At 46.7% G+C, this 72,089-nt stretch overlaps 1 protein-coding gene across 4 annotated transcripts; it reads right to left on the minus strand.

Annotated features, from left to right (window-relative positions):
• Positions 1-9,857: 9,857 nt before the first annotated feature.
• On the minus strand, positions 9,858-48,404 carry LOC125513185 (uncharacterized). 4 transcript variants are annotated; one of them, XR_007285735.2, is made up of 4 exons: positions 46,870-48,404; positions 44,918-45,020; positions 43,080-44,152; positions 9,858-10,114 (listed from the first exon to the last, which is right to left on the minus strand). XR_007285735.2 is itself a non-coding variant. In XM_087527773.1 (2 exons), exons 1-2 carry the CDS (start codon positions 45,712-45,714, stop codon positions 44,029-44,031), a joined length of 387 nt encoding a protein of 128 aa, XP_087383899.1. In that variant the 5' UTR covers positions 45,715-48,404; the 3' UTR covers positions 43,773-44,028. The 4 variants fall into 4 exon arrangements, 1 of the variants encoding a protein (XP_087383899.1); XR_015608067.1 differs by lacking the exon at positions 9,858-10,114 and having other exon boundaries at positions 41,575-44,152; XM_087527773.1 differs by lacking the exons at positions 9,858-10,114; positions 44,918-45,020 and having other exon boundaries at positions 43,773-44,152; positions 45,452-48,404.
• Between the last annotated feature and the right edge of the window lie 23,685 nt (positions 48,405-72,089).

Here is a 72,089-nt window from a genome sequence, read left to right on the forward strand (position 1 = left end):
GATGACGACACTTATTTGGTTAATCACCTCTTGAATGCTTGGTTTTGCACTAACGCTAACCACATTTATTTTTCCAATTGTTTGTTGTCTTTGCTCCTTTTGAAGGAATTCCAAGACGGTGCGACATTGGAGAGTGCCCATTTCGAGATTCAAGATGACGAGAACTTGGTGATCGACCACTCCTACATGGCGACGCCATCTCTTTCCCATGGTGATTTGGATTTTGATCCGAGGTCGGATCTTTCCCAAGGGGGAGGGGATGACGCGGAGCATCCTACGGACATCACCATGTCAAGAGTCCATTTGGCAAGTGACACGTGCGACATCTACTTCTCATACCTAAAGGTGAATCTTCTCCTTTACACGTGTTCACTTGAACCCTTCGAGGATGGTATACTACTTGACACCCCTCTCGTGTGGATGCATAGGTATTGTCGGAACTTCACGGATGACGAGGAGGAGTGCAAGCACCAAGGAGCACCTAAACCATCCGTGAGGGAAGCATGGAAGAGAAGACGGAAGAAGACGGAGCTGCAGAGTCCCCAGCGGCCGGACGACCGACGTGCCACCGGACGTCCGACAATCTACAGCGACCAGACGACGGGGCTACGACGGACGTCCGTCACCTAGAACTCCAGCCTTCCCAAGAGTCCAGCCGATGAGATCTACAGCGACCGGACGACCGACAAAGATCGGACGTCTGACGAGTCCCAGCGCCCGGACGACCGGCGCCGACCGGACGACCGGTGCCACTACACCCGAGAAGAATCAACGGACATCCGACGCACGCCGGACGTCCGGACCGTCCTGAGCCACCGGACGTCTGACCCCCACCGGTCGTCTGGTACCTGCCTGTCCGCAGCCGCGGGCCTTTGTCCTTGTACCTCTCTCCCACTTACCCCTTCGTGGCTAAGACTATAAATAGACCACCTCCACCTCCTTTCTAGGGTTAGCAAAGTAGTAGCTCATTAGAGATAGAGCTTTGCTCATCCATATGGATCTACTCCATGAGGGAGACCGCGGCCCCTCTTCGGAGAAGATCCACAATGGATTCAAGACCTCCTATTGGGTGGCCCCCTTCTAGACCTCCTCATGGAAATGAACTTTACCTTGTATATTTCCTTTTGTTGTTCATGTACCTTGTGGATCTTGTGTGTTTGATTGTCTAGTGGATGTGTGATTGGACTTGTTCTTGAGTGTTTCCCCTTGTGTTTTCTCTCCGTTCTTCCTCGCGTTCTTAGTGGGATATGCTCCTTTCGTGAAAGATCGGCCTCTAGGGTTCCTACCCTACATCAAAATGCTTTCTGTGTAGAACTAAAACTAAGTTTTTAAGTCATCTATTTTGCAAAAATTCTGCACTTTGTGATGCTCATCTACTCTACCTCATCTACAACCTATTCACAGGGTCTGCTGACAGTTTGCCTGCAAGATGTCTGATCAAAGTGATAGCCAGAACAAGTCTAAGGAGAAGGTTCATATGAGTGAGGGCACTACTCCCTCTAGCACTTCTGATGAGGGCAGTAGGAGCACACCAAGCAACTTGCCCAAGGCAGCCACCAGAACAAGGAATAAGAAGACATCAGATTCTGAGGATGAGGATTATGTGGCTGTTGAGGAAGAAGTCAGCTCCAAGAAAAAGGTGATGAAGAAAGAGTATGGCACAGTTGCATCAACTAAGCTTGGATTTCACAAAAAGGCCCCTGCCAAGAGGGTGCCATCCTTAAAAGTTAGAGTGTAACGCCCACAATGCGGCTATATCTCCCACGTGTCTGGGCACGACTTAGAGGCATAGCCACATGGTAGGTTTGTCGCAAGAGGGGTAATCTTCACACAATCCCATGTACTGAATAAGAAAGGGATAAAGACTTGGCTTACAATCGCCACTTCACACAAATACAAGTTAAACATACATCATCCAGAATACAATCGAGGTCCGACTACGGAACCAAAATAAAGAAAGACAACCCCAAATGCTAGATCCACGATCGTCCCAACTGGGCTCCACTACTGATCAACAGGAAACAAAACAAAACAACGATCAAGATCTTCATCGAGCTCCCACATGAGCTGGGTCGCGTCACCTGCACTGGTATCATCGGCACCTGCAACTGTTTGGAAGTATCTGTGAGTCACGAGGACTCAGCAATCTCACACCCGCGAGATCAAGACTATTTAAGCTTATGGGGTAGGATAGGGTAATGAGGTGGAGCTGCAGCAAGCACTAAGCAAATATGGTGGCTAACATACGCAAATAAGAGCGAGAAGAGAAGCAATGCAACGGTCGAGAAGCTAGAGGTGATCAAGAAGTGATCCTGAAAACTACTTACATTCAAGCATAACACAAGACCGTGTTCTCTTCCCGGACTCCGCCGAAAAGAGACCATCACGGCTACACACGCGGTTGATGCATTTTAATTAGGTTAAGTATCAAGTTCTCTACAACCGGACGTTAACAAATTCCCATCTGCCACATAACCGCGGGCACGGCTCTCGAAAGTTTAAACCCTGCAGGGGTGTCTCAACTTATCCCATCACAAGCTCTCACGGTCAACGAAGGATATTCCTTCTCCCAGGAAGACCCGATCAGTCTTGGAATCCCGGTTACAAGACATTTCGACAATGCTAAAACAAGGCCAGCAAGACCGCCCGATGTGCCGACAATCCCGATAGGAGCTGCACATATCTCGTTCTCAGGGAAACACCGGATGAGAACTCCGTACAAATAAAACCAGCCCTCAAGTTTCCCCGAGGTGGCGCTGCAAAGGACTCTAGTTCGGACCAACACTTAGAGAAGCACTGGCCCGGGGGGGTTAAAAGGAAGATGACCCTCGGGTTGGCCGGCCCAAGGGAAGGGTAATAGGTTGTTAGGCAAATGTAAAACCAAGGTTGGGCCTTGATGGAGGAGTTTTATTCAAAGCGAACTATCAAGGGGTTCCCATAACACCCAACCGTGTAAGGAACATAAAATCAAGGAACATAACACCGGTATGACGGAAACTAGGGCGGCAAGAGTGGAACAAAACACTAGGCATAAGGCTGAGACTTCCACCCTTTACCAAGTATATAGATGCATTAATTAAATAAGAGATATCGTGATATCCCAACACATCCATGTTCCCACATGGAACAATCTTCAACTTCACCTGCAACTAGCAATGCTATAAGAGGGGCTGAGCAAAGCGGTAACATAGCCAAACAACGGTTTGCTAGGAATGTGGGTTAGAGGCTTGACATGGCAATATGGAAGGCATGATACAACAAGTGGTAGGTAGCGCGACAAAGCGATAGAACGAACAACTAGCAAGCAAATATAGAAGTGATTTTGAGGGTATGGTCATCTTGCCTGAGATCCCGCAAGGAAGGAGTCCATGAAGAAGACAAACGGACGGAGTCGAACGAATCCTCACAACTCTGGAATGGAACCGAAGCTAACGAGAGAAGCAACCCGGAAATAAGCAAGGAACATAGTAAACAACCATCACATGAATATGACATGATGCGCAACCAAGTATGATGCATATCCTGTTTAGAGAGGCATGGCATGGCAAAGTGCACAAACAATACTACAAGTTAAGTGGAGCTCAATATGCAACGAGTTGCATATTGACGAAACACCACATTTGTTTATTTAGTTCTCTCCCGATTATGTACCCAACAAGGTTAAATGTTATTACCCATGGCAAAGAGGTGAAGCATAATAAAACTACCTATCTAGGCAAGTTTAAATGAGGCCGGAACAACAAGCAACAAGTCCGGAAAAATCCTCATGTGCAATTTATGGGTTTGGTACAGTTCTGCCCTAAACACAATTTTAGAGTTATTAAGCATGCAAGGTAAATACATCATGTTAATCTATGCATTTTTACATATAAAGATTATTTAAATCCGAGCTACGTTGATTAGTTATGAATTAAATCATTTTAACATGGCAATAAGGAAAATTATATGCAAACATAATTATAAACATTTTAAACATGCATGAAAGTTGGATATTATTAATCTACACAAAATTCTAAGCATTTTACATATAAAGTTTGTTTAATTCCGATGCACGGTTCATGAGTAATTATATGCATGAAGGCTAGGGGGTTTTCTGCAATTCTGAAATTCTACGGATAGTTCGCTAAAATCGCTGGAATAGGAAAAAACCCATAACGGGCCAAATCCGCTGGACTGGGCCACAACAGGAGCATACAGAGGGCGGGGTGGCTCACCCTAGGCCAAGGCCCGGTCGACAGAGGAGGGAGGCTGGAAGGGGCGCTGGGCTTGGCGCGGCCCACGCGTTGGCGCTGGACGAACGCAGGCCGGCTGGGTCAACGGGCGCAGGTGAGCGCCTCCAAGCCCGAAGTAGGGGACGAGGTGGCGATGTACCCGACCGCCGGTGACATTGGGGCGCAGCGGTGCAAGGCTCCCCGGTTACCGAAACGATGAGGAGGCGTGGAAATGGGCGGATCCGGGGCGGTAGGGGCCGGATATGGCTCCAGGGGCTCATTCCCGGCAACGGCGAGGACCGGTGGAGCTCCGGCGACGAGCTCGAGGCTGCCTCGGCTGTTGCGACGGTGGCGGATCCCTGGAGGGGGTTTCGGCGAGGTACGGGAGCAGTGGAGCCATGGGGCGGCACGAGTCAACGCTCCGGTGAGCGGGCGGCGAGGCTCCAGGCGGTAGGCGGCGGAGACGGCGGGGCTGTCGCAGTGGTGTGGGCGCCGGGTGCGGGAGCGCGGTGGCGGGGAGTGGGAGCCGCGGGCGACGGCGCATGGGCTCGGGGACGGGCCCCGATGAGCTTGGCGGGCCTCACCCGGGCCTGGGCGGGCGCACAGTGGTGGGAGCGGGGCAGGGGGCGTGTGGCAGTGCCTGGTTGGCCGAAACGGCGATCAGGTGGCGGCGCGGCCACTGGGACGCCGACAAGTGGCGGAGGAGGAGGGGCTCGGCGCGGAAAACGATGGGGAGTGGCGGCCCTGATGGTTGGGGCGGTGCGGAAAACAAGGAGGGGGTTAGGAGGCTACCAAAAATGGAAGGGGAGGGGGTTTAAATAGGAAAGGAGGCTAGGATTAGGGTTTGGAGGGGTTTTTGGAGCGTTTTGGAGCCTCCGATCATGATCGTGCGGCTCTGGACAGAGGGGAGGGGGACTAGGTGGGGTTTGTGGGCTGTGTAGGATGGCTTGGGCTGAGAGGAGAGAGGAGAAAGAGTGCAGCCCGATGACGGTTTTTGGAGACCGAAAACGTTCGACGTTGGACTGACTATAATGCCGCTATAGTTATCCGTTGGGGCGTCAAATGGACTCCGAATGCGATGAAACTTGGCAGGCAGCCTACCTACAACATAACAACACCGCATACCAACTTTCAACCCATTCTGTGAACATTTTCTGGCCACTTATAAAATACTATTTCGGACATGCCGCGAGCGCGTGCAAGCGTGACTGGGCTCAGAACGGACAATGGAAGGAACGGGGAGGCCGGGACGGATGCAAGTTTTGAAAACATGATGATGCAATGCACATGATGACATGACAAGATGCAACACGCAAGCGAATGACAAGGCAACAACAGCAAAAAGCTGGAAGACACTTGGCGTATCGCACTCGGGGCGTTACAACACTCCACCACTACAAGAGGATCTCGTCCCGAGATCTAAGGATGGCACCGAAGAGAAATGGAAGAGGAAGAGAAGAAGGTAAAACTAATTGCTTCTTTGACAAATGAGTGAAACTAAAGAACCTTGCGAGGTTGAACAAATTGAAAGAAGAATACAACAAAGATGAACACAGTTGAAAACACTCCGTTAGAAAAGAGGAACAAGGAACATTACTAGAACCTTGTAGGTTGAAAGACATAAGAAAAAGGTTGCAATGGACAAGAACTACATGCAAGCACTCTGGTTGAAACGAGATGTACAAGTAATGATAGAGATCAATTACGACAACACTCCGGTTAAAACAAGATAGATAGGGAAAAATAATGATATAACCTGGACAACACTCCGATTGTAAATGGAAAGAATCGAACATGATCTTGTCAAGATGAGAGGATACCTGATGAAATCAACAACACATTACCTCCGAAACTTTTTAAAGAATGGCACAAGGGGTAAGAAAGATTCCAGACAGCACTCCGGTTGAGAAGGGAGCCAAAACTTGATAAGATGAAAGAACTTGAATGAAGGACACGACACTCCGGTTGAATGGATAGGCAAAAGGAAAGAACATGATCTTTGACAAAAATGGGATGATGGGTGAAGAGAGCAACATCACAATGCCTTTGGAACGAAAGAATATAAGTTGGATCATTGGAAAGGAAAGAATTGAGAAGAAAATGACATCTTCTACCACAATAGAATTTGAAAAGCATCCTTAAAAAGAAGGATTGAACGGAGTTGTTGGGAAATCAACAATGAAAAGAACAAGCTTGTTGAGGGCTTATGGAAAACATCTCAAAAACTTGAGGTGAAATCCTGCCACAAACGGAAACAATTGCTTGCTTTAGATCGACGAGGAGATGAAAAACTTCTTCTGCCGAGAGGATAGGAGAAAACTTGGATCATTGATAATCACCACAATAGCAACATTCCTTAGGGAAGGCTTTAGGTGAAATCCATATCACGGTAACTCCAAGGAAGAAAATGATGGGTTTAAATATCTCATTCCTGACAACTTATCACCCATGAAACATGAAGGAAACTGTCAAGAATGACATAACACCATCTCAAAAGATAAGGTAGAAAGAATTGCACTTCAGAATGCAAGATGAAGAATGCTTGAACTCCTCAAAACAAGACATGTGTTGAACACCATGTTTATTTTAGACTATAGCTTGGCGTAACATAACTCTGATAGAAATCTTGAAGAACAAATCGAGAAAGAAAGGAATCCTTGACGAACCATCATGTAGCCTCCATGAAGAACTCCGGTAATAAAAGAATAATCAAAAGGAAGTGAAGGATGAAAATAATAAGATTGAAGCCTTGCAATGATTAGATGGAGCTTCACGTGAGATAAAACGCAAAGCTTGGAATTCCGGATAAGAAAAGATGAAGCATCTCGAACCGAGAATTTGATGAGCCTCCGGAATAAGGAATTGACTTCACTCGATGAAACAAGAATAAGAATTACATTATGCTTATCCTTCACCAATTTAGATTGATGACAAGCAACGGATTTTGCATAGTACTTATTCTCGTAGGAAGAATTAAGAGAGATATAGCGCAAACTTGAGAAAGGTCTTCAACGATCCGCCGGTAGGATTGGAAAGAACGAATGAATTGATATGAGAACATAAGAAGAGGAATCTTGAACAAACCACCGTAAGAATTAAAAATAGCAAAGGCACAATTCACCCGGAAGAATTGGAATACGAATGAAGATACTAGAGGGAAATTAGATACATGAGAATGAAGAGATCCTGAACTAATTAGAGGATAATTGAACGATGCACCCGCCGATAGAATTGGGGAAAGAGAGCTGAATGTTGAGAACGAATAAATCTTCTTAAATGACGGCCTCCGAAGAATCAAACTGAAAAGACTCATGAATTGCTCCGGATGGTGAAAAAAATTCTCACAATCGAAAACAATTATGAGAGGATGGCAGTAAGCTTGAACTACGCATCTCTGAGAGAACGGATAAGATTTGTAGGAAAAACTCTTCTTCGGTCTTCAAATGTTGAGAATGACGATGAGAAACACCACCATGAATTGTTGAGATACTCTGGGATGAAAATTAGGAAGGTTGAACCAACGATGAAAAGAATTAGAAAGATCTTGGAGAAAGACATTTGACTGATGATGATTCATTCTTATGTCAAACTTTAAAAAGGAATTTGGGAATAACTCCGGAAAATTAGTAGAGTCAAGTAAGATCCTGGGAAAAGACCTGTGGGTTAGGCCCGCTCAAAATATATACCGTTGAAAGGATTGCTTGAAAAGAGAGATTGCACCGGTTGAATTAAATAGATTTAACGAGATAACAACCTCGAAATAACTTGAACAGATCAAGAATGGAAACGTGAATCTTTTGAGATATCTTCAGCACTCCGGAACAATTGAATAGTGAGAAGTGGATGATTAAGAGGTGCACCGGCATGAGAAGAAATTTGAAACGAGGAAAGGATATGATCGACAAAGCTTGACTTGAATCCACCGGAGAAGAAAGGAGAACGAAGAATGATAACTTGTAGAGCATCTTCATGAGAACCACTGGGTAAGAACAATGAAAGGAAAGAAAGAAGAGACTTCACATGAATAAAATGGATACTAGATTAAGAAATCTTAGTCCTTGAAGAAAAGGGTGGGAGGGCGGGGAAAACAAAGACAACTTGGGACGGATGAAACAAACACTGTTGAGAAAACTTAAAGTTGATCTTGCGGATGTTGAAAATGATCGGCTACACTTGAAGAGGAGCACACCGGTTGAGAAGAAATTGAGATGACAAACTCGATGATCAAGAAGGATTAGTATTCTCATAGAAATATGAGAACAGCACTTAGTGAAGGTATGGAATCAACAATTGACTTCGAAGCAACTCGAATACCACAACTCAAAACAAAACAAGGATTGACTTGCAGAATAAGCCGGAACAAACATATGATAGAGATTTTGTCCAAAGTTTTCATGGTGGGGCCAACACGGGCTCGATCGTACATCACCATCATGTACAAGGCAGTGCACATGACCTACAAAGTGTCCCCGAGTCAGGATAGCCAAGGACTCTTTAAGACACAATGAGACCACTGTAAAACCAACCGTGGATAGGCAGACCACTAGACATCGAACCCCAATCTCATATCATGCATCTGTCGAAAAGATATTATAGGAGCTACTGAATTCCCACTTATAAACTCCCAAAACTTTCTGGTTATGCAATCAGGTGTTGGGGATACAGGGGAAGCATAATATCTCACCCAAACTAATAATCCCTACATCCAGATGTATCCATACTTCAACACATAACTAAGAAACCTTAGGAAACCGTGTACCTCAAACTTCGAAAAGCATCCGTTATACGAGTTATGGCAATACTCCCGAACTCCAGCCCCAGTACTGGGTGGCGTCGAGGTTATCTCACCAACAAATTCAAAAAAGAGATTTTAGATGTCGGCGAAACTCAGGTATTCCAGAACTGCGACGATAAAATTGTGACGACAACACCTCGGAGCTCAACTCCCCGGGACACTGCCACAACCCCTAAATGTCAGGAGGCACCACGAACAATGTTCTCATCACAAGACTATCGGAATGATTCCAAGATACCTGCGTGATCCTAATTTTTTTCGTGAAATTTGAGGAGAGGAGAGTCAAAACTTCTACGTCAGGAGGCCTTACCAGAGCGATGAAGGTACTAAGGAGTAAAAAGAATCCTACTCTCTGATATATATAATCATAAGACTCAAAACATTTTGTTCTAGACTCAACAACGTCAGCGATTCGATCAAGCAGGGGGCTCCTAAGACAGGGATGCCTCTGATTACCAACTTGTAACACCCACAATGCGGCAATATCTCCCACGTGTCAGGGCATGACTTAGAGGCATAGCCGCATGGTAGGTTTGTCGCAAGAGGGGTAATCTTCACACAATCCAATGTACTGAATAAGAAAGGGATAAAGAGTTGGCTTACAATCGCCACTTCACACAAATACAAGTTAAACATACATCATCCAGAATACAATCAAGGTCCGACTACGGAACCAAAATAAAGAAAGACAACCCCAAATGCTAGATCCCGATCGTCCCAACTAGGCTCCTGTAACACCCACGATGCGGCTATATCTCCCACGTGTCGGAGCACGACTTAGAGGCATAACCGCACTGTGGGCATGTCGCAAGAGGGCTAATCTTTACACATCCCATGTACTGAATAAGAAAGGGGTAAAGAGTTGGCTTACAATCGCCACTTCACACAATACATAAATATAGCATTACATCATCCAGAATACAATCAAGGTCCAACTACGGAACCAAAATACAAGAAGACAACCCCTAATGCAAAAGATCCCCGATCGCCCCGACTGGGCTCCACTACTGATCAACTAGAATCGAAACAACACAACAAACACCATCTTCATCGAGCTCCCACTTGAGCTGGGTTGTGTCACCTGCACTGACATCATCGGCACCTGCAACTGTTTGGAAGTATCTGTGAGTCACGAGGACTCAGCAATCTCACACCTGCGCGATCAAAACTATTTAAGCTTATAGGTAGGAAAAGGTAGTGAGGTGGAGCTGCAGCAAGCACTAGCATATATGGTGGCTAACTTATGCAAATGAGAGCGAGAAGAGAAGCAAAGCACGGTCGTGAAATAGAAGTGATCAAGAAGTGATCCTGAAACTACTTACGTTCAAGCATAACACAAGACCGTGTTCACTTCCCGGACTCCGCCGAGAAGAGACCATCACGGTTACACACGCGGTTGATGCATTTTAATTAAGTGACAAGTTCTCTACAATCGGACATTAACAAATTCCCATCTGCCCATAACCGGGCACGGCTTTCGAAAGTTCAAACCCTGCAGGGGTGTCCCAACTTAGCCCATCACAAGCTCTCACGGTCAACGAAGGATATTCCTTCTCCCAGGAAGACCCAATCAGCCTCGGAATCTCGGTTACAAGACATTTCGACAATGGTAAAACAAGACCAACAAAGCCGCCCGGATGTGCCGACAAATCCCGATAGGAGCTGCACATATCTCGTTCTCTGGGCACACCGGATGAACACTACGTACAACTAAAACCAACCCTCAAGTTTCCCCGAGGTGGCACTGCAAGTGGCTCTGTTTTGGACCAACACTAAGAGGAGCACTGCCCGGGGGTTTAAAATAAAGATGACCCTTGAGTCTGCAGAACCCAAGGGAAAAAGTCTTAGGTGGCAAATGGTAAAACCAAGGTTGGGCCTTGCTGGAGGAGTTTTATTCAAGGGGAACTGTCAAGGGGTTCCCATTATAACCCAACCGCGTAAGGAACGCAAAATCAAGGAACATAACACCGGTATGACGGAAACTAGGGTGGCAAGAGTGGAACAAAACACCAGGCATAAGGCCGAGCCTTCCACCCTTTACCAAATATATAGATGCATTAATTAAATAATAGATATTATGATATCCCAAACAAAATCCATGTTCCAACATGGAACGAACTCCATCTTCACCTGCAACTAACAACGCTATAAGAGGGGCTGAGCATAACATAGCCAAACAACGGTTTGCTAGGACAAGGTGGGTTAGAGGTTTGACATGGCAATATGGGAGGCATGATATAGCAAGTGGTAGGTATCACGGCATAGCAATAGAGCGAGCAACTAGCAAGCAAAGATAGAAGTGATTTCGAGGGTATGGTCATCTTGCCTGAGATCCCACAAGGAAGAAGAACGAGTCCATGAAGAAGATAAACGGACTTAGTCGAACGGATCCTCACAACTCTGGGATGAAACCGAAGCTAACGAGGGAAGCAACCCGAAAAGAAGCAAACAACATAGTAAATGACCAAGCATAACATGGCATGATGCACAATCAAGTATGATGCATGTCCGGTTTAATGAGGCATGGCATGGAAAAGTGCACAAGCAAAACTACAAGTTAAGTGGAGCTCAATATGCAACGAGTTGCATATTGACGAAACACCACATGGCTTATTTAGTTCTCTCCTGTTTATGTACCCAACAATATTAAATGTTGTTAAGCATGGCAAGAGGTGGAGCATAAGTAAACTAAACATTTAGGCAAGTTTAAATGAGGCTGGAAATAACAAACAACAATTCCGGTAAATCCCCATATGCATTTATCAATTTGGTGCAACAACAATTTTAAACATTTAAATGTTATTATCATGATGCGAATGACATGTGCAAGTTTTATGCGATATTTATGAAAATGTTGATAAGAGCATTTTATGAAGCATTTGTCACCGTGGTAGAAAGAAAGGGGTGCCACGACGACAAAATGGAAATGATGCCATGGCAACATATCGGTTCCGGTAGCTCATGGAGATACCGGTGCAAAAGGAAAAATGACGGGAGCGTGCAAAAGATGGTGGGGTGATCCCGGTTACTGGGTTCCCACGGGTCGACGACGGTGACAAGGCAAAAGAGGGGCAACATGCACCAACAATTCGAGCACGGAGCAAGCCCGAGCATCTCATACATCACACATGCATTCGTTCACGGGCGGTCGTCTTGGGGTTATACCTTCGAAGCGTGCGTTATCGGAGGGGTTCGAGTTCGATGCGGTGTAGGGGAAGTAGATGTTCTCGGACGTTTGTAGTGGAAGTAGTCGTTCCGCGATGGTAGTAGAAGTAGTGGTACTATCGGTCCTGACGGTAGTGGTACACGTTTTCCTGTAGATGTTCGGGTTAACGAGGGGGTACTTGGCGCAACATAGGTCTACGGGGTCATCGGGTACATGTTCACGAAGTAGTCATACACATCGACGGTAGTTGTTCACTTGACGGCCTTCAACGGTGGTAGTTGTTCTCGTATCGTCATGGAAGTAGTTGCACATCTCATAGTGGTACTTGACGGGTCCGAGGACTCCGGGGTCGTGGTACTTGGCAACAACCGGGGCGGTCTTGACGCATCCGACCCGAGGGACTTGGCGTGTCCAAAACGTAGCCACACAAATGTCTCGGTCGGAAGCACTCGTTCGGGTGTCCTTGGTCTTGCGGGTCATGGTACTTGGCGATTTCGGAGACATCGAAAGACGAACTTGGCGGTCCTCCTTGACCTGGTACTTGGCGTGCATCATTCCGTTGACCAACATTGCATGTAGGTGACAGAAAGGTCTCTTGCGGTCTTCCGATCAACGTGAACAGGAGGCCTAGGCAGGGCACGTCGGATGCAAGAGGAACCAGGGTTCCTGCCTGCCATGACGTCTTGCAAGAGGATGAACGAAGCAGCGGTCCAGCGGCATCGGGAATGGACGTGGGAGGTGCGGATCCGGAGCTGGAAGGCGAGCTCTGGCCGGATCCAGGGCGAGAATGGCGGAGATGGCCGGCGGGGCAGGAGGCATGAGCACAGGGACTTGGCGTGGCGGGGCTCCTCAACACAGGAAGCAGCGGGCGATGGCGCTGGTCGTCGATGGTGAAGGGGCATCGGGACCTGGACGGCTTGCCGACGAGGAGGCGCCATGGCGACCAGGTTCACCGGCAGCAACCTCGCGGGTAGAGGAGACAGGCAAGACACGGTGCTTGGAGGAGGCAAGCGGGAAAAACGCCTCAGGCGCTCGGGGTCGAGCAGAGGCGACGGGAGGAGGGAGCGGGGTTTCTCCCTGGTGCGTTGCGAGGAGAGCGAGAGGAGGGAGAGATGGGGATCGGGGAGTTTCGAGTGAGGAGCGCTCGCTGTCTCTGGCGGCGTGAGGGAGACGAGGTAAGGGATCGAGGGAGAGATGCACTCGCGGGAGGGAGAGGGGATCGAACTCCTGGCGGCGCTGGAGGGATCGAGCAGGGAAGCGAGAGGGGGGGTTTGGTCGGGCTAGGGTTGGAGGGGTTAGGTGGGCCGACGCTGGATGGGCCTTGGTGGGCTGAGGAGAGCATGGCTGCGAGGCTGGGTTAGGCCCCAGAGGCCGGTTAGGCTCTCTTTCCCTCTCACTCTAAAGAAAAAATAAAACAAAACAAAGATAAGAAAGAAAAGAAAAGGAGGTTAGGAAAAGAAGTGGGACACGCGGATAATTTTCCCGGACTCACAAAAATGAGCTTGATCCAAGAAAATAGAAGTGAGCGTGTGCGTGAAGATTGGATTCGAACTCGTTTGAATTTAAATCCAAATGAGTTTGAATAAGAAGTGGGTATTCAGTAGGTCCAAAAATATTGAGAATTTAGGAGGAGCCTCGATAAATGGGAAAAGAATTGTTGGCAAAGTTTGGAGGTGCAACTTGAAGCATAAGAGGCATGGAATTAAATTGCAAGTGTGTTATGGTGATTCCAAAGTTAATGGAATATTTTCATATAGCTCCCTAATAATAGTAGGAGACTTAGAATATGTTTTAAAGAGAAATCACCATGTGCATTTCCCTCAATTTAAATAGATCAACGATCTATGCAATTTATTTAGTTGAGTTTTAAAAATTAAATGACATGATGGCATGATGACATGATGCAATGCACATGATGCAAAGATGAATGCAAAGAACCAAACAATTCACATGACGAAACCCGGAAACCCTGGAAGGCATCTGAACTCCGGTCTTGGGGCGTCACAACACTCCACCACTACAAGAGGATCTCGTCCCGAGATCTAGGATGGCACTGGAGGGAAACGGAAAAGGGAGAGAAGAGGTAAAACTAAATTGCTTCTTTGACAAATGAGTGAAACCAAAGAACCTTGCGAGGTTGAACAAATAGAAAGGAATAAAGAATACAACGAAGATGAAAAAAGTTGAAAACACTCCGTTAGAAAAGAGGAACAAGGAACATACGAGAACCTTGTAGGTTGAAAGACACAAGAAAAAGTGTTACAATGTACAAGAAGTACATGCAAGAAATCCGATAGCAACGAAATGTACAGGGAACGATAAAGATCAATTATGACAACACTCCGGTTAAAACAAGATAGAGAAGGAATAAGGATGATATAATTTGGAGAGCACTCCGGTAGAAAAGAGAAGAAAACTTGATAAGATGAAAAGAAATTGAAGGGATGACACAACACTCCGGTTGAATGGATTAGCAAAGGAAAGAACATGATCCTCACAACTTGAGATGATGAGAGAAGAGAGAAACATCACAATGCCTCCGGAAGAAGAAAGAATAGAAGATATCTCATTGGAATAAAAGAATGTAGAAGAAAATGCCAACTTCTGCCACCAATGAGCTTGGAGAGCACCCTTCCAAGAAGGTTATAACGGAATTGTTGGAAAACCAACAACGAAACGAGTAAGATTATAGTGGGCTTATGAAAAAAAAAACTTCTCAAAACCAAGGAGACGAGAAACTTATTTCACCGGGAGGATAAATGAAGAACTTGGGTCATTTATAAGCACCATAAATAGCAATAATCCTTAGGGAAGGCTTTGGTGAAATATAACCCAAGATAATTCCAATGAAGAGATTGATGGATTTAAAATATCTCATTCTTGACAAGATGTGAATCATGAAACACGAACTCAAATTGACAAGAATGACATAACACCACCTCAAAAGATTAGATAGGAAGAACTGCACTCCGGATTGCAAGATGAGGAATGCTTGAAATCCTCTGAAAAGAATCTCAATGAACACTTCGAGAAGAAATTGAATCCTTGATGAACCATCATGTAGAGCCAGAGCCTCCATGAAGAACTCCGGTAAAAGAATGGTCAAACGAAAAGAAAGAGAAGTTGAAAACACAAGGTGAATCCTTGCAATGATTTAGATGGATCTCCGTGGTGATATAATTGCGAGAGCTTGGAACTCCGGGAAAAGAAAGAAGAACAACTGAAAACAAGAATTTATTCATCATGAACAACTCCGAAAAAGAAAAGATGAAGCATCTCAAACCGAGAATGTGATATGATGAACCACTCTAGAAAGCAGGAAATTAGATCACTTGGATGAAACAATAATAAGAATTACGTTATGCGCATCTTTCAGAAATTAAATTGATGACCCACATTGGATTTGGCATGCTACTTACTCTCGTAGAAAGGATTAAGATAGATATAGCGCAACTTGAGAAGGTCTTCAACGATCCACCGGTAGAATATGGAAAGCACGAATGCATTGATTTGATAAACGAAGGAAGAAGAAGCTTGGAAGAACCACCGTAGGAATTGAAAATGAACAAAGATAAGATAAAGAAACACCAGGAAGAATTAGCAAATGAACGAAGATGCTTGAGAATTTAGATACAAGTGAAACGAAGAAATCATGAGCTGATTAGAGGATATTTGGATGATGCACCGGTAAGATTTAGAGAATGAGAGCTGAAAGCTGAGAATGAATACTTCTGAGATGATGGTCTCCGGATGGGTGAAAAGAATTCTCACAATCGAAAAACAATTATGAGAGGATGGCAACAAGCTAGAACCACAAATCTTGAAGAGAATGGAGCAAGATTGAGAGAAAAATCTTCCTCGGTCTTCAAATCCGAGAATGAAGACGAGAAACACCACCATGAATTATTGAAACACTCTGGAGTAATGAAGAATATAAAGGCTGAATCAACAATGAAAACAATTTGAAAGATCTTGGAGAAAGACATTTGACTGATGATAATTCATTCTTATGTCAAATTTGGAAAAGAATTTGAGAGTAGCTCCGAGAAAAAATAGAAGAGTCAGGTAAGATCCTGGGAAAGACCTGTGGGTTAGGGCCCACTCAAAAGATACACCGTTGAACGATTTAAAAGATAGATTGCAATGGTTGAATTAGAATGGATTGAATGAGGTAACAACCTCGAAATAGGTTGAACGGATCTTGAATGAAAAGACAAGCCTTTTGAGATATCTTCAGCACTTCGAAATAATTGAATAGCGAGAACTGAATGATTAAGAGATACACCGGCATACGAAAGCACTTGAAGCGAGGAAGGGAATACGATCAACACCGAAAACTTGACTTGAATCCACCGTAGAAGAAAAGAATGGAGAATGATGAACGAGTAAAGCATCTTCATGAGAAACACCGGGTAAGAACATGAAGGAAAAAGAATGGAGAGACTTCCATCAATAAAATGGATAGTGATTAAGAAATCTGAATCCTTGAAGAAAAAGGGGTGGGTGGGCGGGAAAATAAAGACAACTTGGGGGCGGATGAAACAAGCACCGTTGAGAGAACTTAGAATTGAACTTGGAGGTGTTTAAATGATCGGATCCACTTGAAGGGAAACACGCCGGTTGAAAAGGATTGACATGACAATCTCGATTATCATGAAGGATTGGTATTCACATAGGAGTATGAGAACACCATTTGGGGAAGGTATGGAATCAACACTTGACATTCAAGCAACTCGAATACCACTTGCGGATGTTGAAAATGATCAGCTACACTTGAAGAGGAGCACACCGGTTGAGAAGAAATTGAGATGACAAACTCGATGATCAAGAAGGATTAGTATTCCCATAGAAATATGAGAACACCACTTAGTGAAGGTATGGAATCAACAATTGACTTCGAAGCAACTCGAATACCACAACTCAAAACAAAACAAAGGATTGGCTTGCAAAATAAGCCGGAACAAACATATGATAGAGATTTCGTCCGAAGTTTTCGTGGTGGGACCCACACGGGCTCGATCGTATAGCACCATCATGTACAAGGAAGTGCACATGACATACGAAGCGTCCCCGAGTCAGCATAGCCAAGGACTCTTTAAGACACAACGAGACCACTGTAAAACCAACCGTGGATAGGCGGACCACAAGATGTCGAACCCCAATTTCATATCATACATCTATCGGAAAGATATCCTAGGAGCTACTTGAATTCCCACTTATAAACTCCCGAAACTTTCTGGTTATGCAATCAGGTGTTGGGGATACAGGGGAAGCATAATATCTCACCCAAAACTATCAAATCCTACATCCAGCTGTATCCATCCTTCAACACATAACCAAGAAACCTTCGGAAATCATTTACCTCAACCTTTGAAAAGCATCCGTTATAAAAGTTATGGCAATACTCCCGAACTCCCGCCCCAGTACCGGGTGGCGTCGACGTTATCTCACCAACAACTGCATAAAAGATATTTTCGATGTTGGCGAAACTCAGGTATTCCAGAACTGCAACGATAAAATTTTGACGACAACACCTCGGAGCTCAACTCCCCGGGACACTGCCACAACCCCTAAATGTCAGGAGGCACCAAGAACAATGTTCTCGTCACAAAACCATCGGAACGATTCCAAGATACCCACGTGATCCTAACTTTTTTTTGTGAAATTTAAGAAGAGAAGAGTCAAAACTCTACGTCAGGAGGCCTCACCAGAGCGACGAAGGGACTGAGGAGTAAAAAGAAACCTACTCTCCGATATATATATAATCCTATAAGACTCAAAACATTTTTCTAGACTCAACAACGCCAACGATTCGATCAAGCAGGGGGCTCCTGTAACACCCACGATGCGGCTATATCTCCCACGTGTCGAAGCACGACTTAGAGACATAACCACATTGTAAGCAATATCGCAAGTGGGGTAATCTTCACACAACCCATGTAATGAAATAAGGAAAAGAGATACATAGTTGGCTTACAATCGCCATGTCACACAAATAGCATAAATATCATTACATTCATCCAGATACAATCAAGGTCCGACTACGGAACCAAAAATAAAGAACAACCCCAGATGCAACAAAGTCCCCGATCGTCCCAACCGGGCACCACTACTGATCGTCTGGAAAGGAAACGTAGTATCGTCCAGAATCCTCATCGAACTCCCACTTGAGATCAGTCGAATCCCCTGGAGCGGTATCATCGGTCCCTGCATCTGGTTTTGAAGTAATCTGTGAGTCACAGGGACTCAGCAATCTGACACCCTCGCAATCAAGACTATTTAAGCTTATAGGAAGTGTAAAGGTATGAGGTGGAGCTGCAGCAAGCGACTAGCATATATGGTAGCTAACATACGCAAATGAAAGCGAGAAGAGAAAGGCAAAGGCACGGTCGAGAAACTATGATCAAAAAGTAATCCTAGAACAACCTACATTCAAGCATAACTCGAGACCGTGTTCTCTTCCCAGAATTCGCCGAAAAGAGACCATCACAGCGACACACTCTGTTGATTCATTTTAATTAAGTTAAGATTCAGGTTTTCTACAACCAGACATTAACAAATTCCCATCTGCCCAGAACCGCGAGCACGGCTTTCGAAAGTTCAAATCCCTGCAGGGGTGTCCCAACTTATCCCATCACAAGCTCTCACGGTCAACGAAGGATATTCCTTCTCCCAAGACAATCCGATCAGACTCGGAATCTCGGTTACAAGACATCTCGACAATGGTAAAACAAGTCCAGCAAAGCCACCCGAATGTGCCGACAAATCCCGATAGGAGCTGCACATATCTCGTTCTCAGGGCACACTAGATAAGCAATCCGTACAACTAAAACCAGCCCTCGAGTTTCCCCAAGGTGGCGCTACAAGGGGCTCTAGTTTGGACCAACACTCAGAGGAGCACTGGCCCGGGGGTTTAAATAAAGATGACCCTCGGGCTCCGAAAACCCAAGGGAAAAAGAGGCTAGGTGGCAAATGGCAAAACGAATGTTGGGCATTGCTGGAAGAGTTTTATTCAAGGCAAACTGTCAAGGGGTTCCCATTATAACCCAACCGTGTAAGGAACACAAAATCAAGGAACATAACACCGGTATGACGGAAACTAGGGCGGCAAGAGTGGAACAAAACAACAGGCATAAGGCCGAGCCTTCCACCCTTTACCAAGTGTATAGATGCATTAAAATAGACAAGATATAATAATGATATCCCAACAATAAACATGTTCCAACAAGTAACAAACTCCAATCTTCACCTGCAACTAGCAACGCTATAAGAGGGGCTGAGCAAAGCGGTAACATAGCAAAACAACGGTTTGCTAGGACAAGGTGGGTTAGAGGTTGGACATGGCAATACGGGAGGCATGATAAGCAAGTGGTAGGCATCGTAGCATAGGCATAGCAATAGAGCGAGCATCTAGCAAGCAAAGATAGAAGTGATTTCGAGGGTATGGTCATCTTGCCTGCAAAGTTCTCCGAGTTGACGTTAGCTTGATCCTCGTAAGCATACTCAACAGGCTCCTCGATCACGTACTCGTCTCCCGGCTCTACCCAAAGCAAGAACACAAAAAAGGGAACCACAATCAAGCACGTGCAGTGCACAAGCAACATGATGCAAAACATGGCATGATATGCGGGACGTGATATGCAATGCATATGCGTGCTTCGGAAAGGAAAGATTGAACCTGGCCTCAACTTGGAAATCCAAGAGTGCCACTGGAAAGAGGAGTTGGTTTCGGTCGAAATCGATATAAAGATCACCGGAACCGGATGAACGGTTTGCAAATGGCAAGCAAAACAAATATGGCACCGATCTGCGCTTAACAGCACGAGGCCATCTAAATGCATCAAGAACAACAAGCTACTGCACTCTAACATAAAAACAAAACACATGTCAGGGATCCACTCAAGATGCTTGACAAAAGATGAACACTGAGCTACGGCTAATTCACTCAATAACAGGTTCAAACAAGCATGGCAAAAGTGCAAAAAATATCATGTTACAGACTTTGTGAAAATAACATGTCAGGAATTTAACATCAGGAAGCAATGTTTAGAGCAAGATATCAACGTGCTACAGGAACATATCATGGCAAAGCAAGGCATGGCATGAAGCTACTCAAAGCATACAACAAAAGTCCCTTACTGTCCATAAGCCAAAAGGGATCAGAAAATACAATGGCAACCATGTGAACATAGCAATTATCATTAACAGGTTCAGACTTAGTAGAAAACTGGAACATGGCAAAACAGATAGTAAGTAGGCATGTTTACGAGCTCGACGCCTTACCACAAGGCATTGCATGACAAACTAAGCATACACCCAGCAAGTAGACATGGCATAGAAGCTAAACATGGCAAGAACAACCTCATAGCATGCATGGATCAACTACAAAAAGCTCAGCGAAAATGCTTAACATGTGAACATTCTGCCAGGAACATTTTATAGCAAAAGTAGAGCTCGATTGAGTCAAGCTAGGGTGCTCCATAATTGCCAACAAAGACATGGATGGATAGAGCACCACAATATCTACAAAACATCCTTAGTGATCATGCTCAAAAGAGGCATGGATCACTCTGTAGCAACATGAATACATGGCATAAAATATTATCAGGGCAATGATTAGAATATTTCTAAGTCCCTGAAATCAGCAACATTAAGAGGGCTACTTTGCATGCTTGTGCTAGTCACCACAAAGATCACAAAAATACATGGCATACACCCCTTTAAAGATGGCATGGCATACCTCAAAACACATGTAGGGCTCAAGTTCATAGGAGGCACACACTAAACATGGCAAAAATGACAAAGGTCCAATTTCTCATAAGGATCTGAAACTAATATAAACTAGCACTCTTGCAACAGCATTTAGGGCATCAAGATGAACTCAAATGAACATGGTGCAATGGAATGGAATGAAGTACTCGTCGAGACGAACAATTTGATATGCTACACACCCAAAACGGAGCCACGATTGCAGAGTTATGATGCGATGAAGATATGCAAAAAATACTAAAACGGAGGCAAAAAGTCAACCCGATCCAGATCTAGGGTTCATCGCGGCGCGTGGACTGAGGTTCGCCGGAGAGGGAGCTTGAGGTCGCCGGACTTGGAGGGAGAAGCCGGCGAGGGAGGAGGCGGCGGATCCGGGGTCGGGGACGGCGCCGACGAGCTCCTGCGGCGGCGCGTCGAGGCGATGTGGCGGCGGGTTGGGGCGGCGTGGGGCGGCGGCCACCGGCGACGAGGCGGCGCGGGGCGGATCGGGGCGGCGGCACGGCGAGCTGGGCGGTGCCAGCGGGCGCGGACGGCGACGGGGCGATGGCGCGGGCGGCGCGTGGCTTCGGGCCGGGGAGGGCCCGCGATGGGCTCCGGCGGGCCACGCGGTGGGAGGAGGCGGTGGCGACAGGTGGCGGCGCGTGATTGGCGGCGGCGATGTCTGGCCCGGACCGGACACGTCCGACGCGCGGAGAGGAGCGGGGCTAGGTCTAGGGTTGGAAGGGATTCGGAATTTTCGGGGGTGTGGCCTTTTTTATAGGTAGGAGGAGATAGGAGGCTCCAAATTGAGCACGGTTTGCAGCCACATGATCGTGATCGAACGACCTAGATGATGAGGGGGTTTTGGTGTGTTTTGGGCCACTTTGGAGGGGTGTTGGGCTGCAACACACACGAGGCCTTCTCGGCTCCTCGGTTAACCGTTGGAGTATCAAATGAAGTCCAAATGACACGAAACTTGATAGGCGGTCTACCGGTAGTAAACCAAGGCCGCTTGGCAAGCCTCGGTCCAATCCGAAAACGTTTAATACCCGCACACGAAAAGAGGTAGAAAGGGACATCGGAGGACATAGGAGCGCCGGAATGCAAAACGGACAACGGGGAAAATGCTCGGATGCATGAGACGAACACGTATGCAAATGTGATGCACATGATGACATGATATGAGATGCATGACAAAGACAAAACAACACGAAGACAAAAAACCCGACAACGAGGAAATATCATAACTTAGTGCCGAGAATGGCAAGAGTTGGAATACAAATATGGCAGGTTACATACGGGGTGTTAAAACACTCCACCACTATGAAAGGATCTCCTCCCGAGATCTAGGATTGGAAAAACTCTGGGTACTCAGAACGGAGGTGATCCTCGCGTTCCTAGGTGGCTTCACGGTCAGAATGATGTGACCACTTGACTTTCAGGAATTTGATAGACTTGTTGCGAGTCTTGCGCTCAGTTTCTTCAAGAATAGCAACGGGGTGCTCATGATAGGACATGTCTTCTTGGAGATCAATCTCTTCGAAGTTGACGCTGCGGTCAGGAGTCTTGAAACACTTGCGGAGTTGAGACACGTGAAACACGTCGTGCACGTTTGCAAAGTTGGAGGGAAGCTCAAGTTGATAGGCGAGATCGCCCCTTTTGCTGATGATCTTGAAAGGACCCACGTATCTTGGGGCAAGCTTCCCTTTTATACCGAAGCGACGAGTACCTTTCATTGGAGAGACGCGGAGGTAGACATGGTCTCCGATCTCGAAAGCCAAGTCATGATGCTTGCTATCATAGTAACACTTCTGGCGCGATTGCGCGGCTTTGAGATTTTCACGAATGACTTTGTACATTTCTTCAGCCTCTGTGATCAAGTCATTTCCAAGAAGTTGACGTTCACCCGTCTCTGACCAGTTAAGAGGAGTACGTCACTTCCTGCCATAGAGAATCTCGAATGGGGCTTTGCCCGAACTCGCTTGGAAACTGTTGTTGGAGGAGAATTCGGCGTATGGAAGGCAATCTTCCCACTTCATGCTGAAAGAGATGACACAAGCCCTGAGCATATCTTTAAGAATCTGATTTACTCGCTCGACTTGGCCACTGGTTTGGGGATGAAAAGCTGTGCTGAAGCGAATGTTGGTGCCCATAGCCTTCTGAAAAGAATCCCAGAACTTAGAGGTGAAGATGCTGCCACGATCTAAAGATATCAACTGCGGAATGCCGTGCAGAGAGACAATCCTGGAGGTATATAGCTCTGCCAACTGAGCTGCTGTGATAGATTCTTTGATAGGAATAAAATGAGTTGGTGAGCTTGTCGATGACAACAAAGATAACATCATTGCCATGCTTGGACTTTGGAAATCCAGTCATGAAGTCCATCTCAATATGGTCAAACTTCCATTCTGGAATGGCAAGAGGTTGGAGGAGACTAGCTGGTCGTTGGTGTTCTGCTTTCACTCTTCTGCAGACATCACATTCGTTCACGAACTGAGCAATCTCGCGCTTCTTTCGAGTCCACCAATACAACTGCTTGAGGTCCTGGTACATCTTTGTACTTCCAGGGTGAATAGAGAGGAGTGAATTATGAGTCTCGTTCATAATGACTTTACGAAGGACACCTTTAGGAACAACAATGCGGTCCTCTAAGAATAGAGTATCCTTGTCATCAAGGCGATAGCACTTGTACTTGGGTTGACTCTTGGCAATCTCAATCTTCACCTTCTTCACCATAGCATCAAGAAGTTGAGCCTCGCGAATCTGGTCTTCCAAAGTAGGAGAGACTTGGAGGTTGGCAAGGAATCCTTGAGGAACAACTTGGAGATTAAGTTTGCGGAAAGCTTCACAAAGCTCTGGTTGGTAGGGCTTGATAATCAAACTGTTGCAGTAAACCTTCCTGCTCAATGCGTCAGCAATTACATTGGCCTTCCCTGGAGTATATTCAATACTCGGATTATACTCTTGAATCATTTCGACCCAACGAGTCTGCCTGAGGTTGAGGTTTGGCTGAGTGAAGATGTACTTGAGAATCTTGTGATCAATGAAGATGTCCACTTTTCTTCCCAATAAGAGATGTCTCCTAGTTAAAAGAGCATGGACAACTGCCGCCAACTCGAGGTCATGAGTGGGGTAGTTCTTTTCGTTGGGCTTCAACTGGCGAGAGGTATAGGCCACAACTTTCTTCTCTTGCATCAACACTACACCAAGACCTTGAAGGGAAGCATCACAGAAGACCTCAAACGGTTTGGATTCATCAGGAGGAGTCAGAACTGGAGCAGTGACTAACTTCTTTTTCAGGGTGTTTAAAGCGACGTCACATTCAGGCGTCCAGACGTACTTCACATGCTTTGGAGAAGGTTGGAAAGAGGCTTCGTGATCTTAGAGAAGTTCTCAATGAACCTTTGACAATAGCTTCCGAGCCCAAGGGAGCTGCGGAGTTGCTTCACGTTCTGAGGCGGTTCCAAATTCACAATTGCAGACACTTTCTCAGGATTCACAGCTATGCCCTTGGCGGAGATGATATGCCCAAGGTAGAGAACCTCATCGAGCTAAAACTCGCACTTTGAAAACTTCGCATAGAACTGATGTTCTCTGAGTTTGTCCAGAACCAATCTCAAGTGCTTGGCATGATCCTCCTTGTTCTTGGAAAAGACCAAAATGTCATCGAGGTAGACCAAGATGAAGTCATTTGTGTAGGCGTTGAAGATGAAGTTCATCACGCGAGAGAACGTTGGGGGAGCGTTGACAAGGCCAAAAGACATGACAGTGTATTCATATGAACCATAGCTTGTTCTGAATGCTGTCTTGGGGATATCATATTCACGAATGCGAATCTGATGATAGCCCATACGGAGATCAAGCTTGGAGAATACTTGAGCACCTTTGAGTTGTTCGAAAAGCTCATTGATGTTGGGAAGTGGGTACTTGTTCTTTATGGTCTTCTTGTTCAATGGACGGTAGTCGACACAAAGTCGGTCCGTTACATCCTTATTCTTGACAAAAAGAACACCACAACCCCATGGAGAAGAACTTGGTCGGATGAGACCCATACACTCTTGAATATCGAGTTGCTTCTTCAGCTCCTTCAACTCTTCAGGTCCAATCTTGTAAGGACGTTTGCAAACATGTTCCGTGCCAGGCTCAAGATCGATGACGAATTCAACTGGCCGGTGCGGACGCATCCCTAGAAGCTCTTCTGGAAAGACGTCTTGATATTTGCAAACGACTGGAATCTGAGAGATGGCATCTAGCTCGCCCTTCTCATTGAGAGAAAACAGTCGAATGGTATCATCACGAGTGGCAAAGATGATTACATCCTCAGACGAATGTGTCAATTGAATCTGCCTGGCAGCACAATCAAGGTGAGCCTTGTGCTTAGATAGCCAGTCCATTCCAAGAATAAGATCAATATCTGAGTCACCAAGAACATTAGGAGAAGACAGGAACTTATAGTCGCCCAACGTGATAGAAACATCCGGAACGAAAACTCGAGAAGTCATTTGTCGGGCCGGAGAAACAATAGCCAAAGGTCTCGACAAAACTTGAGTAACCAAATCATGCTTAGATGCAAAAGGTCTCGAGATGAAACAATGCGATGCACCAGTGTCAAAAAGAACCTTTGTAGGAATATCGTTAACATGAAGGTTACCCATAATCACATCTGACGAGTCCTCTGCCTGAGTTGCATTCATCATGTTGACCTTGGCGTGGTTGGGATTATGCTTGACCACTGTGGTACTGGCAGATCTAACAGGAGGAGGAAGACGCCTCTGATTGAAGCATTTGTTGGCATAGTGACCCTTCTGCTGACACTTGTTGCACGTGACCTCCGAGAGAGGACGGTGATACGGAGCACTTGATCTTGGAGCATTAGACGAAGTCTTGTTCTGAAAGCATGGGTTGGGTGGGTGGGAAGATCCATTGCCACCTTTGCTCTTCTGTTGATAAGGCTGACGGAACGGAGGAGGAGGAGGCAACCAATACTTTTGCTGCTTAGTAGCCACTTGAGTTGAGGAAGAATGAGTTGCATCCCTGACTCGCTTCTTGGAAGCATCGCACTTGAGCTGAGCAGTCTCTTGTTTCAGTGCCATGTTGTAAAACTCACCGTACTTCTGTGGCTCAAAAAGCACGATAGCTAGTTGGAGATCTTCTCTGAGGCCACCTCTGAACTGATAAATCATGCTCTTCTCGTCAGGGACGTCTTGCTTAGCGAAACGAGTGAGCTTCTGCAACATGATGTTATACTGGTAAACAGACAAGCTGCCTTGCTTCAGATTTCGGAACTCCTCATGCTTGCTCTCAACAACACTCTAAGGAATGTGGTGAGCTTTGAAGTCTTGACGGAATTCATCCCAGGTAATCACACGACCTCCTCTGGAATCTTTGTATTGCTGATACCACTCTGCAGCTTGGTCTTTGAGTTGGAACGAAGCAAACTTGACAAAGTCCTTAGGCCTGACGTTGCTGCACTCGAAATGCTTGCAGAAATCCACGAGCCAATCATCAGCGTCTGTTACCTCGACACAGTTACTGAAGGTCTTTGGCTAGTTTGCGAGGAACTCGTTGAGTGTAGCAAACTAATTCTGAAAGTTGCCATGGCCTTGATTCCCTTGGTTACGCTCTTGCAAGAGTTGCATGAGCATATGCGTGTTTGCATTGGTAGAGGCCATCACAGCTTGCCATGCCTCCGGAGGTGGAGGTGGTGGTGGTGGATCAGGATTCTGACGCGTTGGAGGAGCCATCCTGAAGAGGGTGACATCCATTAGCATCTTGACAGACATATATTCAAGCTGAATCAAATGGATCAAAATTGCAACATACAATCTTAACATCCGAACAAAATGAACGAATGAATTCCACTTGAAATGGTCACACTTCCATAAAATGGTCACACTTCCATAAATTGAGAAGCCACTTAGATAGAGGTAGAAGAATAAAACAACAAGGTACGGACAAGAACAAATACTTGGTAAGGATTACCCAATCACAAACCAAATATTCGCGGAAGAAATACTAGAGCTACATGAATTCCCACCTATGAAACTCCCGAACCTTTCCAGTTATGCAATCAGGTGTTGGGGATACAGGGGAAGCATAATATCTCACCCAAAGCTAGCAAATCCTACATCCAGCTGTATCCATCCTTCAACACATAACCAAGAAACCTTCGGTAATCATTTACCTCAACCTTCAAAAAGCATCCGTTATACGAGTTATGGAAATACTCCCGAACTCCCGCACCAGTACTGGGTGGCGTCCAGGTTATCTCACCAACAACTGCATAAAAGAGATTTTCGATGTCGGCAAAACTCAGGTATTCTAGAATTGCAACGATAAAATTGTGATGACAACACCTCGGAGCTCAACTCCCCGGGACACTGCCACAACCCCTAAATGCCAGGAGGCACCAAGAACAATGTTCTCGTCACAAAACCATCGGAACGATTCCAAGATACCCGCGTGATCCTAAATTTGTTTTTAGTGAAATTTGAGAAGAGAAGAGTCAAAACTCTACGTCAGGATGCCTCACCAGAGCGACGAAGGGACTGAGGAGTAAAAAGAATCCTACTCTCCGATATATATATATATATAATCCTAAAAGACTCAAAACATTTTCTAGACTCAACAACGCCAGCGATTTGATCAAGCAGGGGGCTCCTAAGTCGGGGAAGGCTCTGATTACCAACTTGTAACGCCCACGATGCGGCTATATCTCCCACGTGTCGAAGCATGACTTAGAGGCATAACCACATTGTAAGCAATGTCGCAAGTGGAGTAATCTTCACACAACCCATGTAATGAAATAAGGAAAAGAGATACATAGTTGGCTTACAATCGCCACGTCACACAAATAGCATAAATATCATTACATTCATCCAGATACAATCAAGGTCCGACTACAGAACCAAAAATAAAGAACAACCCCAAATGCAACAAAGTCCCCGATCATCCCAACTGGGCACCACTACTGATCGTCTGGAAAGGAAATGTAGTATCGTCCTGAGTCCTCATCGAACTCCCACTTGAGCTCAGTCAAATCCCCTGGAGCGGTATCATCGGTCCCTGCATCTGTTTTGAAGTAATCTGTGAGTCACGGGGACTTAGCAATCTCACACCCTCGCGATCAAGACTATTTAAGCTTATAGGAACGGTAAAGGTATGAGGTGGAGCTGCAGCAAGCGACTAGCATATACGGTGGCTAACATACGCAAATGAGAGCGAGAAGAGAAAGGCAAAGGCACGGTCGAGAAACTATGATCAACAAGTGATCCTAGAACAACCTATGTTCACGCATAACTCGAGACCGTGTTCTCTTCCTGGACTCCGCCAAAAAGAGACCATCACGGCCACACACTCTATTGATTCATTTTAATTAAGTTAAGATTCAGGTTTTCTACAACCGAACATTAACAAATTCCCATCTGCCCATAACCGCGGGCACGGCTTTCGAAAGTTCAAATCCCTACAAGGTTGTCCCAACTTAGCCCATCACAAGCTCTCACGGTCAACGAAGGATATTCCTTCTCCCAATACAATCCGATCAGACTCGGAATCCCGGTTACAAGACATCTCGACAATGGTAAAACAAGTCCAGCAAAGCCACCCGAATGTGCCAACAAATCCCGATAGGAGCTGCACATATCTCGTTCTCAGGGCACACCAGATAAGCAATCCGTACAACTAAAACCAGCCCTCGAGTTTCCCCGAGGTGGCGCTACAAGGGGCTCTAGTTTGGACCAACACTCAGAGGAGCACTGGCCCAGGGATTTAAATAAAGATGACCCTAGGGCTCCGGAAACCCAAGGGAAAAAGAGGCTAGGTGGCAAATGGTAAAACCAATGTTGGGCATTGCTGCAAGAGTTTTATTCAAGGCGAACTGTCAAGGGGTTCCCATTATAATCCAACCGTGTAAGGAACGCAAAATCAAGGAACATAACACCGGTATGACGGAAACTAGGGCGGCAAGAGTGGAACAAAACATCAGGCATAAGGCCGAGCCTTACACCCTTTACAAAGTGTATAGATGCATTAAAATTGACAATATATAATAATGATATCCCAACAATAAACATGTTCCAACAAGGAGCAAACTCCAATCTTCACCTGCAATTAGCAACGCTATAAGAGGGGCTGAGCAAAGCGGTAACATAGCCAAACAACGGTTTGCTAGGACAAGGTGGGTTAGAGGTTGGACATGGCAATATGGGAGGCATGATAAGCAAGTGGTAGGTATCGTAGCATAGGCATAGCAATAGAGCGAGCATCTAGCAAGCAAAGATAGAAGTGATTTCGAGGGTATGGTCATCTTGCCTGCAAAGTTCTCCGAGTTGACGTTAGCTTGATCCTCGTAAGCGTACTCAACAGGCTCCTCGATCACGTACTCATCTCCCGGCTCTACCCAAAGCAAGAACACAAAAAAGGGAACCACAATCAAGCACGTGCAATGCACAAGCAACATGATGCAAAACATGGCATGATATGCGGGACGTGATATGCAATGCATATGCGTGCTTCGGAAAGGAAAGATTGAACCTGGCCTCAACTTGGAAATCCAAGAGTGCCACTGGAAAGAGGAGTTGGTTTCGGTCGAAATCGATATAAAGATCACCGGAACCGGATGAACGGTTTGCAAATGGCAAGCAAAACAAATATGGCACCGATCTGCGCTTAACAGCACGAGGCCATCTAAATGCATCAAGAACAACAAGCTACTGCACTCTAACATAAAAACAAAACACATGTCAGGGATCCACTCAAGATGCTTGACAAAAGATGAACACTGAGCTACGGCTAATTCACTCAATAACAGGTTCAAACAAGCATGGCAAAAGTGCAAAAAATATCAGGTTACAGACTTTGTGAAAATAACATGTCAGGAATTTAACATCAGGAAGCAATGTTTAGAGCAAGATATCAACGTGCTACAGGAACATATCATGGCAAAGCAAGGCATGGCATGAAGCTACTCAAAGCATACAACAAAAGTCCCTTACTGTCCATAAGCCAAAAGGGATCAGAAAATACAATGGCAACCATGTGAACATAGCAATTATCGTTAACAGATCCACACTTAGTAGAAAACTGGAACATGGCAAAACAGATATTAAGTAGGCATGTTTACGAGCTCGATGCACTCACCACAAGGCATTGCATGACAAACTAAGCATACACCCAGCAAGTAGACATGGCATAGAAGCTAAACATGGCAAGAACAACCTCATAGCATGCATGGATCAACTACAACAAGCTCGGCGAAAATGCTTAACATGTGAACATTCTGCCAGGAACATTTTATAGCAAAAGTAGAGCTCGATTGAGTCAAGCTAGGGTGCTCCATAATTGCCAACAAAGACATGGATGGATAGAGCACCACAATATCTACAAAACATCCTTACTGATCATGCTCAAAAGAGGCATGGATCACTCTGTAGCAACATGAATACATGGCATAAAATATTATCAGGGCAATGACTTAGAATATTTCTAAGTCCCTAAAATCAGCAACATTAAGAGGGCTACTTTGCATGCTTGTGCTAGTCACCACAAAGATCACAAAAATACATGGCATACACCCCTGTAAAGATGGCATGGCATACTTCAAAACACATGTAGGGCTCAAGTTCATAGGAGGCACACACTAAACATGGCAAAAATGACAAATGTCCAATTCCTGATAAGGATCTAAAACTAATATAAACTAGCACTCTTGCAACAGCATTTAGGGCATCAAGATGAACTCAAATGAACAGGGTGCAATGGAATTAAACGAAGTACTCGTCGAGACAAACAATTTGATATGCTACACGCCCAAAACGGAGCCACGGTTGGAGAGTTATGATGCGATGAAGATATGCAAAAATACTAAAATGGAGGCAAAAAGTCAACCCGATCCAGATCTAGGGTTCCTCGCGGCGCACGGACCAAGGTTTGCCGGAGAGGGAGCTTGAGGTCGCCGAACTTGGAGGTAGAAGCCGGCGAGGGAGGAGGCGGCGGATCCGGGGTCGGGGACAGCGCCGACGAGCTCATGCGGCGGCGCGTCGAGGCGATGTGGCGGCGGGTCGAGGCGATGTGGCGGCGGGTTGGGGCAGCGCGGGGTGGCGGCCACCGGTGACGAGGCGGCGCGGGGCGGATCGGGGCGGCGGCGCGACGAGCTGGGTGGCGCCGGCGGGCGCGAACGGCGACGGGGCGATGGCGCGGGCGGCGCGCGGCTTCGGGCCGGGGAGGGCCTGCGATGGGCTCCGGCGGGCCGCGCGGTGGGAGGAGGCGGTGGCGACAGGTGGCGGCGCGTGATTGGCGGCGGCGGCGATGTCCGACGCGGAGCGTACACGTCCGGCGCGCGGAGAGGAGCGGGGCTAGGTCTAGGGTTGGAAGGGATCCAGAATTTTCGGGGGTGTGGCCTTTTTTATAGGTAGGAGGAGCTAGGAGGCTCCAAATTGAGCACGGTTTGCGGCCACGCGATCGTGATCGAACGACCTAGATGATGGAGGGGGTTTTGGTGGGTTTTGGGCCACTTTGGAGGGGTGTTGGGCTGCAACACACACGAGGCCTTCTCGGCTCCTCGGTTAACCGTTGGAGTATCAAACGAAGTCCAAATGGCACGCAACTTGACAGGTGGTCTACCAGTAGTAAACCAAGGCCGCTTGGCAAGCCTCGGTCCAATCCGAAAACGTTTAATACCCGCACACGAAAAGAGGTAGAAAGGGACACCGGAGGAAATAGGAGCGCCGGAATGCAAAACGGACAACAGGGAAAATGCTCGGATGCATGAGACGAACATGTATGCAAATGCGATGCACATGATGACATGATATGAGATGCATGACAAAGAAAAAACAACATGAAGACAAAAAACCTGACAACGAGGAAATACCATAACTTAGTGCCGAAAATGGCAAGAGTTGGAATACAAATATGGCAGGTTACATACGGGGTGTTACAACACTCCACCACTACGAAAGGATCTCGTCCCGAGATCTAGGATTGGAAAAACTCCAGGTACTCAGAACTGGGGTGGTCCTCGCGTTCCCAGGTGGCTTCACGGTCGGAATGATGTGACCACTTGACTTTCAGGAATTTGATAGACTTGTTGCGAGTCTTGCGCTCAGTTTCTTCAAGAATAGCAACGGGGTGCTCATGATAAGACAGGTCTTCTTGGAGATCAATCTCTTCGAAGTTGACGGTGCGGTCAGGAGTCTTGAAACACTTGCAGAGTTGAGACGCGTGAAACACATCGTGCACGTTTGCAAAGTTGGAGGGAAGCTCGAGTTGATAGGTGAGATCGCTTCTTTTGCCGATGATCTTGAAAGGACCCACGTATCTCTGGGCAAGCTTCCCTTTTATACCGAAGCGACGAGTACCTTTCATTGGAGAGACGCGGAGGTAGACATGGTCTCCGATCTCGAAAGCCAAGTCACTATGCTTGCTATCATAGTAACTCTTCTGGCGCGATTGCGCGGCTTTGAGATTTTCATGAATGACTTTGCACATTTCTTCAGCCTCTATGATCAAGTCATTTCCAAGAAGTTGACGTTCACCCATCTCTGACCAGCTAAGAGGAGTACGACACTTCCTGCCATAGAGAATCTCGAATGGGGGTTTGCCCGAACTCGCTTGGAAACTGTTGTTGTAGGAGAACTCGGCATATGGAAGACAATCTTCCCACTTCATGCCGAAAGAGATGACACAAGCCCTGAGCATATCTTTAAGAATCTAATTTACTCGCTCGACTTGGCCACTGGTTTGGGGATGAAAAGCTGTGATGAAGCGAATGTTGGTGCCCATAGCCTTCTGAAAAGAATCCCAGAACTTAGAGGTGAAGATGCTGCCACGATCTGAAGATATCAACTACGGAATGTCGTCCAGAGAGACAATCCTGGAGGTATATAGCTATGCCAACTGAGCTGCTGTGATAGATTCTTTGATAGGAAGAAAATGAGCCACTTTGGTGAGCTTGTCGATGACAACAAAGATAGCATCATTGCCATGCTTGGACTTTGGAAATCTAGTCACGAAGTTCATCTCAATATGGTCAAACTTCCATTCTGGAATGGCAAGAGGTTGGAGGAGACCAGCTGGTCGTTGGTGTTCTGCTTTCACTCTTCTGCAGACATCACATTCGTTCACGAACTGAGCAATCACGCGCTTCATTCGAGTCCACCAATACGACTGCTTGAGGTCCTGGTACATCTTTGTACTTCCAGGGTGAATAGAGAGGAGTGAATTGTGAGCCTCGTTCATAATGACTTTACGAAGGTCACCTTTAGGAACAACAATGCGATCCTCGAAGAATAGAGTATCCTTGTCATCAAGGCGATAGCACTTGTACTTGGGTTGACTCTTGGCAATCCCAATCTTCACCTTCTTCACCATAGCATCAAGAAGTTGAGCCTCGCGAATCTGGTCTTCCAAAGTAGGAGAGACTTGGAGGTTGGCAAGGAATCCTTGAGGAACAACTTGGAGATTAAGTTTGCGGAAAGCTTCACAAAGCTCTGGTTAGTAGGGCTTGATAATCGAACTGTTGCAGTAAGCCTTCCTGCTCAATGCGTCAGCAATTACATTGGCCTTCCCTGGAGTATATTCAATAATCGGATTATACTCTTGAATCATTTCGACCCAACGAGTCTGCCTGAGGTTGAGGTTTGGCTGAGTGAAGATGTACTTGAGACTCGTTTGATCAGTGAAGATGTCCACCTTTCTTCCCAATAAGAGATGTCTCCTAGTTAAAAGAGCATGGACAACTGCCGCCAACTCGAGGTCATGAATGGGATAGTTCTTTTCGTTGGGCTTCAACTAGCGAGAGGTATAGGCCACAACTTTATTCTCTTGCATCAACATTGCACCAAGACCTTGAAGGGAAGCATCACAGAAGACCTCAAACAGTTTGGATTCATCAGGAGGAGTCAGAACTGGAGCAGTGACTAACTTCTCTTTCAGGGTGTTGAAAGCGACGTCACATTCAGGCGTCCAGACGTACTTCACATGCTTCTAGAGAAGGTTTGAAAGAGGCTTCGCGATCTTAGAGAAGTTCTCAACGAACCTTCGACAATAGCTTGCGAGCCCAAGGAAGCTGCAGAGTTGCGTCACGTTCTGAGGCGATTCCCAATTCACAATTGCAGACACTTTCTCAGGATTCACAGCTATGCCCTTGGCGGAGATGATATGCCCAAGGTAGAGAACCTCATCGAGCCAAAACTCCCACTTTGAAAACTTCGCATAGAACTGATGTTCTCTGAGTTTGTCCAGAACCAATCTCAAGTGCTTGGCATGATCCTCCTTGTTCTTGGAAAAGACCAAAATGTCATCGAGGTAGACCAAGACGAAGTCATTTGTGTAGGCGTTGAAGATGAAGTTCATCATGCGAGAGAACATTGGGGGAGCGTTGACAAGGCCGAAAGACATGACAGTGTATTGATATAAACCATAGCTTGTTCTGAATGCTATCTTGGGAATATCTTCTTCACGAATGCGAATCTGATGATAACCCATACGGAGATCAAGCATGGAGAATACTTGAGCACCTTTGAGTTGTTCGAAAAGCTCATTGATGTTGGGAAGTGGGTACTTGTTCTTTATGGTCTTCTTGTTCAATGGACGGTAGTTGACACAAAGTCGATCCGTTCCATCCTTCTTCTTGACAAAAAGAACACCACAACCCCATGGAGAAGAACCATGTCGGATGAGACCCATACACTCTTGAATATCGAGTTGCTTCTTCAGCTCCTTCAACTCTTCGGGTCCAATCTTGTAAGGATGTTTGCAAACAGGTTCCGTGCCAGGCTCAAGATCGATGACGAGTTCAACTGGCCGGTGCGGAGGCATCCCTAGAAGCTCTTCTGGAAAGACGTCTTGATATTCGCAAACGACTGGAATCTGAGAGATGGCATCCAGCTCGCCCTTCTCATTAAGAGAAAACAGTCGAATGGTATCATCACGAGTGGCAAAGACGATTACATCCTCAGACGAATGTGTCAATTGAATCTGCCTGGCAGCACAATCAAGGTGAGCCTTGTGCTTAGACAGCCAGTCCATTCCAAGAATAAGATCAATATCCGAGTCACCAAGAACATTAGGAGAAGACAGGAACTTATAGTCGCCCAACGTGATAGAAACATCCGGAACGAAAACTCGAGAAGTCATTTGTCAGGCCGGAGAAACAATAGCCAAAGGTCTCGACAAAACTTGAGTAACCAAATCATGCTTAGATGCAAAAGGTCTCGAGATGAAACAATGCGATGCACCAGTGTCAAAAAGAACCTTTGTAGGAATATCGTTAACATGAAGGTTACCCATAATCACATCTGACGAGTCCTCTGCCTGAGTTGCGTTCATCATGTTGACCTTGGCATGGTTGGGATTATGCGTGACCACTGTGGTACTGGCAGATCTCACAGGAGGAGGAGGAGGAAGACGCCTCTGATTGAAGCATTTGTTGGCATAGTGACCCTTCTGCTGACACTTGTTGCACGTGACCTCCGAGAGAGGACGGTGATACGGAGCACTTGATCTTGGAGCATTAGACGAAGTCTTGTTCTGAAAGCATGGGTTGGGTGGGTGGGAAGATCCATTGCCACCTTTGCTCTTCTGTCGATAAGGCTGACGGAACGGAGGAGGAGGAGGCAACAAATACTTTTGCTGCTTAGTAGCCACTTGAGTTGAGGAAGAAGGAGTTGCATCCCTGACTCGCTTCTTGTAAGCATCGCACTTGAGCTGAGCAGTCTCTTGTTTCAGTGCCATGTTGTAAAACTCATCGTACTTCTGCGGCTCAAAAAGCACGAGAGCTAGTTGGAGATCTTCTCTGAGGCCACCTCTAAACTGATAAATCATGCTCTTCTCATAAGGGACGTCTTGCTTAGCGAAACGAGCAAGCTTCTGGAACATGATGTTATACTGGTAAACAGACAAGTTGCCTTGCTTCAGATTGCGGAACTCCTCACGCTTGCTCTCAACAACACTCTGAGGAATGTGGTGAGCTTTGAAGTCTTGACGGAATTCATCCCAGGTAATCACACGACCTCCTCTGGAATCTTTGTATTGCTGATACCACTCTGCAGCTTGGTCTTTAAGTTGGAACGAAGCAAACTTGACAAAGTCCTCAGGCCTGACGTTGCTGCACTTGAAATGCTTGCAGATATCCACGAGCCAATCATCAGCGTATGATGCATCGACACAGTTACTGAAGGTCTTTGGATGGTTTGTGAGGAACTAGTTGAGTGTAGCAAACTAATTCTGAAAGTTGCCATGGCCTTGATTCCCTTGGTTACGCTCTTGCAAGAGTTGCATGAGCATCTGCGTGTTTGCATTGGTAGCGGCCATCACAGCTTGTCATGCCTCCGGAGGTGGAGGTGGTGGTGGCGGATCAGGATTCTGACGCGTTGGAGGAGCCATCCTGAAGAGGGTGACATCTGTTAGCATCTTGACAGACATATATTCAAGCTGAATCAAATGGATCGAAATTGCAACATATAGTCTTAACATCCGAACAAAATGAATGAATGAATTCCAATTGAAATGGTCACACTTCCATAAATTGAGAAGCCACTTAGATAGAGGTAGAAGAATAAAACAACAAGGTACGGACAAGAGAAAATACTTGGTAAGGATTACCCAATCACAAACCAAATATTCGTGGAAGAAATACTAGAGCTACATGAATTCCCACCTATGAAACTCCCGAACCTTTTCGGTTATGCAATCAGGTGTTGGGGATACAGGGGAAGCATAATATCTCACCCAAAGCTAGCAAATCCTACATCCAGCTGTATCCATCCTTCAACACATAACCAAGAAACCTTTGGAAATCATTTACCTCAACCTTCAAAAAGCATCCGTTATACGAGTTATGGCAATACTCCCGAACTCCCGCCCCAGTACTGGGTGGCGTTGAGGTTATCTCACCAACAACTACATAAAAGAGATTTTCGATGTCGGCGAAACTCAGATATTCCAGAATTACAACGATAAAATTGTGACGACAACACCTCGGATCTCAACTCCCCGGGACACTGCCACAACCCCTCAATGTCAGGAGGCACCAAGAACAATGTTCTCGTCACAAAACCATCGAAACGATTCCAAGATACTCGCGTGATCCTAAATTTGTTTTTAGTGAAATTTGAGAAGAGAAGATTCAAAACTCTACGTCAGGATGCCTCACCAGAGCGACGAAGGGACTGAGGAGTAAAAAGAATCCGACTCTCCGATATATATATATATATAATCCTAAATGACTCAAAACATTTTTCTAGACTCAACAACGCCATCGATTCGATCAAGTAGGGGGCTCCTAAGTCGGGGAAGGCTCTGATTACCAACTTGTAACGCCCACGATGTGGCTATATCTCCCACGTGTCGAAGCACGACTTAGAGGCATAACCGACATTGTAAGCAATGTCGCAAGTGGGGTAATCTTCACACAACCCATGTAATGAAATAAGGAAAAGAGATACATAGTTGTCTTACAATCGCCACGTCACACAAATAGCATAAATATCATTACATTCATCCAGATACAATTAGGTCTGACTACGGAACCAAAAATAAAGAACAACCCCAAATGCAACAAAGTCCCAGATCGTCCCAACTGGGCACCACTACATATCATCTGGAAAGGAAACGTAGTATCGTCCTGAGTCCTCATCGAACTCCCACTTGAGCTCAGTCAAATCCCCTAGAGCGGTATCATCGGTCCCTGCATCTGGTTTTGAAGTAATCTGTGAGTCACGGAGACTCAGCAATCTCACACCCTCGCGATCAAGACTATTTAAGCTTATATGAAGGGTAAAGGTATGAGGTGGAGCTGCAGCAAGCGACTAGCATATATGGTGGCCAATATACGCAAATGAGAGCGAGAAGAGAAAGGCAAAGGCACGGTTGAGAAACTATGATCAACAAGTGATCCTAGAACAACCTACATTCAAGCATAACTCGAGACCGTGTTCTCTTCCCGGATTCCGCCGAAAAGAGACCATCACCACCACACACTCTGTTGATTCATTTTAATTAAGTTAAGATTCAGGTTTTCTACAACCGGACATTAACAAATTCCCATCTGCCCATAACCGCGGGCACGGCTTTTGAAAGTTCAAATCCCTGCAGGGTTGTCCCAACTTAGCCCATCACAAGCTCTCACGATCAACGAAGGATATTCCTTCTCCCAAGACAATCCGATCAGACTCGGAATCCCGGTTACAAGACATCTCGATAATGGTAAAACAAGTCCAGCAAAGCCACCCGAATGTGCCGACAAATCCCGATAGGAGCTGCACATATCTCGTTCTCAGGGCACACCGGATAAGCAATCCGTACGACTAAAACCAGCCCTCGAGTTTCCCCGAGGTGGCGCTGCAAGGGGATCTAGTTTGGACCAACACTCAGAGGAGCACTGGCCCGGGGGTTTAAATAAAGATGACCCTAGGGCTCCGGAAACCCAAGGGAAAAAGAGGCTAGGTGGCAAATGGTAAAACCAATGTTGGGCATTGCTGCAAGAGTTTTATTCAAGGCGAACTGTCAAGGGGTTCCCATTATAACCCAACCGTGTAAGGAACGCAAAATCAAGGAACATAACACCGGTATGACGGAAACTAGGGCGGCAAGAGTGGAACAAAACATCAGGCATAAGGCCGAGCCTTCCACCCTTTACCAAGTGTATAGATGCATTAAAATAGACAAGATATAATAATGATATCCCAACAATAAACATGTTCCAACAAGGAACAAACTCCAATCTTCACCTGCAACTAGCAACGCTATAAGAGGGGCTGAGCAAAGCGGTAACATAGCCAAACAACGGTTTGCTAGGACAAGGTGGGTTAGAGGTTGGACATGGCAATATGGGAGGCATGATAAGCAAGTGGTAGGCATCGTAGCATAGGCATAGCAATAGAGCGAGCATCTAGCAAGCAAAGATAGAAGTGATTTCGAGGGTATGGTCATCTTGCCTGCAAAGTTCTCCGAGTTAACGTTAGCTTGATCCTCGTAAGCGTACTCAATGGGCTCCTCGATCACGTAATCGTCTCCCGGCTCTACCCAAAGGAAGAACACAAACAAAGGGAACCACAATCAACCACGTGCAATGCACAAGCAACATGATGCAAAACATGGCATGATATGCGGGACGTGATATGCAATGCATATGCATGCTTCGGAAAGGAAAGATTGAACCTGGCCTCAACTTAGAAATCCAAGAGTGCCACTGGAAAGAGGAGTTGGTTTCGGTCGAAATCGATATAAAGATCACCGGAATCAGATGCACGGTTTGCAAATGGCAAGCAAAACAAATATGGCACTGATCTGCGCTTAACAGCACGAGGCCATCTAAATGCATCAAGAACAACATGCTACTGCACTCTAACATAACAACAAAATACATGGCAGGGATCCACTCAAGATGCTTGACAAAAGATGAACACTGAGCTATGGCTAATTCCCTCAATAACAGGTTCAAACAAGCATGGCAAAAGTGCAAAAAATATCAGGTTACAGACTTTGTGAAAATAACATGTCAGGAATTTAACATCAGGAAGCAATGTTTAGAGCAAGATATCAACGTGCTACAGGAACATATCATGGCAAAGCAAGGCATGGCATGAAGATACTCAAAGCATACAACAAAAGTCCCTTACTGTCCATAAGCCAAAAGGGATCAGAAAATACAATGGCAACCATGTGAACATAGCAATTATCATTAACAGATTCAGACTTAGTAGAAAACTGGAACATGGCAAAACAGATATTAAGTAGGCATGTTTACGAGCTCGACGCACTTACCACAAGGCATTGCATGACAAACTAAGCATACACCCAGCAAGTAGACATGGCATAGAAGCTAAACATGGCAAGAACAACCTCATAGCATGCATGGATCAACTACAACAAGCTCGGCGAAAATGCTTAACATGTGAACATTCTGCCAGGAACATTTTATAGCAAAAGTAGAGCTCGATTGAGTCAAGCTAGGGTGCTCCATAATTGCCAACAAAGACATGGATGGATAGAGCACCACAATATCTACAAAACATCCTTAGTGATCATGCTCAAAAGAGGCATGGATCACTCTGTAGCAACATGAATACATGGCATAAAATATTATCAGGGCAATGATTAGAATATTTCTAAGTCCCTGAAATCAGCAACATTAAGAGGGCTACTTTGCATGCTTGTGATAGCCACCACAAAGATCACAAAAATACATGGCATACACCCCTGTAAAGATGGCATGGCATACTTCAAAACACATGTAGGGCTCAAGTTCATAGGAGGCACACACTAAACATGGCAAAAATGACAAATGTCCAATTCCTGATAAGGATCTGAAACTAATATAAACTAGCACTCTTGGAACAGCATTTAGGGCATCAAGATGAACTCAAATGAACATGGTGCAATGGAATGAAATGAAGTACTCGTCAAGACGAACAATTTGATATGCTACACGCCCAAAACGGAGCCACGGTTGCAGAGTTATGATGCAATGAAAATATGCAAAAATACTGAAACGGAGGCAAAAAGTCAACCCGATCCAGATCTAGGGTTCCTCGCGGCGCGCGAACCGAGGTTCGCCAGAGAGGGAGCTTGAGGTCGCCGGACTTGGAGGGAGAAGCCGGCGAGGGAGGAGGCGGCGGATCCGGGGTCGGGGACGGCGCCGACGAGCTCCTGCGGCGGCGCGGCGAGGCGATGTGGCGGCGGGTCGGGGCGGCGCGGGGCGGCCACCAGCGACGAGGCGGCATGGGGCGGATCGGGGCTGTGGCGCGGCGAGCTGAGCGGCGCCGGCGGGCGCGGACGGCGACGGGGCGATGGCACGGGCGGCGCGCGGCTTCGGGCCGAGGAGGGCCCGCGATGGGCTCCGGCGGGCCGCGCGGTGACGACAGGTGGCGGCGCGTGATTGGTGGCGGTGGCGATGTCCGGATCGGACCGGACACGTCCGACGTGCGGAGAGGAGCAGAGCTAGGTCTAGGGTTGGAAGGGATCCGGAATTTTCGGGGGTGTAGCCTTTTTTATAGGTAGGAGGAGCTAGGAGGCTCCAAATTGAGCACGGTTTGCGGCCACGCGATCGTGATCGAACGACCTAGATGATGGAGGGGGTTTAGGTGGGTTTTGGGCCACTTTGGAGGGGTGTTGGGCTGCAACACACACGAGGCCTTCCCGGCTCCTCGGTTAACCGTTGGAATATCAAAAGAAGTCCAAATGGCACGAAACTTGACAGGCGATCTATAGGTAATAAACCAAGGCCGCTTGGCAAGCCTCGGTCCAATCCGAAAACGTTTAATACCCACACAGGAAAAGAGGTAGAAAGGGGCACCTGAGGACATAGCATCGTCGGAATGCAAAACGGACAACAGGGAAAATGCTCGGATGCATGAGATGAACACGTATGCAAATGCGATGCACATGATGACATGATATGAGATGCATGACAAAGACAACAACACGAAGACAAAAAATCCGACAACGAGGAAATATCATAACTTAGTGCCGAAAATGGCAAGAGTTGGAATACAAATATGGCAGGTTACATACGGGGTGTTACAGCTCCTAAGTCAGGGAAGGCTCTGATTACCAACTTGTAACACCCACGATGCGGCTATATTTCCCACGTGTCGGAGCATGACTTAGAGGCATAACTGCATTGTGGGCATGTCGCAAGAGGGGTAATCTTTACACATCCCTTGTACTGAATAAGAAAGGGGTAAAGAGTTGGCTTACAATCACCACTTCACACAATACATAAATATAGCATTACATTATCCAGAATACAATCAAGGTCCGACTACGGAACCAAAATAAAAGAAGACAACCCCTAATGCAAAAGATCCCCGATCGCCCCGACTGGGCTCCACTACTGATCAACTAGAATCGAAACAACACAACGAACACCATCTTCATCGAGCTCCCACTTGAACTGGGTTGCGTCACCTGCACTGACATCATCGACACCTGCAACTGTTTGAAAGTATCTGTGAGTCACGAGGACTCAGCAATCTCACACCCGCGTGATCAAGATTATTTATGCTTATAGGTAGGAAAAGGTAGTGAGGTGGAGCTCCAGCAAGCACTAGCATATATGGTGGCTAACTTACGCAAATGAGAGCGATAAGAGAAGCAAAGCACGGTCGTGAACTAGAAGTGATCCTGAAACTACTTACGTTCAAGCATAACACAACACCGTGTTCACTTCCGGACTCCGCCGAGAAGAGACCATCACGGCTATACACGCGGTTGATGCATTTTAATTAAGTTAAGTGACAAGTTCTCTACAACCAGACATTAACAAATTCCCATCTGCCCATAACCGCGGGCACGACTTTCGAAAGTTCAAACCCTGCAGGGGTGTCCCAACTTAGCCCATCACAAGCTCTCACGGTCAATGAAGGATATTCCTTCTCCCAAGAAGACCCGATCAAACTCGGAATCCTGGTTACAAGACATTTCGACAATGGTAAAACAAGACCAGCAAAGCCGCCCGGATGTGCCGACAAATCCCGATAGGAGCTGCACATATCTCGTTCTCAGGGCACACCGGATGAACACTATGTACAACTAAACCAACCCTCAAGTTTTCCCAAGGTGGTGCTGCATGTGGCTCTGTTTTGGACCAACACTCAGAGGAGCACTGGCCCAGGGGTTTAAAATAAAGATGACCATCGAGTCTGCAGAACCCAAGGGAAAAAGGCTTAGGTGGCAAGTGGTAAAACCAAGGTTGGGCATTGCTGGAGAAGTTTTATTCAAGGCAAACTGTCAAGGGGTTCCCATTATAACCCAACCGCGTAAGGAACGCAAAATCAAGGAACATAACACCGGCATGATGGAAACTAGGGCGGCAAGAGTGGAACAAAACACCAGGCATAAGGCCGAGCCTTCCACCCTTTACCAAGTATATAGATGCATTAATTAAATAAGAGATATTATAATATCCCAAACAAAATCCATGTTCCAACATGGAACGAACTCCATCTTCACCTGCAACTAACAACGCTATAAGAGGGGCTGAGCAAAGCGATAACATAGCCAAACAACGGTTTGCTAGAAAAAGGTGGGTTAGAGGTTTGACATGGAAATATGGGAGGCATGATATATCAAGTGATAGGTATCGCGGCATAGCAATAGAGCGAGCAACTAGCAAGCAAAGATAGAAGTGATTTCGAGGATATGGTCATCTTGCCTGAGATCCCACAAGGAAGAAGAACGAGTCCATGAAGAAGACAAACGGACGTAGTTGAACGGATCCTCACAACTCCGGAACGGAACCGAAGTTAACGAGGAAAGCAACCCGAAAAGAAGCAAACAACATAGTAAACAAGCAAGCATAACATGGCATGATGCACAATCAAGTATGATGCATGTCCGATTTAATGAGGCATGGCATGGCAAAGTGCACAAGCAAAACTACAAGTTAAGTAGAGCTCAATATGCAATGAGTTGCATATTGACAAAACACCACATGGCTTATTTAGTTCTCTCCCGTTTATGTACCCAACAATATTAAATATTGTTAAACATGGCAAGAGGTGGAGCATAAGTAAACTAAACATTTAGGCAAGTTTAAATGAGGCTGGAAATAACAAACAACAATTCCGGTAAATCCCCATATGCATTTATCAATTTGGTGCAACAACAATTTTAAACATTTAAATGTTACTAGCACTTATGCCCGTGCGTTGCAACGGGAGAAAAATTGGACATGTCCTCAAATTAAGTGAAAATTGTATGTGCAAACACAGTTGTTCTTCACCACAAGGAAAGCGTTAATTGTTATGTCCATTATTTAAAAATGTGCTATCCATTACAAAATGGCATTTGGTATATCTTTTTCAATAAGAACGTGTATTAATTGAATATGTAGTATAAGGTTAGATTACCTCGACCCATATTTACTCAGGCTTGTGCAATACTCAGAAAATTTAGTGTACTGTATGACAATCATGAAACCACACCGAACCAGGACCATGGTCCAAAATGTCACTATCATCTATAATCAACTGAACACCGACACAAAAAAGGGTAGTGGTTCTAAAATTCTAAAGAAAATTTAGATCCTCTACCAAATCTGTCAACACTCCCTGAAAATAAACCTCCTCAAAGAAGAAGATGAGAAGGAGAGAAATACACAGTTACAAGCCAAAGCTTGATGACACAGCCAACATTAGATGCTTGCTCAAGGTTTCCAACAGATTTTCCCCAGGAAGAGGAGCTCCCAGAACAAACTCAACAAGCTCAAGCAACGACAGCAGGTCCCTATTACAGCAAGAGGAAAAAAAGAGGAATTGGACAATGAGAAGCAGCAAACAATGTTGTGACACAGTAAGCTTGCAAATAAACCACACTATTTGAAATAATATACCGCAAAGAATGAGAAAATGTGCATGTAGATTCGCTAAAGAAAGACTTTTCAAAAGCACATTTACTCGTGGAGCTATGCAAAAAAGAAATTACCTTCCGAAATGCCACTTATGTTGCCAAAAGCTAAAAAAAAGCAGCGAGCAACGGCACTATTTTTATCACAGCATCATATATTCTGCAAATATCTCAAAACATATATGTCCTAGAGTGAATAGAAAAAAAAAACTATGACTGAATGGACCAATTGTTCCAGCACTCGACTCTATATCCCTTGCTAGGTGTTTGTCTCTTAATTGGGAGTTTATCTAAATGATTGAATTCTAATCAGGGATCAGGACTGGCTCTACTATCTGCAGGCAAGAATATGATGTTGGCTTGCTAATGTTCAGGGGAAGAGAGTAGCACCTAACGCTAGAACTATGATCGGTTAGCTCCCAAACTTGAGAATCATGTGTGCACTGGCAGCAGCAAGAGGATGTTTCAAAGGTATGTTTACTGGGCATGCCTATTGACCATAATGCAAATAAAGTTCTGCTTCATCGCAGTTTGGACTACACAATAAGTGTAGAATGCAGCTCTTTAGTGTTTCTACATGTCTTTAATGGCACTGATTATCTTTCTGGTCATTAGTTTACCAAGTAAAATTTATTATTGACTTACTTTGGTTGATATATTTGACACAACTATCTGGGACTTTTCTGTTGTTCTTGAGCCGGCAACATGACCAGCCTCGGCGACTTTGCTGAAGGCACCATTGAACCAGCTTGTTCCAGCAGACACATATCAACAAGTAGAGGAAATAAGGGTGAAGGATCAGCCATACTGATAAAGGACATCATATGTTACTCCAAAGGTGCAAATATGTTACAAAGGTCTACATTTCATCAAGATACATTAAAACTTGATCACCAGATGATATAAAACACACACACATATTGAGTAATTCAACTGTAGCAAAAGCTTGTAAAAGAAGAGACCCGTTGGTTTTCACAGCAGGGCCTGTATCATTTAGCTTGCGCTCTACATCTAGCAAATCAGCCATTGTTTTGTCAGAAACATGGAACCTTTAGATTCAGATAGGATAAGTAACAACGACAGTCAACCAAATAACACTTGTAACTAAATTATGCGGACTAACCTGAAACTGCTTTTAGATGAGCTAACCTGAAACTTTTAAGCGGACCTGAAACTGACCTGAAAGGCAAGAGATATGGGGTGGAGCTGGTGGCGTGGAGGTTGGGCCTGATCCTGCCTTGGAGGGACAAGACGACCGGACGAGCTCTCCTCACTCCGCCACAGTCGGCGTCGTGCTTCTGCGACTCCGCTCCACGAGCGCGGCGTGGTGTGGCCGATGTAGGAGAGGAGACGGGATGGAGGTGGGGGGAGCTGATGCTTCTTCGATCCAGTGCTCGATGGGACAGGACAAAGGAGGACAGAGCTCCGCCTGTCGCGCCCATCCTTGAATCCGCTGCCCTGTCCCTCCGCGGGAACGCCGTGATCCAGGGCTTCGCTCGACAAAGGCCTCCCGTGCGGCGCTCTGGCCGCCTTCAACCAGGAAAACGGCGGCGGCGCCCAATCCTATTTTGCGAGAGAGAGACGTGGGTCGGGAGAGGGCACAAATCCTCGCCGGCGTCGACCGGCGGCCGGTGCAGCACCAGATCGAGCGTCGCCGGGGTCGGTCGCCTCGTGGCGGCTGAGATCGGGAGGAGAGGGAGAGCTAGCTCGGGTGGTTGCGCCATTATTTGTTGGGCTGCAAACGGGCATGTGGGCCTGATTTACTGGGCCGAAGCGCAGTGGCGGGTATTGTTTGGATTGTTTGATGCACACGACGTGGTTCCCCGAATTAGTACCACCTTGTTTATATATTTTATAAATTGATGAAAGCGTAAATTTACAAGAAGAAAACGTATTGTGACAGTGAACCCACGGAGTCAATCCATGCTTTATTATTAGGGATAGATGTGTGTCGTTCAGTTCAAGAAAATACCAATTTCATTTGGTCAACTCTTAGATTTTGTTCTATATAACCAAATTCACTCACGGATGTTCACGACTGTGAGAAGGTGCCAGCATGAGAATCCAAATCACTTGGGTTTGATCTATCATCCATGCCATGTATGCTAACTCAATGCAGTAACATGGAATGACTCCATCTGCAGTTGCTTGATTTGCCACCATACCAAACTCTCCACCGCTTAGATCGACATAAAGGTGGTTACTGGAGTTTAGAGATTTTTCTTCATGGGAGTTATGCAGATGGATAGAGGAGAGTCTTGTTATTAATTACGGGACCATACTCGTCGCTCCTACAGATCGGGGTCTCCTTCCACGGCCAGAAGGGATGCCTCGAGGGCCTAGACTTGTTAGAATAGGCCAGCGACTTGGTGCTCTGGCGGCCTAGATCGGACATGATGAGGATGATGGACGCAACCCTTCTTGGTGCTACTGTAAATTCTGTTGGGAAAATGCAATGCATCCCACTTCAGATGGTTCGTTTAGCTCTATAACAGATGGCCCAATATGATTGAATTAATTTATTAGCACTTAGCAGTCACTAAATCATGAAAAATAACATTGTTCTTAATAGAGAAGAATAGAATAGAATTACTAACCTTTAGATTCTCAGTGCCATTTCATCACTATATGACCTCGGAAGAAGCAGTAAATTGGCTTGCAGGAAGCATGGCACGGCCATGAGGTGCAGCACGTACATACACCACCTCATAGCAAACATCCGCCACCCTATGGATTCCTCATGAAATCAAACTATGAACTAACTATGAGCATCTTTTATCTTAGCCTCATCTCTGAACATAGATGTAACCTGTACTACCTCAGCATTGTCTTCCTGGTTAGGACAGATCACTGCATGAAACGTCACACATGATTAATCAGTCAAAAAGGACTATCCGAAAAATAAACCAAAACATTGTAGGATTGGCTAATGACTTTCTTTCACCACACGTGCTTTCCATGAGATAAATCCATATTGTAGCACAAGAAACAATCACAGGTTTCCAGCTTCTGAGGGCAACATTACCAATGTTTAAGGGATGTAAACCATCAACATCCTTGTCTAGGCTAATGCCCCTAAGAATATTTTGCACATCCATATGCTGATTTACACAGTATCATCATATAAAAAGAAAGCTTGATGATACATTATACCAGCAAAACATGGACATAAACAAAGTTGAATCTTGACCAACATATACTGAAAAACAAAAACTGAAATCAAATACAACTGAAGTTGCTCGTCTATTACCATCAGAACTAAAATACTTCGTATTATTCAATTAGATCAAAACCGTTCTCTAGCACATCTCACATGAAATATTTTGCTAATTCATGAATCAATCCACATGCATTATCCATCACATTAGCAAGTAGCATAGATACACGTCATTCTATAGCTGAGAATAAATTAGAGAGAGAGAGAGAGCTGTTTTCGGTGCATCAAAAGAGGAACTTTTGGTGGCTGCTCTCCATCAAATATCAATGGAATCTCAATACTAATTAGAGAAGGGAGAGGAACTTACAGTGGCCGCTCTGCATCAAATGTGTCGATGCAACACATGTTTTTCCTCTTACCTAGGCCTTGTCCCATCGGCTGCCGTCCAACAACAGTAGTAGCACCACCAGAGCAAGCTACCACGGGGCTCCAACCCAGCCCTGCAGGATCCCGCTGCCCCTTCCTGAAGTCTCCTTCCTTTCCTTCTTCCTCCCGGCTCTCTCTCATCTCTCTCTGGACGTACTCAAGAGAGCTGTTGCAGGCGACGGGCACCACCAGAACTTCCCCGCTGCTTCTCGTGCCCTCTCCTTCCCTCTGTCTCTCACAGGTGCAGCGCCACCTTATCCATGGAGAGACTCCGCCGGAGCTCCCCATCTCGGTCGGAACCGGGGAGGAACGCCGCCGCCATGAACTTGGAGTTGAAGCCCCGTCGCCTGACCTCCTCCCGCGATTTGTAGATCGCCTCCACGCCGTCCCCTGAACAGGATCCGGCCCCTGCCTCGACTCCTCGACCGGATCTGGCTGGAGATCGCCGCCGCCGCGCCCAGCATTGTCTGCATCGCGACCCCATCTCGCTCGGAACCTGACTCAGGAAGAAAGAGATGTTGATGGACTGCGGGCCGATTATGTAAAAAATGAGATGTTTTTCTGACAAACATGCTGAACAAAACGTTATTCACTTAATCGTGGACTGCAGGTTAATTACCCGAAATCACAGGGTGTGTTTTGCAAAAACACCGCGACGGTGAACCCCGAGACTCAATCTGCGCTTTATTATTAGGGAGAGATTATCATGATGCGAATGACATGTGCAAGTTTTATGCGATATTTATGAAAATGTTGATAAGAGCATTTTATGAAGCATTTGTCACCGTGGTAGAAAGAAAGGGGTGCCACGGCGACGAAACGGAAATGATGCCATGGCAACATATTGGTTCCGATAGCTCATGGAGATACCGGTGCAAAAGGAAAAATGACGGGAGCGTGCGAAAGATGGTGGGGTGATCCCGGTTACCGGGTTCCCATGGGTCGACGACGGTGACAAGGCAAAAGAGGGGCAACGTGCACCGACAATTCGAGCACGGAGCAAGCACGAGCATCTCATACATCACACATGCATTCGTTCACGCGCGGTCGTATCGGGGTTATACCTTCGAAGCGTGCGTTATCGGAGGGGTTCGAGTTCGATGCGGTGTAGGGGAAGTAGACATTCTCGGGACGTTTGTAGTGGAAGTAGTCGTTCCACGATGGTAGTAGAAGTAGTGGTACTATCGGTCCTCGACGGAAGTGGTACACGTTTTCCTGTAGATGTTCGGGTTAACGAGGGGTACTTGGCGCAACATAGGTCTCCGGGGTCGTCGGGTACACGTTCACGAAGTAGTCGTACACGTCGACGGTAGTTGTTCACTTGACGGCCTTCAACGGCGGTAGTTGTTCTCGTATCATCGTGGAAGTAGTTGCATATCTCATAGTGGTACTTGACGGGTCCGAGGACTCCAGGGTCGTGGTACCTGGCAACAACCGGGGCGGTCTTGACGCATCCAACCCGAGGGACTTGGCGTGTCCAAAACGTAGCCACACAAATGTCTCGGCCGGAAGCACTCGTTCGGGTGTCGTTGGCCTAGCGGGTCATGGTACTTGGCGATTTCGGAGACATCGAAAGACGAACTTGGCGGTCCTCCTTGACCTGGTACATGCTGTGCATCATTCCGTTGACCAACGTTGCATGTAGGCGACAGAGAGGTCTCTTGCGGTCTTCCGGTCAACGTGAACAGGAGGCCTAGGCAGGGCACGTCGGATGCAAGAGGAACCAGGGTTCCTGCATGCCATGACGGCTTGCGAGAGGATGAACGAAGCAGCGGTCCAGCGGCACCGGGAATGGGCGTTTCTGGCCGGATCCAGGGCGAGAACGGCGGAGATGGCTGGCGGGGCAGGAGGCGCGAGCACAGGGACTTGGCGCGGTGGGGCTCCTCAACGCAGGAAGCAGCGGGCGATGGGGCTGGTCGTCAACGGTGAAGGGGCATCGGGACCTGGACGGCTTGCCGACGAGGAGGCGCCATGGCGACCAGGTTCACCGGTAGCAACCTCGCGGGCAGAGGAGACTGGCAAGACGCGGTGCTCAGAGGAGGCAAGCGGGAAAAACGCCTCGGGTGCTCGGGGTTGAGCAGAGGCGACGTGAGGAGGGAGCGGGGCTTCTCTCTGGTGCGTTGCGAGGAGAGCGAGAGGAGGGAGAGATGGGGATCGGGGAGTTTCGAGCAAGGAGCGCTCGCTGTCTCTGGCGGCGCGAGGGAGACGAGGTAAGGGATCGAGGGAGAGATGCACTCACGGGAGGGAGAGGGGATCGAACTCCTGGCAGCGCTGGAGGGATCGAGCAGGGAAGCGAGAGGGGGGGGTTTGGTCGGGCTAGGGTTGAAGGGGTCAGGTGGGCCAGCGCGGGATGGGCTTTTGTGGGCTGAGGAGAGCATGGCTGCGAGGCTGCGAGGAGGGGTTACGTTCAAGCATAACACAAGACCATGTTCTCTTCCCGGACTCTGCCGAAAAGAGACCATCACGGCTACACACGCGGTTGATGCATTTTAACTAGGTTAAGTGTCAAGTTCTCTACAACCAGACGTTAACAAATTCCCATCTGCCACATAACCGCGGGCACAACTCTCGAAAGTTTAAACCCTGCAGGGTGTCCCAACTTAGCCCATCACAAGCTCTCACGGTCAACGAAGGATATTCCTTCTACCGGGAAGACCCGATCAGTCTCGAAATCCCGGTTACAAGACATTTCGAAATGCTAAAACAAGGCCAGCAAGACCGCCCGATGTGCTGACAATCCCGATAGGAGCTGCACATATCTCATTCTCAGGGCAACACCGGATGAGCACTCCGTACAACTAAAACCAGCCCTCAAGTTTCCTAAGGTGGCGCTGCAAAGGACTCTAGTTCGGACCAACACTTAGAGAAGCACTGGCCTGGGGGGGGGTTAAAATAAAGATGACCCTCGGGTTGGCCGACCCAAGGGAAGGGTAATAGGTTGTTAGGCAAATGTAAAACCAAGGTTGGGCCTTGCTGGAGGGGTTTTATTCAAAGCGAACTGTCAAGGGGTTCCCATAACACCCAACCGCGTAAGGAACGCAAAATCAAGGAACATAACACCGGTATGACGGAAACTAGGGTGACAAGAGTGGAACAAAACACCAGGAATAAGGCCGAGCCTTCCACCCTTTACCAAGTATATAGATGCATTAATTAAATAAGAGATATTGTGATATCCCAACACATCCATGTTCCCACATGGAACAATCTTCAACTTCACCTACAACTAGCAACACTATAAGATGGGCTGAGCAAAGCGGTAACATAGCCAAACAATGGTTTTCTAGGAATGTGGGTTAGAGGCTTGACATGGCAATATGGGAGGCATGATATAACAAGTGGTAGGTAGCACAACAAAGCGATAGAACGAACAACTAGCAAGCAAAGATAGAAGTGATTTCGAGGGTTTGGTCATCTTGCCTGAGATCCTGCAAGGAAGAAGAGTCCATGAAGAAGACAAATGGACGGAGTCGGACGAATCCTCACAACTCCAGAACGGAACCGAAGCTAACGAGAGAAATAACCCGGAAAGAAGCAAGCAACATAGTAAACAACCATCACATGAATATGACATGATGCGCAACCAAGTATGATGCATGTACTGTTTAAAGAGGCATGGCATGGCAAAGTGCACAAACAATACTACAAGTTAAGTGGAGCTCAATATGCAACGAGTTGCATATTGACGAAACACCACATTTGTTTATTTAGTTCTCTCCCGATTATGTACCCAACAAGGTTAAATGTGATTACACATGGCAAAGAGGTGAAGCATAATAAAACTACATATCTAGGCAAGTTTAAATGAGGCCGGAACAACAAGCAACAAGTCTGGAAAAATCCTCATGCGCAATTTATGGGTTTGGTACTATTCTGCCCTAAACACAATTTTAGAGTTATTAAGCATGCAAGGTAAATACATCATGTTAATCTATGCATTTTTCTACCCCATTTACATATAAAGATTATTTAAATCCGAGCTACGGTTGATTAGTTATGAATTAAATCATTTTAACATGGCAATAAGGTAAATTATATGCAAACATCATTATAAACATTTCAAACATGCATGAAATTTGGATATTATTGATCTACACAAAATTCTAAGCATTTTACATATAAAGTTTGTTTAATTCCGATGCACGGTTCATGAGTAATTATATGCATGAAGGCTAGGGGGTTTTCCGCAATTCTGAAATTCTACGGATAATTCGCTAAAATCGCTGGAACAGGAAAAAACCCATAACGGGCCAAATTTGCTGGACTAGGCTACAACAGGAGCATACAGATGGCGGGGTGGCTCACCCTGGGCCAAGGCCCGATCGACAAAGGAGGGAGGCTGGAAGGGGCACTGGGCCTGGCGCGGACCATGCGTTGGCGTTGGACGGACGCGGGCCGGCTGGGTCAACGGGCACCGGTGAGCGCCTCCCAGCCCGGAGCAGGGGACAAGGCGGCGTTGTACCCGGCCGCCAGGTACGTTGGTGCGCGGCGGTGTAAGGCTCCCTGGTGAGCGAAACGATGATGAGGCGTGGAAACGGGCAGATCCGGGGCGGTAGAGGCCAGATATGGCTCCAAGGGCTCATTCCCGGCAACGACGAGGACCGGTGGAGCTCCGGCGACGAGCTCGAGGCTGCCTCGGCTGTTGTGGCGGCGGCGGATCCCTGAAGGGGGTTTCAGCGACGCACGGGATCAGTGGAGCCGTGGGGCGGCACGAGTCAACGCTCCGGTGAGCGGGCGGCGAGGCTGCAGGCGCTAGGCGGCGGAGACGGCGGGGCTGACGTGGTGGTGCGGGCGCCGGGTGCGGGAGCGCGGTGGCGGGGAGCGAGAGCCGCGGGCGACGGTGCACGGGCTCGGGGACGGACCCCGATGGGCTTGGCGGGCCTCTCCCGGGCCTGGGCGGGCGCGCGGTGGTGGGAGTGGGGTAGGGGGCACGTGGCGGCGCCTGGTTGGCCGAAACGGCGATCAGGTGGTGGCGCGGCCACTGGGACGCTGACAAGTGGCGGAGGAGGAGGGGCTCGATGCGGAAAACGATGGGGAGTGGCGGCGCTGATGGTTGGGGCGGCGCGGAAAACAAGGAGGGGGTTAGGAGGCTGCCAAAAATGGAAGGAGAGGGGGTTTAAATAGGAAAGGAGGCTAAGATTAGGGTTTGGAGGGGTTTTGGAGCGTTTCAGAGCCTCCGATCATGATCGTGCGGCTCCGGACAGGGGGGGACTAGGTGGGGTTTGTGGGCTGTGTAGGATGGCTTGGGCTGAGAGGAGAGATGAGAAAGAGTGCAGCCTGATGACGGTTTTCGGAGACCGAAAACGTCCGACGTTAGACCGAATATAATGCCGCTATAGTTATCCGTTGGGGCGTCAAACAGACTCTGAATGCGATGAAACTTGGCCGTTAGCCTACCTACAACATAACAACACCGCATGCCAACTTTCAACCCATTCCGAGAACATTTTTCGGCCACTTATAAAATACTATTTCGGACATGCCGCGGGCGCGTGCAAGCGTGACTGGGCTCAGAATGGACAACGGAAGGAACGGGGAGGCCGGGGCGGATGCAAGTTTTGAAAACATGATGATGCAATTCACATGATGACATGGCAAGATGCAACACGCAAGCGAATGACAAGGCAACAACAACGAAAACTGGAAGACACCTGGCGTATCGGACTCGGGGCGTTACATAGAGCCTCAACTGCTAAAACCTCCAAGCCAACTGGAGAGGCTACTGGAGAAGGAAAGAAGAGAAAAGAAAGGGTCAAGAAGACCACTGCCAGAGTACTTGGTAGATCCTCCATTATGAGAGATTCGGAATAAGAGGAGGAGGAAGAGGATGTTGCACCAACTCTTAAGGCTCAGAAACTTATGGGAGATGCAATCAAGTCAGGGGCTGCTTCATCTAAGCCCAAATCTGCTCCCAAGGCTGCTGCTCAGAAACCCCCAAAGCCCAAGAGGAACACCAGGAGTATACCTGCTGAGGAGAAGAACAAGGCCCCAGTGGCTGAAGCTGAAGAAGAAGAAGATGATTCTCATGTTTTGAGGAAGTTGAAGCCCAAAATTCCTCACCACAATGATGCTCATCCAGTCGCTGAGGACATGCACATTAGGAAAGATGCAGGATTGATGTTATGGAGACAGTCTGATCCCTATGCTGTTAGGAGGAGGACTGCAGTTGACTACAGGTTCAATACAAAGGAACAACAAGATTTCTATGAGACCATTCTGCTTGACAAGAAGCCCATAGTGTGTGACATGAAATGGGTGGACTGGGAGTTCATCCGAAAAATGAAGATCACTTCCCTGGAGTGTATGACAGCTTTAAGGCTTGTGGAGTAGATGAATTGGTTGGACAAAAGCTCACCAAATGGAATGATGAGTTGATCATGCAGTTCTACTCCACTGCCCACTTCTATCCAGATGGGAGGATAGTTTGAATGTCTAAGGGTACCGGGTACCACTCCACAGTTGATGAATGGGCCAAGCTAATCACATGAAGATGACTTGGATGTGTATGCCACCAAGAAGAAAGACCACAACTCAATGGCAAACATGTATAAGGAGATCCCTGATAAGGCTTTGGAAACTCACAAGCTTGGATCTATGCATTTCTTGTTGTCTGGTCTGCCTACGATCAACTGGATCTTAAGGCACACATTGCTACCCAAGTCAGGAGATCACAAGATGATCCGAGAACACTCCATCAACGTGCTGCAAATTTTTGATGTCCCCTAGAAGTTCAAAGTTATGAGCTTGATTGTAGTAACGATCAAAAGGACTGTTGCTGATCAAAAGAGGAGTTGTGGATATGCTCCACATATTCAGGAGCTCATCAACTCTAAGATGGGCACAGGGACTTACTTGCTGGACAAGGAGCATCTACCTCTATATCCTGAGTTTGAATACAACACTGTTGTGATGAATGAGGAAGAACCATCAGCAGCTCAAGTCCAGGAGAAGAGACACAAGTAAAAGGCCGAGAAAGCTGCCCAGATGCCAAGTGTTGAAGAGGCATCTCGAGTCTTCTTGAAGAGCAAGCAAGATCATTTAGGCTATCTGATTCAAGCTACACTGAGGATTGAGAAGGGCTTGGCCACCCTGACTCAGAATCAGGAGAGCCTGGAGAGGATTATGGAAACAAAATTCTATGATCTTGATCTGAAGGTGACTGAGATTCAGACTGCAATTGAGCTGCTTCAGGAGGAAGCAGAGGAGAGGAGAGGCACATCTTCAAAGACTGTGGCCACTCTTGATCAACCCACTGCAAGTAAGAACACTTCCGTTCATCCTATAATATTTAAAACTAGATCAGTAAGAATTGTAGGGGAAATGGGTTTATAGCAACATAGAAAATCACCAATGCTTATTTTGAAAAACTGAAGAAACATGTTAATTATGACATATCTTCTCAAAAGATCAATGTGCAAATGAAATAATTGGTACTGCGACAACAACCAAATTCTGGAACATCAGAAGCTATAATTAACTACAATGACACTACAAGTTCTTACTCATGTACAATAAATAAAAAAATGAACATTTTATGGGGAAGGTAAATATAACTGCAATAGCATAGCGACAGTGTTTGGATGACAACAAATTGATACTAACAGGTGTGTACATGCACAAATTTAGTAACATAGAACTAATAGCACTAAGGCCATCCACTATGTATGCCAAAACTGGTGTAAAGACAACTGTTGCTACATCTCGCACCGGTGCCCTGAACTGGCGAGCTGATGCAGCGGAAAAAAAATCAGGGACCCGGACTCCGGAGCACGTAGTTGCTCCGATGCCCAGTTCCTTTGTGCCATAAATATTTAGTATTTTACTGCTTGGCTGATCATATGTGTGGACCAAAGTTGGCTGCACAAACTGCTGAAGTGGTGCCAAATAATTTTCTAATGGCACCACTGATGAGATGGCAACAATTTAAGATACTAGGTACAAACCGTGACACTGTCTTAGGATGCGTTTGGTTGAAGGTGTGGCATGAATGGGTTGGGACCATGACAGTGTCCGAATCACATCTAACAAATGATTTGTAACAACAGAAGATGGTCTAACCTTCTCTGCACATGCTAGAAACTTCCTCCCAATGTCCACAGAATCAAACGCAAGTAGCTTCACACATGGAGATTGATGGTGACAACGAGCAGATAGATCTTCAGCCACCCCGCTCCATTCGTTGCCACTGATGGTCTTAGGGAGCTACAACAGGAAGAAACGACTCAAATCGACCTCCGGGTAAAAATCCTTCATTCCAAGTCATAGCCCAAGAGAGAGAAGAGAGGCATACTCGGGTGGTGAAGGAGTAGTCGCTGGAGAAGGAACCGCTGGAGATGTCTTTGAAGAAGACCATGGCGACCCCGGCGGTAGGATGCGAGACGGCGAGAGCGAGGAAGCGGCTATAGCTTAGCAAGGAAGGAAGGAGGAAACAGGGGAAATGTGACTTGTGGTTGGGGAGAAAAGGGGGTGGGGAAGGGGGCGTGGGTAGATATTTTGGCGGTAGGCCAAAATTTTGGAAATGTGGAGGGAACTTTGCGCGCGGTGCCACCGGGCCATTCACTTTGAACGATTGTGTGCATCGCAAACGATTCTTCTGCTTTATGCGCATGGGATGAGTTTGATAATTCAAATTTTGGTCTCAAGGCAGGAGAACATTCACTTTGAACGCGCGTGGTGCCGCCTGACCATTCACTTTGAATGATTGTGTGCATCACAAACCATTCTTCTGCTTTACATGCATGGGATGAGTTTGATAATTCAAATTTTGGTGAAAGTTTCCCTGGGTACGTCATTGCATAACAGTAGACAGACCACACTTACTGAATCGAGCAATTTCAGTAATTACATAGAGCCAGTTGACCTAAACATTGCTCTAACAAAAGACCAGCATTAAAAACAAAGCCTAAGTACGCATAATTAAAAATCCGCCGCCGCGCCGGCCTATGCATCGCCGGTGTGAGATGAGACGTCGATGACTTGTCTTGGTGACATGCCGCTGTTGGTGGACTCCGCGTCCCCCCTGCTGAAGTCGACCGCGTCCTCATCCTCGTCCTCGGCGCTACCCTCAAGGTTGTAGTACTCGTAGTAGTGGCTGCGCCAGAGCTCGCGTTGGTACTCCACCGCCGATTCCTCGATGGACAGACTCTTCTCTACCTCGACCTCGGCCACACTCAACTCCTCCTCCCGGCGCTCCTCAATCTCCGCCGCCTCCTGCATCTCCAGCTCCCGCTCGGCGACCTCATGAGGAAGCAGGTGCTCCATGGCCATCGCTGCCTTTTCAGACATGGGTTGCATGCTGGAGTCTGAGGTGGCCTGGAATATCCTAGCGTGTGCATCCTCGATCTTGGCGTGGATGGCCTCGACCCGGGCCAGGGCGATATCAGCGGCACGAACGGCAGCTCGAGCGCTCTCGGCATTTGCAGCCACCGTCGCAGCAGCGGCTGCAGCCGTCTCTGCCCTGTCGGCTTCCACAGACGCCCTCTCGGCGGAAGCGACCGCACTCAATGCGGATGCGGCGGCACTCTCAGCGTAGGTGGCCGCACTCTCGGCGTAGGCGGTGGCACTCGGGGGGGGGGGGGGGGGCGGCCATCGTACGGGCCTTCACGAAGCGTTTCCACGACGTCATCTTTGCAAGAAGGGGGTGCGGGAATGGGGATCTAGATTCTTGGATTCGGGGATTGCCGTCACTAGAGCAGACGAGCCGACGAAGCTTAAGGAGGGAGACTTAAATAGATCCAGATATTTTCATTGCAAAAGGTTCCTGGAAAACAACTATGTGAGATGTTGTAGATATTTTTATTAGCTGTGAAAGACGAATTTGGAATAAAGTGCCAACGGATGGTGTTTTAAATGAACGAGAAATTTTTTAGTACTAATACAACTTTCATGTCAAATTTTGGAAAATTTCAGGGGTCATTTGACCTTCTAAGACATTTAAGTGATTGTCTAGCCATTTAATGACCGTAACTGAAATTTGAACTACATGTACATGCAACAGCTAACCATAACGGTTTGAAAACTCATATTTTGTGTACTTGTGTGCGATTTAATTCCATGTGCAGTAAATTGGAAGGAATTTCCAAACATATTGGTCTAACGACTATGACATAATTAAGCATGGTGTGACATGACATTTTAATTCCAAAAAAACAAAAAAAAATCAGAAACACACGAAACCTTGGTTGATGTAATGTCATGCCACCAAGATGATGTGGTAAAAAATTGGCATGTTTGACCAAATTTTGGACACACACCCCTCACAAACTGGAGCAACTCACTAGAAGGCTCGTAGTTTCGGGAGGGAATAATGCATGTTTGATGACGAACGGGAGATAGCTTTCTCTTACGGCCTTCAATTTTTTTTCTACATCTAACATGCACTACTACAAGTGTAATGTGAAATTTTTGAAAATTCTAGGGGTCGTTTGACCTTTTAAAGACATTTAAATGATGTTCTAACCATTTAATGACCGTAATTCAAATTTGAACTACATCTACATGCAACGCGTAACCGAAACGGTTTGAAAATCATATTTGTGTACTTGTGTGCGAGTTAATTCCATGTGCCGTAAACTAGAAGGAATTTTCAAACATATTTGTATCACGACATGGACACATATGCATCAATACGTATGCATGGAGTGGCATGGCATTTTAATTCCAAAAAAAAACAGAAACACATGAAACCTTGGTTGATGTAATGTCATGCCACCAAGATGATGTGGTAGAGAAATTGGCATGTTTGACGAAAGTTTGGACACACATCCCTCACAAACCAGAGCAACTCGCTAGAAGGTTCATGGTTCCGAGAGGGAACAACGCATGTTTGATGACGAATGGGAGATAGCTTACTCTTACGGCCTTCAAATTTTTTCTACGTCTAACGTGCACTACTACAACTGTAATGTGAAATTTTGGAAAATTCTAGGGGTCATTTGACCTTTTAAAGACATTTAAGTGATTTTTTAACCATTTAATGACCGTAATTCAAATTTGAACTACATCTACATGCAACGCCTAACCAAAACATTTTGAAAAATCATATATGTGTACTTGTGTGCGAGTTAATTCCATGTGCAGTAAATTAGAAGGAATTTTCAAACATATTGGTCTCACGACATTGACACATGCATACGTATGCATGGAGTGACATGGCATTTTAATTCAAAAATAGAAAAATGATGAGAAACGCATGAAACCTTGGTTGATGTAATGTCATGCCACCAATATGATGTGGTTAAGAAATTGGCATGTTTGACGAACGTTTGGACACGCACCCCACACAATCCGGAGCAACTCACTAGAAGGTTCGTGGTTTCGAGAGGGAACAATGCATGTTTGATGATGAACGGGAGATAGCTTCCTCTTACGGCCTTCAATTTTTTTCCTACGTTTAATGTGCACTAATACAACTGTCATGTGAAAATTTGGTAAATTTCAGGGGTCATTTGACCTTTTAAAGACATTTAAGTGATTTTCTTACCATTTAATGTCCGAATTCAAATTAGAACTACATGTACATGCAACGCCTGACCATAGCAGTTCGAAAAATCATATTTTTGTGTACTTGTGTGCGAGTTAATTCCATGTGCAGTAAATTCGAAGGAATTTTCAAACATATTGGTGTTAAGGCATGGGCACATGCATGGAGTGCATGCCATGGCATTTTAATTCCAAAAAATTAAAAAATGATTAGAAAAACATGAAACCTTGCTTGATTTAAAGTCATGCCACAAAGATGATGTGGTAAAGAAATTGACATGTTTGACGAAAGTTTGGACACACACCCCTCACAAACCGGAGCAACTCACTAGAAGGTTCGTGGTTCCGAGAGAGAACAATGCATGTTTGATGACGAATGGGAGATAGCTTCCTCTTACGGCCTTCAAATTTTTCAACGTCTAACGTGCACTACTACAACTGTAATGTGAAATTTTGGAAAATTTTAAGGGTCATTTGACCTTTCAAAGACATTTAAGTGATTTTCTAACCATTTAATGACCGTAATTCAAATTTGAACTACATCTACATGTAACGCCTAACCAAAACGGTTTGAAAAATCATATCTGTGTACTTGTGTGCGAGTTAATTCCATGTGCAGTAAATTAGAAGGAATTTTCAAACATGTTGGTCTCACAACATGGACACCTGCATACGTATGCATGGTGTGACATGGAATTTTAATTCAAAAAAATAGAAAAATGATCAGAAACACATGAAACCTTGGTTGATGTAATGTCATGACACCAAGATGATGTCGGAAAGAAATTGGCATGTTTGACAAACGTTTGGACACATGCCCCTCACAAACCGGAGCAACTCGCTAGAAGGTTCGTGGTTCCGAGAGAGAATAATGCATGTTTGATGATGAACGGGAGATAGCTTCCTCTTATGGCCTTCAAATTTTTTCCTACGTTTAACGTGCACTAATACAACTATCATGTGAAAATTTGGTAAATTTCGGGGGTCATTTGACCTTCTAAAGACATTTAAGTGATTTTCTAACCATTTAATGACCGTAATTCAAATTTGAACTACATCTACATGTAATGCCTAACCAAAATGGTTTGAAAAATCATATTTTTGTGTATTTGTGTGCGAGTTAATTTCATCTGCAGTAAATTCGAATGAATTTTCAAACATATTGGTGTCAAGGCATGGGAACATGCATGGAGTGCATGCCATGGCATTTTAATTCCAAAAAATTAAAAAATGATCAGAAAAACATGAAACCTTGCTTGATTTAATGTCATGCCACCAAGATGATGTGGTAAAAAAATTGGCCTGTTTGACAAAAGTTTGGACACACACCCCTCACAAACCGGAGCAACTCACTAGAAGGTTCGTGGTTCCGAGAGGGAATAATGCATGTTTGCTAATGGACGGGAGATAGCTTCCTCTTATGGCTTTCAAATTTTTTCCTATGTTTAACGTGCACTAATACAACTGTCATGTGAAAATTTGGAAATTTTCAGGGATCATTTGACCTTTTAAAGACATTTAAGTGATTTTCTAACCATTTAATGACCGTAATTAAAATTTGAACTAGATGTATATGCAACAGTTAACCATAACGGTTTGAAAAATCATATTTTTGTGTACTTGTGTGTGAGTTAAAAAATCATCAGACGATGTAAATATCTGGTGTTCAAAAAAGAAAATGTAAAGATCTGGCAAGACAACCGCCCCCCACACAATTGGCAGTCTATCTCGTGGCTCGAGGTTTGGTAGGTGAATGCCGGGGATCATTAATCAGACACAGTTCTGCATTGGAAACCGTCAACTATTATGTTCACACACGGATTTTGGCTATTATGTTCACACACGGATTTTGCTGCGGGAATCGTGTGTAATTCAAACTAACTCATAAATTCCGGTGAACGACGTTTGTGCTGTCCCGGTCGATCTATATTCCGACCGCCAATAAGTACTACCTTGCTCACATCGTCCCTCCTGCATTCTCATCTACATCCTCCCCTCGCTGGCTCTCTCTCTCTCTCTCTCTCAAATCTCTGCCATGGCGCCACCGGTCTGCCCACGGGCCGACGAGGAGTCGCCGCCCCTCGAGGATGCTCACTTGATTAGCAACGACGAGGACCCCTACGCGCCGCCTGACGAGGTTGCGCCGGACCCCCCAACTTTGGATTGGTTTTGGGGCCAGTATAATCTTTGTTTGTTGAAGTCGCTGCCGCTGGCTGAGAAAGCCAGGCAAGTGGCGTTCAAGAAGGAGATGGTGGAGGAGGAAGCCAGGTACCAAGTGGCCTGCGAAGCCCGTGATGCCGCCTGGAAAAAGGAGGCGGCGGAGCTTTGGGGGCGGGCGTGTCATCGTGCCGAGGAGGTGTGCAGAGACAGGTACTTCGCGAGGAAGGTCATAGGCGCTGAGCGCCTCGTCACTGCGTGGAGGTGGGCCGATAAGCTCCGGAGTGCCACCGACGAGGAGCTCCAGTGGGCGCCCAACGAAATGGCAAGATCGGCCGCGCGCGTTCGCCAGCAAGAGGCAGATCGGTAAGTCAGGCGTTGCGAGGTGGAGGAGTCGGAGTACTGCCTCCGCACTGGGAAGACGCCACGCACCAGGGAGCTGCTGGCGAGGGGCTGCCGGAATACTGGCCCCAGGAGGGATTATTAGTTTTAGTATTGTTCGTTTTCAATTTTATGCATTGTGCCTAGTAGTTAAGTATCATCACATATATGTGATGATTATATATATATGTATATATATATATATATATTCTATGATGATCTAATGAACAATTGATATATATATATATATATTATGAATTCCACTTTTTATCTATTTTGTATACTAATTTGAATCTAGCTGTTATCATCCACATATACAGAATGGAAAGCCTATATACACACATTGAAACAGAACATATAAGAATGGAAAACAGAGTACACACATTGAAATAGAGCAATAAACAGAGCAATACTATGATTGCTGTGAATACAAAGCTATCCACGTCGAAACAACTTTTCAAAATAAAACACGTCCATGAGACCATGACCAGCAGCCCTTGCCTAGGGTAGCTCTTGGCTCTGCCTGAACTCGTGCAGGCATTCGTCCAAGCGGTCGACACGCTCGCGGTATATCTGGAGCGCGATCTCGAGCTCCAAGTTGGCTATTTCATCGGAGATCACCAGCTCGAGGATGCGACAGCCATGTTCCTCTACTGCACCCAGGTGGACACCTGGGCCAAGGAGGCGGTCGAGCCTACGGACAAGCGCGTTGGAATCCAGCGGGCCGCGGACAAGGCAAACAGCACGGCGGGTGTTCGGTGCAAGTACGACAACCATAAAGTAAAGCAATTACATGGCGATTGCATTTCATACAATAAAGCGACAACCATAAGGCTCCTGCCAGTTGCCGATAACTGTTGCAAAACATGATCATCTCATACAACAATTTATATTACCACGTCTTGACCATATCACATCACAACATGCCCTGCAAAAACAAGTTAGACGTCCTCTACTTTATTGTTGCAAGTTTTACGTGGCTGCTACGGGCTTCTAGAAAGAACCGTTCTTACCTACGCATCAAAACCACAACGATTTTTTATCAAGTGCGCTGTTTTAACCTTCAACAAGGACTGGGCGTAGTCAAACTTGATTCAACTAAAGCTGGAGAAACAGACACCCGCTAGCCACCTGTGTGCGAAGCACGTCGGTAGAACCAGTCTCATGAATAATGCGGTCATGTAATGTCGGTCGGGGCCGCTTCATCGAACAATCCCGCCGAATCAAAGTAAGACGTTGCTGGTAAGCAGTATGACTATTATCCCGCACAAATCATTGTGTTCTACTCGTGCATATAACATCTACGCATAGACCTGGCTCGGATGCCACTGTTGGGGAACACAGTATTTCAAATTTTTTCCTACAATCACGCAAGATCTATCTAGGAGATGCATAGCAACGAGAGGGGAGAGTGTTTCCATGTACCCTCGTAGACCAAAATCAGAAGCATTTAGTAATGCGGTTGATGTATTCGAACATCTTCGTGATCCAACCGATCCAAGTACCGAACGTACGACACCTGTGAGAGGGAGGATCCAGTTGAGGGGGGCACCGCACACGGCTAAGAGAAACTTTTGTGTGCCTTTGGGGTGCCCCCGTCCCATGTATATAAAGGAGGGGGGAGGAGGAGGCCGGCCAAGGTGTGGCCCACCAAGGGGGGAGTCCTATTTGGACTCTCGATCCAAGTAGGATTCACCCCCCTTTCCTATTCCAAGAAGGAGAAGGGGGAAAGAGAGGGAGGATAAGAAGGAAAGCCCCCCAACCCTAGTCCAATTCGGATTGGGCTTGGGGGGCGCGCGCCTCCACCTGGTCGCCACCTCCTCTCTTCCACTAGGGCCCATGAAGGCCCATTACCCCCCCGGGGGTTCCGGTAACCCTCCGGTTCATCGAAAAATGCCCGAACCTATCCGAAACCATTCTGGTGTCCAAACATAACCTTCCAATATATCAATCTTTATGTCTCGACCATTTCAAGACTCCTTGTCATGTCCGTGATCTCATCCGGGATTTTGAACAAACTTCGGTACATCAAATCACATAACTCATAATACAAATCATCATCGAACATTAAGCGTGCGGACCCTATGGGTTCGAGGACTATGTAGACATGACCGAGACACATCTCCGGTCAATAACCAATAGCGGAACCTGGATGCTCATATTGGTTCCTACATATTCTACGAAGATCTTTATCAGCCAAAACCGCATAACAACATACGTTGTTCCCTTTGTCATCGGTATGTTACTTGCCCGAGATTCGATCGTCGGTATCATCATACCTAGTTCAATCTCATCACCGGCAACTCTCTTTACTCATTCCGTAGTGCAGCATCCCATGACTAACTCATTAGTCACATTGCTTGCAAGGCTCATATTGATGTGCATTACCGAGAGGGCCTAGAGATACCTCTCCGATACACAGAGCGACAAATCCTATTCCTGATCTATGACAACTCAACAAACACCATCGGAGACACCTATAGAGCATCTTTATAATCACCCAGTTACGTCGTGATGTTTGATAGCACACAAGGTGTTCCTCCGGTATTCGGGAGTTGCATGATCTCATAGTCTGAGGAACATGTATAAGTCATGAAGAAAGCAATAGCAGAAAAACTAAACGATCAATATGCTAAGCTAACAGATGGGTCTTGTCCATCACATCATTCTCTAATTATGTGATCCTGTTCATCAAATGACAACACATGTCCATGGTCAGGAAACTTAACCATCTTTGATTAACGAGCTAGTCAAGTAGAGGCATACTAGGGACACTCTGTTTTTCTATGTATTCACACATGTACTAAGATTCCGGTTAATACAATTCTAGCATGAATAATGAACATTTATCATGATATAATGAAATATAAATAACACTTTATTATTGCCTCTAGGGCATATTTCCTTCACGTCGGTGTACAAAAGTAGGGGCTCTCCTTTTGACCCATTTACTTGTGCACGGGCAGTCAGAGCCACGCATCGCGGCCACACTTAGCAGGGCAGAGGAGGGAAGCTGGAGAGAAGCCGAAGCACAAGACAACCAAGGTGACGCCATGACTAGAAAGAGGGCGAGGTGGACTCCCTCGGCAAGATCCTTGCCGAGGCGGCCTCCCACTGTCGGTGTCAAAACTGGCGGATCTCAGTTAGGGGGTCCTGTACTGTGCGTCTAGGATCGATGGTAACAGGAGACGGGGGACACGATGTTTACCCAGGTTCGGGCCCTCTCTATGGAGGTAATACCCTATGTCCTGCTTGATTGATCTCGATGAATATGAGTGTTACAAGAGTTGATCTACCACGAGATCGTAATGGCTAAACCCTAGAAGCCTAGCCTGTTTGACTATGGTAATGAATATATCCTTTCCGGACTAACCCCTTCGGTTTATATAGACACCGGGGGGGGGGATCTAGGGTTACATAGAGTCGGTTACATAAGAAGGAATCTTCATAGTCGGTCGCCAAGCTTGCCTTCCACGCCAAGGAGAGTCCAATCCAGACACAGGTACAGTCTTCGGCCTTCATGTCTTCTCAACCCATCAGTCCGGCCCATGGATAATAGGTCGGACGCCCGAGGACCCCTTAGTCCAGGACTCCCTCAGTATCCCCTGAACCTGGCTTCAATGACGAGGAGTCCAGCGCGCAGATTGTCTTCGGCATTGCAAGGCGGGTTCCCCCTTCTGAACTCCTAGTTGATCTTCAGATGTAATGATTGTATCCGGAATTGTATGCACAACCGCAGAGGACATAACATTTCATGAGTTCAACTCATCAACCACTTTTTGGTAATATGACACCATACCTGCCCAGCCACTACTTGTGAACCGTTTTAGCCGGCCCGCCGCCCCATGTCCCAAGACGTGGTCTTATTGGCGCGCCTTATCCAAGCGGAGATCGTGCCTCCCTTTTTTAAGGGATTCCTGTCAACCCGGACGTGGGTAACCCAACCGTCGCTTGGGTACAACTCCTTGAAAACAAGCAAGCTTTTGAGGCCCAAGAGGAGACGTTTGATATTCGCTGCCTTTATATAGGGGTACAGACCCGTATTTTTCTACCACGCTTGCCTCTTCTTCATCCCCTGCTACCCCGAGTTCCAACACCCTGGTTTCGGTCACCACCAGCCCCAATAATGTCCGGATCCAGCCGTCAAGGCCGGTGGGTAGCTTCTTCTGTTGCGGAGGAAGACATTGCAAAGCTTCGGGCGGCGAGGTACCTGACCGCTGAAATCCATCATCGGCTTCCTGCCGAGGGGCAGGCTATTCCCACCCCCAGATCCGGCGAGAGGGTCGTGTTCGTGTCCCACTTCCTCCGCGGGTTGGGGTTTGCACTTAACCCCCTCGTCCGAGGGCTCATGTTCTATTACGGGCTAGACTTTCACGATTTGGCCCCGGACTCTATTCTTCTTATCTCGGCGTTTATCGTCATGTGCGAAGCCTTCCTACGAACTCCTGCGCACTTCGGCTTGTGGCTCAAGACCTTTGATGTGAAGCCGCAAGTGATAGAGGGGGAGCAGGCCTAGTGCGGCGGCGCTACAGTGAGCAAGCTTGCTAGCGCCGTTTGGCTGAAAGGATCCTTCGCCAAATCTTCCGATCTGTGGCAGCAGGGGTGGTTCTATATCATCGAGCCCCGTAGCTCCAGGTGGGCAACTACGCCCACATTCTAATCTAGCCCCCAATTCAGCTTGCATCGTGGATTAACAAGGGGCTGGATTGGGGATCAACGAATGACGTGCGAACTCTGCAAAGTCACATCCGAAGCCTCATTGAGAGGGACATCGACATAGCCAACGTCGTTCAAGTAATGCTAGTTCGTCGGACCCCGCTGTGCCAGCGACGGCCTCTCCGCCTATGGGAGTTCAATCCAGAAGGGCCACGGACTCTTCAACACTTCTTCGGCACAATGCACGAAGGAATGTGGAGATTATTCTTCGGGAAACAAAGGCAATGGCCGGACACCACCGAAGATGTCGGCCTAGACTGTAACCATCCAGATACCCTGGTAAGTACCCGTTTACCAAATACCTTATAGTCAGATGCCCAGTGGCAAGATACCAATAGTATCATCCTTTTTCAGGGCTGGATAAAGAAGGTGGAACTGATTAGGTGTCTGGCTCCCCTTCCCGAAGACTCATCTACTCCCATGTTAACAAGGATGTTGACCTCGGCGCCATACCAGGCACTAGCAGGGGAGGGCGAGAAGACCCAATATGACCTTAGTTCCGAAGGTAAGTCGGACACTGAGTCCGGACAAATCGACCTTTCCTCGCCCGAAGACGGGGGCGGAAAAGGACCCAGCATCCCTTCTCCAAACAGGAGGAAAAGGGCCGTCTCCAAAGATTGGGAGGGGCGGTCTTCCAAGAAGGGCAAGATGTCACCGTCGATCGGCTTAGGTTTGGAAAGCGACGCTGTTGAGCAGCTCCAATAGGGGGACAATCCCTCGGCCAAACTATAAGACAATCCGGAGTACTTTGATAGAGTCCTGCTCCGTTATTTGTTACCGAAGATACACATAACGCATTTATGCATTTTTACAGGTCGGCACAGAATTTTTCTGGGCGATCCTCTTCTTTGGGGAGTCTCCTCCCAGAGATGATGGAGAGCGAGACGCCTCCTCCGACCTCCTTTCCCAATAAGGCGGATGACTCTGAAGTGTCATCGCGGAGGGTCCCTTTAGACCAGGGGACAAAAGAGGCAGTGCCCAAAGGTGGACATCCGGGATTCTGGTTCACAGCCGACAGTGATTTTGGAGACGGGTGAGCAGATTCCTTCAAAGGATGATTGTGCTTTTGGAGCAGCTTCCGGAGACCCGGGGACTCCGGATATGTTGCGGGACATGTTGCGGAAAGCATCTGTCTCGGGGGAACAATGTACCTTGATGGGTACAGTGATTGAAAATATTTCGTCCGCGAAAAGTGGATTAAATGAAGCCTTCATGAGCCTGCTGAAGGGCTTCGAGGTTTGTGACATAATGTTTTCAGCCATGTTTCATTTGCAAAGATGCGCATGTGTAAAGGTAGTAGCCCCTGATACTCGGGTTGGCTTTCGCTGGGAAGCAAAACGAAGGATCGAAAAGGACCATTTGAGGACTAACCTGATCAACTTTGAACATAGGCTGCTTCCCCCTTGGCCGCTTCCCGGACTATGGAAATTGTCGATTTGCAGCGGAAGCTTGATGTGGCAGGGGATGATCTTGCTTTAATCAATATGCTTCTTGATGAGTCGCAAGGTATGTATTCGGGGCAATCCTCATACATTTTTGTGGTATAAGCATGATGCTGAGATTTAGATGCTGGAATATGCATGGCTGCAGATGGTGCTGCCGCCGTTGAAGTTCTTCGAGTGGAGCTGGCCCGGGCCAAGGAGCATGCCCATCGTAGTAATGCTGCTGCCGAAAAGGCATCGGCTGAATTAAAAGCCGAACAAGCTGCACGGCACCAAGATGAGGAGAAGATAACCACTATGGCGCTCGAACTGGAGAATGCTACCGACCGCTGTGAATTTCTGGAGAAGGAGAGTAAAGCCTTAACAACTGATCTGGACAAGGCCTTACAAAGAGGCTAGAGCAACGCGGTTAGAATCCAGAGCAGCCCGTGAGGTGGTTCGATAGGCGAGGGAGATTGCGGATGGCAAGCCCTTTTTGCTGCAAACTAAGTTCGGCGACCCGAACTATGCCCAACTTAACCAAGTATGGAGTTCTCCAGACGAGTTCTTGGACTTGCTGAAGAGTTCTGCCGATGCGGTGCAGTATTACCAAGCGCGAGATGGATACACAACGGAGAAGCTTTTTTGGTCATAGTTTGGCGCGTCAAAGCGCCCTCTGTTGCTCAATGAACAAATGTTCCAATGGGCCAAACTTCATAGGATATCCGGCGCTGCCATGAAGGATGTCGTAATCCAGTTGTGGCCAACCGAGCTTGTTCCGAATAGCTATTTCGCTTTGGTGCAGAGGCTTGTTGATGCGGTGCCGCGTATCGATGTTGTGAAGCGATCATCGTGCATTGAGGGTGCGTGGATGGCTTTTGCCCGAGTCAAAACATTCTGGGGGGTGATGAAGGCCCTCGATGTTGCAACGAAGAGTCCACCCAAAGGCAAGGACCGCCCGGAACCGGAGCATTATTTTGAAGACGTCCTAGAGGCCGCCCGATTTATAAAGGGTCAGTGCTCGAAAGACATAATGTTCGAGTGAGGTGTATGAAAATTGTAAAAGACAACTTTATAGTTAATCTATTTATGTTTTGCTTAAAAGCTTGAATTCCTCCTGTGCGGCTGTTTTGATATAATCTGAAAGTTTTCCAGTCGTCGGCTTCAGCCCCCTCGTAGGAAGTACGGGGGTGTTCGGAAAGGCATTTAATCACTCTTTATCCAACATCTTGGTCCACGAAGGAGGTGATAATGCGGCGAACCAGGCAATCGGCGTTAACGCTTTCACTTAGCCATAGGAGTTTTATTGTGGGGCTACGACATAGCCCCTGGTATGTATGCGGGGTATGATGCCTTACATATTTGATCTGAAAAAGATCCCTCGTGTGACACGAAGAATTGCTAAAGATTCCAAGAAGTTGTCAAGTGGTTGACCAGCTCACGCCGCATCATGACAGTCAGTTTTCGGCGTTCTCTACTGAGGTGCTCGTCCAGTTTAGACCAGGGCACAATCGTAGTAGTTCTCCCTTTACTACCCTAGCTGATAGAGCGGAACGTAGGGTAGCAAGCACAGGAGCCGGGCAACCCAACTATTGACCCAAGACAAAGATTCGGAGCTGATGCATATAAGGCCAAACTTGCGATGCCGAAGTATGCTATAGAGCTGTTCGAACTTTTACTGGCAACTCATTTGTTCCCACACCAAGCCCCTGGCAGGTTATGCCAAGGTATTTCTATGAAATAACCGTAGGAGTCATATTTGTTGGGGAGACAATACAGATGATTAGTTCGGATATTGTTTAATGGGAACTGAGTGATATGCCAATGATTACTTATGATATATATATATATATATATATATATATATAAGCCATCCTCCCGTCTATTTGACATGCTCGGGGTTGGAGGCGGAGGAACATGCATAGTACATGCTCGAGAAATAGAGAGTGCGATCTACAAAAAGTTATTTTGGACCTCCTGTTGCACGTCTGCGCCGCAAGTCCTCGGTGGGGGGAATCCTTGATGGAAATAGCCCCCTAGGTGAGAGTACAGATCTGGACTCCGATAGAGCCAGTTTCCGATGTTCATCCTATTCATCACCTGTTTTTAAAGGATAGCGAAGGAAGAAATAAAAAGAAAATAAATAATAATAAGAAAAGTTACTGGAGTGCTTGCAGGCTTGTCCGTATTGTGCTTCCGCCAATGCCCATGGTATCTTGAGTGCATAATGATGTATGCGTGGTACAAACTTTGTAGGTGTATGGAGTGGGCAGCGGAAGCCGGGTTGCTATTTCCGTTCTAGGAGTAGTTGATCCTCGGGTGGAGACTGCTTCTGACCCCCGGTGTTTCATTGGTGAACCTTTCCGTCATCCCTGTCGCTTGGCAGCCTCCTCCCCTTGTTTTCGGCGTTGAGCTTGCCGGCCTGTTTAAAGACCCAGCAGTTTCCATTGGTATGATTAGCTGGTTTATTTGGGTGGCCATGAATCTGGTAGGGTCGGTCCAATATCATGTCCAGGTTGGATGGTTTGTCTCGATTCGCCTTGAATGGCTTCTTCCGCTGACCGAGCTTGGGTTTGCTGAATCCGGTGTTGACCGCTGTGTCGCCTGATCTTTCATTGTCATTGCGACTGTTGTTTTTGCTTCCTCATGGCTTGTCGTTGCCGTCTTGGATTTCGGACGTGCCCTGGTTGCTGGCGCTATTACTTCTATGAGTGAGCTAGCTGTCTTCTCCCGCGCAAAAGCGAGTCATCAGAGCAGTGAGGGCTGTCATGGATTTAGGTCCTTCTTGGCCGAGGTGACGTGCAAGCCCATCGTCCCGGAGTCTGTGTCTGAAAGCCGCAAGGGCTTCCGCATCCGCACAGTCGATGATTTGGTTCTTTTTGACTAAGAACCGAGTCTAGAGCTCCCTGGCTAATTCTTCGGGCTGTTGGACATTGTGACCTAGGTCATCGGCATCCGGTGGCCGGACATGTGTTCCCCGAAAGTTATCAAGGAAGGCATCTTCCAAGTCCTCCCAGCTGCCTATGGAATTTTCAGGCATGCTATTTAACCAGTACCGAGCTGGCCCTTTTAGTTTTAGTGGGAGGTATTTAATGGCATGGAGGTCGTGCCCATGGGCCATATGGATGTGGAGAATGAAATCTTCTATCCATACCGCGGGATCGGTTGTCCCGTCGTATGATTCAATATTGACGGGTTTGAATCCTTCGGGGAATTCATGATCCATTACTTCATCAATGAAGCAAAACGGGTGTGCGGCGCCTCTATGTTGGGCCACACTGCGACGTAACTCCAAAGGAGTCCCTTTGCGGTTTTCGGCTCGGGCATGGCGAGGTTTGACACGTCCGAATAGCTAGCCATCATCGCGTATCGAAGCATGCTTTCGCGATCCGTAGATCGATCTTGCGTGTCCTGCTCTATTGTCCAGGTCCCTCTGCAGGTTGTCTGGGTAATCGTGGCCTACGTTGTTCCTGCCTTTACGGAGAGGTGGGGTGGTCTGGTGTTCAGCTTGAGTTGCCTCTTTATCCGGACAGAATTGTCGGCGACCTGCCGCATTGTGTGACAATGGTATGGGCTCCAACACTCCGTCATCGGACTGGTATAGCAATCTGTCCTTTGGGTAGCTTTTGGCTAGGCCACTAAGGCCGTATTCTTTGGCGACCAGGACTTCGGTCCATCTGTCATTGAGTAGGTCTTAGTCAGCTTAAAGCTGCTGCTGCTTCTTTTTTAGGCTCCTTGCCGTAGCTATCAGCCTGCGCTTGAAGTGCTCCTGCTCAAGGGGCTCTTCGGGTACGATGAAGTCTTCGTCGCCGAGGCTTACCTCATCTTCGGAGAGTGGAAGGTAGTTGTCGTCCTCCGAACCGTCGCCGGGCGGGGCCTGTTCATCGGGGCTGGCTTGCCCGTTTTCCTGTTCCTCCTGCTAGGATATTGCTCCCACAGGGTCTTCATTGCTTTCGGCGCCGTTCGGAGTACTAATTTCTCCAGCGCCATCATTGCTGCGGCGTGACTTGGGGCGGCATTTGGGGCGCCGGAACCTAGACTGTGTCTCAGGAGTTGTAACTGGATCTCCCTTCTCCTT

Source organism: Triticum urartu, chromosome 6A, assembly GCF_056163025.1.
Source record: "Triticum urartu cultivar PI428250 chromosome 6A, HENAU_Tu73, whole genome shotgun sequence".
NCBI lineage: Eukaryota > Viridiplantae > Streptophyta > Magnoliopsida > Poales > Poaceae > Triticum > Triticum urartu.

Coding starts and splice junctions, on each gene's coding strand:
- LOC125513185 (XM_087527773.1), bottom strand. CDS start 45,714: ATGGGCGCGACAGGCGGAGCTCTGTCCTCCTTTGTCCTGTCCCATCGA. Junction 44,153..45,451: donor CCATATCTCTTGCCTTTCAG/GTCAGTTTCAGG, acceptor TTGCTGTAATAG/GGACCTGCTGTCGTTGCTTG.